The sequence below is a fragment of the Bemisia tabaci genome, chromosome 3, assembly GCF_918797505.1.
Source record: "Bemisia tabaci chromosome 3, PGI_BMITA_v3".
NCBI classification, from domain to species: domain Eukaryota; kingdom Metazoa; phylum Arthropoda; class Insecta; order Hemiptera; family Aleyrodidae; genus Bemisia; species Bemisia tabaci.
This window is the reverse complement of record NC_092795.1, coordinates 50402106-50474020: the sequence shown is the minus strand read 5'-3', so window position 1 is coordinate 50474020 and position 71915 is coordinate 50402106. Positions and strand designations below refer to the sequence as shown.

The 71915-nt window shown below is 38.3% G+C and overlaps 1 protein-coding gene across 1 annotated transcript; it reads left to right on the top strand.

Annotated features, from left to right (window-relative positions):
- Positions 1 to 25489: 25489 nt before the first annotated feature.
- Positions 25490 to 62044, top strand: LOC109030676 (uncharacterized). The gene is made up of 2 exons (XM_019041764.2): positions 25490 to 25614; positions 58952 to 62044. The coding sequence occupies exons 1-2, from the start codon at positions 25591 to 25593 to the stop codon at positions 60509 to 60511; spliced, it is 1584 nt and encodes a 527-aa protein (XP_018897309.2). The 5' UTR covers positions 25490 to 25590; the 3' UTR covers positions 60512 to 62044.
- Positions 62045 to 71915: the final 9871 nt, after the last annotated feature.

Here is a 71915-nt window from a genome sequence, read left to right as displayed (position 1 = left end):
CATTTTTTGTAAAATTTTGAAGGATCCATTTTCCATTAATTTCTCCATTTTTCTCCATTCATTATGTAGAAAACCTTTCTTAATAGGGAACTCACTGATTGCACATTTTTTGTAAAATTTTGTAGGAGATCTCACATCCAAACAGGCATTCTATTATCAACTTCGTTGTTTTGGAGTGTGCAACTTGGCAACGTTGCTACGGGAGCAGGAACAATTTCACGGGCATGAAAACTTGTACTTTACACGAGGGGTCATCATACTAAAAATTTACATCAGTATGGGCAAGGATGAGGTAGGGGGTTTTAATTTGTCATCATTAAGCCCATTTTGCTATTTTACCCCGAAAAAACTATCAAAACGCGATTATTTTTCTAGATTCCTCGACAATCTTTTTTGAAATTGGCTAAAAATCCATTAGGAAGCTCTTCTACAACTTCCCTTTTTAATTTTTGATGTACATTCAAACTTCATAATAAGGTATTTTAGGCGCACCGTGCAAACTAATTCATATACCTTGGAGACTTTAACGCTGAGATAGGAATGTAAGCGTTTTCGTAAATGACATAATAAACGCTGAAAATAAACATGAGTATTCTTACGAGTGAGCAATTCCTAATTTAAGCCCAATTGGAAGAAATTATTCTTCTAATTTGGAACTACAATTTCTTGCTTAGTTTAGGAACAACGTATGTACCATTAACTTTTCTACTACACAAATGTTTTTACGGATGAGCCAGATATATGAGTTCCAAATTGTACAAGTCAGTCCAATTGTAAAGCAACGAATAATTTAGATATCACGGAATTTGAATTTAACTTCCATGAAGTATAATTTTATGATTTTCCAGTTGGCTACTCAGCAACGTAGACATGTTTTTGAAATTTGTATCTAATACTACCCGAATCAGTTTTGAATATTCATAAAATTTCAACAAACTTTCAGTCAATCTGGCCGTCAATAATTTGGTCTGCATTTTGCAAGGATGAATTGCAAGTTTGGGCTCATCCATAAAATGACCTTCTACAAAGTGAAACTTATGGCACATACGGTGTTTCTAAAGTAAGCCAGAAGCAGTTGTATCCTATTGAAAAATGTAGTCCATTTGGCGAACAACGTGTCATTTTCTCACGACTTTTGACGTGCTTGTCCGAAGTCTCACATGTTCGGGACCACCGGACGTTGGATTAGATCCCGACGCCCGGGGACCTGATATTGATTCGGCGCCGCGACGCTGCGCATCGTGTTATGATCCACCGGCTACTTCTTCCCGCGTCAACGGACGCTGCACAACGCAACGGCCCGTTATTGGCATCTCTATCCTCTTACTGTGCATTTAACACCATGCATCGCCGAGACATAGACAGCATCTTCCCGAGGCCCTGCACCAGTTATTTATCAATGAACGAAGGAAAATTCTCCAGAGGCGGATCAAGCAATTTGGCACCACCGGATTTTTTCCATTTGAACTTATGCTAAATAATCGATTCTTGTCGGATCACCTGGCCTCTCCAAAAAACGATACATTTCCACAGGTTTAAATGGAGGAAAGATAATTTTGCCAATTTTCTGGACCGCCAATGATTATCTTTTGGGGATCCGACATTTACTTCATTTTTCTTCCGTGTTATCGAAGAGAGAGGTAACAAGCAAAAGTTTGAACTCAAGTTTTCTTAAGAAATCCGCCAATTTGATTTGAGTAAACTTCATAGTTTCGATAAAAAAAATAACGAAATTCGCTCTGTTTGTCATCAAGTACAGGGTTTGTCAGAGAGCAAAAAATGTGACGATATGGACGTTATTACTGACAAAAGAGGGCACATCGATGGTCAAAGTACAAAACCACGTATTTCCATTGCAGTGCTTCAAAATATTCGCTCCTATTTTATTTTTTCGGAGGGAAACAAGCCAACTTTAAGTTTTGTAGATTATTCTGCCCAGAAAAAAAAAATCCAGGAAATTCCCAAGAAATTACGACATGAAATATGACAGGAAGTCTACAACGTTGCAAATCGAGATACGTGGTTTCGCACTTTGGCTATCGATATTATTAATATCCTATTAGAGAGCTGTATTTACTGCTGTTTTGTTCAAATATATGGTATCCTTTGCCACGAATGCAACTTCCAATGTTGAAAATTGAAAATATGACCATACAACCACGTATGCAAAAGATCATATATACAGCCGCCCTCCCTAAAATGAAATGAGCAGTTCTCTTTTTTACAGACAGAGGCAACTTATATGATCGTTGAAAATGTCAAGAAGAATGGAGGACTTATTTAGTAAAATGTTTCACTATCATAACACTAGATCTAGTTTCTTAAAGTTTCATCTTTGGATATCTTGTTCTTTTCGGTGTTATGACAGTTTTTGTATTTTTGCCAGATGATTGATAAATGTTGCCTTAAGATTTTACCGCCATTGTATGCCTACCAAACTGTACCTTGTCTATCAAACAGTTTAATAGCTCATCAGGCAGCATTGAGTGAAGGTAAGTATTGGGCACCGGAAGTAATTTTTAGATAGCATAGGTAATCGTTATACCGGCCATATTCAGGATCTAACTGAGATCTTAAGAACTGTAAATTGATACTTGCCTCAGTCATGTCATTGGCCAGCGGTGAAAGCTAGGATCATCGATTACCCGTTTTGAAGATTCTATTTTGATTATGTAAAGACGGTTTTTGCAAGGAATTCCTAGGATATTCATGTCCCTACCTCAAATTGTCCGTACTTCTCTACGAACTTCAAGTTCGGTAGGCACATGAATAGTGAAAATAGGAAATCATGCATCTCAAGTTGCATGCATGTCATTCTCCCACTTAGTTTGATTTTAAATGAAGAACACCATCATTGTTTTTTTCGTGCGATTTTTGACATCTTTTTTAAAAATGCTTTTTCAAAATTATGTACTATTGATGAATCATAATGAGACAAGATTATGTTTGAAATACTTCTTCTATATGGTTTCCTTCTGAAGCATGAGAAAAAACAGGGAAGAAGAAGCGGTCACAAATTCATCCCGAAAGGAGATATCAGTGATTGTATCAGTAGTTATCGGCACAATTGTGAGTCAACAAGTTCACGGCGTCATTTTTTGACGTATTGCGCTACATAAATAAAAACAGGACGTATTTATGCAACAGCACCTCATTTGGGTAGAAAACTTGTTTGCATCCAATTGTGTACGTTAATAATACTGAAGACTTTAATCTTGATTAGGTGATGTTACTTGTGAACTTATACGCTAAATTTATAGGAAGAATCATGCAGAGAAATAATTTTAACCACATTGTGTCAACTTTAAAAAGAATTTTTTTTTGCAAGAGAAAAACTGAATTACAAGGAGTAATTTTGAAGCATCGGAAATCAGATACTCGTACTTTTAATATTACAATCAATATTATGTGACAAGTCACAAAAGATCGGCGGGTGAATCCTTGAAAGGTAGTCTTATCAAGTTTTTCCCAGCTCGAGTCGTTCGAAAAATTTTACATAAAGAAACTTGATCTTTTGCGTACAGCAAAAATGCTTGAGAGCCTACGTTAAAGGCCACGGTGTCAGACGTATCATTAAATTCGTTTAAATAGGCGGTGCAAATATGAATGAATGATACAGGTTAGGTTCCTGTTCCGCCCTTGAGAGGGCTATTCATGGAGCTGTATCAGGTCAACACACCACATCAACGGTCATCGGTGGGATTGAAGTGCAAGCCCCCCAGCAAGGTTAGGCACTACGTCACAGGGAAGTGATTCCTTGGCTGTCGATCTAATTTTTTGCCGGACTATTTTTTTATTTAATTCGCTTTGAATCTTTCTTCCTTGGCAAGTCTCGCGCCTTCGTTAGTCTTTGCCCTCTGTTTCCTGCACTGCGCGGACATCATTTGTCGGTATAAGGTAGGATGGTTCTTTGACCACGGTATAGACGCTATTATTGTGGTGACGTCACTGTAAGGTTTCTCCGTTACATTGCACTAAATCCAAACAATGGTACTGACATAACCTCTGTTCGTCCTATATACAAATGAGGATAAATAGATGTATAATAGAGATTTTTGGGATGTAACGCTAACGACGTTTGTTGGCGTTCGAGGTAAGCTGAGAAAGATACATGTGACCGCAATTTTTAGTCACAATGAAATATCCAAAAGAGCATGATAGAAAAGTAATGGTTTTTTAAAATTATTATTTTACTCATTATTCTTTTGTTAATGTTCATACTTCAATAAGAAACTGAAGTAATAAAGGAAATTTTGGATCACTATACAATTATAATGCTTAATTTTTTCTCTTTGATTCCGCCGTTAATTTCGGTTAATTTACTCCAGCATTTCGGCAAAAATATGAAATACCTAATTTGAAGACTATTTTAATCAAATTGACGATTTGATTGCCAGGGTTGTTCATTAGACATTATTTGTATTGCTCCCTCCTCTCGTAGATCAGAATATTTTGAACCAATCAACTGGCTAATCACTGAAAAAAAAAAAAAAATTATTGAGATATTATTTTGGATGGACCCGGACCCCTTTGCTGATTAGGATTTCTCTCTTCTGGTCGAAGGAGAGATGAATTATAATCGGGATTGCGAACTATTTTGAAGCCTGAAAGAACTTGATCATCTACCAACTTTAAAATGACATTGTATAGCACACCCCAATGTCATCGCGTCCATCGATGGCCGCCCCGCGGTAGTAAAACACCTGGCCATAACATATGGGCTTATCTCGAGATTATTACCGGCCAAATGCCGTAAAATCATGGAAAGCAAATTAATCTGTTGGATTGGATCTAGGTATGACAAAAAATGAACATTGTTTCAGTCCAAGGGCTTGAAGTAATGATCTCACCGACAGGTAAGCCAGAAATCCGTTAATGAAGTATATTCATTTGACAGGAATAACAGCGTCATTCAATACTCCTTCATATCTGCATGCAGTTGTGCAATTTGAGTTAGAGGGAAAGTGAAAATAACTGTATCTTAGTTCTGACTGTATGCGCGTGAGTTTCTCAACTCTGAACAAATATTCCTTCGCTGTAGGAGAAAAATAAATTTTGCTAACCCACAAGCAAGTAAGAGTGGCTTTGAAGTTCCAACTGGCCCGAGTGGATGTTCTAATTCATGCTATCTATGTTCCAACTCAGGTTGTAGCGATTTTCTGGGATCCAACATGTATTCGCAGATTCTAGGAACAATCTATGTGCTAAAATTTTTAAGAACTTTTATTGATTTAAGAAAGGAAGATTCAAGATTTTGGACGTCTCATGAAGGAGCAGCGGCAGTGCGTTAGACGAAGGGATGTTGCGTTGTGAGTTGCCCGATAATCTTTAGGAAGATAGGCACATGTGGCGTTTGGGTGTCGCAGAACGCTAGAGTGCGTTGTGGGAGCGACTTTTATGTATGTATCGATTAATTTAAGATAAATCAAAGTGAACTCATACATTTTTTACGAGTATAATTACAGAAAAACTCCCAGATATATCATGTAGCACGCAGGCTTGTAAAAAGCTCTTGCAATTTTTTTATTTGTTTTGTCAAAATTTCGCTTTTATTCAAACTTTATTATATAAAAAATGAACCAATGCAATTGATTGCGCGCAGATTTTACAGAATATGATTATATTTTCAAATAAATTTCATGCCGAATTTCAAAAACTACAAGCGGTTCATTTTCTTGATTGTTTAGGTATTTTACCATATTATGAGAATGTAAACTGTTTTATTTTTCATTTATTAGTTTTATTTGTTTTTTTTATTTATTTTTTTATTTATTTTTTTTCGCTCATTCAGCTCTCACACAAAATTCAGTATTTAGTCCATTTTCGAAGTCTAACCCGTCTTTTAATTCATATAAATTTACACTGAATGCGGAACCTTTAGGAAATGAAAATTGTAAATGACTGATGGTAAGAATGGATCATATCATTTTTTTTAATGTTCCAAATTCATGAATCTGGGGGCTCATGTATTCACCAGATTCACTTATTCCATTATATTTCACGGTAATTAAAAGAATGTTTCAGAATCCATAATAGGCTTAATGAATCTTAATCAGATATTTCACTTTTCTTAGATATCTAGCTGTTGCAGTATTTTTCACTAGTTAGTGAAAATCATCAGCCGTTCATACAGATTTCCAAGACGTTGTGCGAGGCAACTTTGTTGTGTGGATTTGTCTCGGTTTTGCCTATCTCGTGATTGGAAGGCAAATCTTAACTGACGCGGTTACGGCCTTGCTGTCCAAGCGATCAACCGCGGCTGGTAGATCAAGTTAGCAAGTGAGTGTGCGCAATTATTAAGGGCATCAGTGATAATTGGTTTTCTTTGTGAACACCTTGTGGCATATCTGCTAAATGAAGGCGAATTTTACCTGTGGATCTTTTCGAAGCCGAAGTGACTGCGACCGGAGCTAGTATATCTGTAAATACGACCAGCCAAAAAATAAGAAAAATTCCTCAATCCGTATTACTAAGTAACAAAGTATTTTAGATGACGAGTCAGAACAGAGAGATTGTATTTACCTCAAGTTTAGAAAAATCTATGCCTATGGTTATAATCATAATAGTTGTTACTATAATTATAGCTAAAAAGCTATCGTTAAAGCTTCTTGTAGTCCTGCACCAAAAATCACTCGGACTAAAATGAGCCACCACAGAAATACTCCAGAGCACAGGAAAAAACCACATTCATTTATATCGAAAAGAGGCATATGTAATATTTACGTGTTTTAATTTCGGACCTACGTAATTTATGAGATCGCAACTGAAACAGATATATCAGTTCATTTGCAAACTGTTTAATCGTTGAATCTCGACGTAACTTTCAAATGTAGAGACATCTCATGGGTGTCAATCCTCTCTGAGTCATCTGACAGACTTCTTCTATAAATTAGATTGATAGCTGCCTACTTATTGCCGAACACTAATGCATTACTCTACACCCTGCGTGATTCACGTTCATTTGGGTTGGAGAGGGGCAGAGTAAGAGGACGATCTGAGAAACCTACGGCGCAAAACAATTTTGCAAACTTTATCTTTTTTAACTGAAACTTTGGACTATTTTTGATTTCAAACTTTTTCAATTGGGACTTAAAATTGAATTAAGCCAGCTTTTTAGTGTGTAGATGATTATATGATACCTAGATAAGATATTCATTATTGACTTTATTTTACATGCCAAGTCAATATGTAATAAAAATTAAGAGGACAAAAATAAATAAATACTATATTAAATTTAGTGTTGATAATTGCTCTATAATTTGGTTCGAAAGAGATAATTTTGTAAATAAGGACATTCTTTGACATTTTTAGGGTAAGGAATTCGAGAAAGGGTTTTGACATTTTTCTACTGTTTTTTGACTGGAGTATTAAAATTGATTACATTGAAAGGCTTACATTCTCAATAAGTGTCTCCATTTTCCATCACGTCGAATTGTATTCTACTTGAGTTGTAAACTGTGACATTACAATTTACCTAAACCTAATCTAACCTGACTACTTTCGCATTATTCTTCAAAACGCTTTCTGCATATTGACCAAAAGCCACGCCTCGTGGAACTAATGTAACAGGAGGTCAAATGTCAAACAGGTGTTAAAAGTTGTCCTATAATTCCGATACATTTTTTCTTTAACGCGCGATTTTTAAACCTTAAATTTTTTACATTTTTGCGGATAAAAAAAGAATATCCTCTTATTCTCCATTAGGTACTCACTTACTGACACTCAAATATGTAATCCGGCTCTAGTCAATAGAATACGCTCAAAAATGTATTTTCTCGCTTTTGAAGTGCAGTGGTGTTTATCAGATAGCGGCGTTTTAATCAGTGTAATATGGGAGGAAAAGGTCAACTTTGGGTCCCACGGTGGAGGCAAAACAATAATCTTTTCAAAAGGATGCCGCTTGGTCTAACATTTGCATGAGACCGCGGTCAAAATCTATTTCATCACTACTGGGTGTGGTTTCGTAATTTGTAAATGCCTCGTTTTTCTTTGAAAGCGATCCATACAATTTTACCGCCCGCTCGTGTGCTCCTTGCTGCATGCTCAAAGGGATATCCGCCTTTTGGCGTCTTTGAAATGAGTGGGTTTTTAATAGAAAGAAAATGAAAATAATTGCTGTCAACCTTTCCACCATGAAAATTGCCTGTTTATTTGACGTCTGTCACGTTTACCTGCTAGAAAAATGTAATGAGTTTTATCAAATAATATTCTATAAAAAAAGGCTTTTCATATTTCAAGGCCGCGGCAGACACCAGAAATTTTCATGCACACACGTTGAGACATCTGAAACTGCGTTAAACAAATAATATATATAAAAAGTTTTCATTAAGTTTTCAAAAATGTTAATGCTTCAACTCTCCAGCGGTCCCTAAATAACGGAGATGCGATAAAGTTGCAGTTGGTTAACTCGACCACCAGAAAAGCTTAACTCGAAGTTTCTTTTCTGTAGCTTCCTGATGCAGAATGTTAATAAAATCTCTCATATTATACCTTTATTTTTATTTTCTAACACCAGCTACGGGCCTAATTAGTTGCTTTTCAGATTTAAAGTTTGAATATTGAATTTCTTCTTTCATCCATTCCTAATCGTTAACATTTTTGTATTCTCTTTGCTTCTTTAAATCTATTGCGCGCTTCATTTCCTTACAATTGCATTTTACTAATATACACGCTCAAAAAATGCATAATTTGTTTGGAAAATTCTAATAAAACGAAAAATGTATTAAAATTTTGACAAACCACCAAGCAAATTTTGGAACCCTTCATTCAAATTAGCAACTGGACCTCCTCAGGTTAATATTGGCTTCCTTTGAGAGTGTAAAGAAAAATAGAAAAAGAAAAGTAAATACATAAATGTATAACAGTTACAATTAAGATGTTCTAATAAACTCTTCCTCTTGGTATATTTTTGAAAATTCACCCAGGAACGTCACATTCCAACATCGGCGGAATATTATAGTCTGTGCTATTTGACGTCAGTAAACTGGCGACTACTTATGTGCAATGTAATATTGGCAGCCTCTTTTCTTAAAATTTTCTTGAATTTCCCTGTTTATTCCTCGGTTTCACATGGAATAAATATTAATAACCGACTGTCGGGCGAGTGTTTTTGATCGATTAAGAGTTCGAATTGCTTTATCGCGTTTCTTATTCAAATTAGCTAAGAAGTCAAATTTCATCAAAAATCATCAAATTTGATGAAAAATTCTTGTTACTTTTGGTGCTAAACAGTATACACTCAGGATCGTGTATCCTGCGGCAGACGCTGTTTTGTTTGACCGCGATATTACTAGACATCATATGCATTCAGCAAATCCGTGCTCTATAATTAGCCAGATGAAGGTTTATAAATAGACAGCGATAAATATGAGAGCTCTGCTGTCTTGACCACGCCAATTTTTCGCTCATTAATTTACCGGGGAGTCCGCCCCCTGCCGCTTCGTGACCCAGCCCCACAGGGGCGCTTCATACTCCAGTAAGGTTCAGTGCGGAACTTCAGACTTTAATCCTTTTTTAGCGAAATACAATGTAATTGATTGTATCATGAACAAGATGAAACCTTGGTGAAGGTTCACTACTAGGAGCGACTGCTCTCATACGCATTACGGGAATAAGCCACTCAATCAATGGGCTTGTTACAAACTTCAGCAAAAGCAAAAGAAAATTGTTTCTTGTAGAAAATGGCTCAAAAATCACAATGAGCGCATCGGAAAAGTCTGAAATACACTCCTGACTTCAAAAAATAAATGCCTCAAAAATATGGGTTTTTTTCAGCTTCCCGCTTCGAAAACGATACCACACCACAGGTGCACATTTCGTGAGAGAAATTGTTCCCTCCGACCCAGGTGGCGCACTAGGATGCTACGTAATATTCAACATGGCCGACGCTAACCTGCCAAAACACACGTGGTGAGATAGGATTTTTTCAACCGGCGTGTTTATATTTAGAAATTTTTCTCGCGTTGATAAAAATTTCATCGTGTTTCTTCACGATTTGCGCACGGAGGTGTCATCCATGTTGCGCACTGCGTATATAGTGCACGAGGGTTGGATGGAGCAACTCCTTTTACGAAATGCTCATTGATACCTTTTGCTCTTCCTTACTACTTCTTTCCACCCTATGCCCCTATTGCCCCTCTTTCATCATCCTTTGCCCAGCTCGCTCTCCTCGCTTTTCCGTCACGCACCCGTCACGTGAGGCTGCACCTTCTCGCTTTCATTAATAGGGAAAGATTATGAGCAAACCCTTCATGAACTAAAACAGAATGTTATATTGGAAAACCAATTTTAGGTGATAGATGATCCAGATAGATGATAAAGATTACTTACTTTCAATATTTTTAATTCTCAACATTTTAATCAATATAATTTCTTTTGAATGCAAATAAATGCATAATCGACGGTGAAACTAGTAGACCGTTTTTGCGACGTCGTAGACTTCCTGTCACACATTAATTTTTGAATGGGGAACTACTCTACGTCAACTTTTAAGAACTTCCGTAATTTTTCTTTTCATTGCGAAAAAAATTATGTAAAAACTTCAAGAGACTATATTGAATTGTTCTCCGCCAAAAAAATAAAATGAAAGCGAAAATTTTCAGACACCACAAACGAGATACGTGGTCTGGGAATTTCACCATCGATATGCTTTGCGTCACGTATTTCACAAATTTTCTTGATTTGCGTCACAAGGAAAGAACAAGGGCAGAAAATTTGGGAGAAAATGTTTGTTGATTCGAAAATACATGAGTTGAGGGCGCGCTAAAAATGATTAACATGAAATCTTGTATCAGAGGAGTAGGTAGTAGGTACAGAAAGCTAAGAGGGTAATTTCACCGGGGGGCACAAAGACTGGGTGGTGGACGAGAGGTGAATTAAGTCGTAGTGGGAGGTACTGATCTAGGCGCATCGTAACGGACAGCGCAATTAACACCTCGGTACCTCGATTACAAACTACCTCAGCGCACGACAAACAGCATGCGTCTGGATCTAGCTAGCGCACGTGGCGCGCTCCGCAAAGTGGGCGGTAAGTTGATCCTCCAGAACAACAGGGGAAAAGGACCCTCATGTTCCAAACAAAGCAAGTTCTCTGCCGTGATAGCGAAGAGAGTAGTAAGTAGGTTTTGAAGCTCCTAAATATCAATGAAATCCTTAAAACCAGCATTTAAAATTTTGCTTCACGAAGAGAATTTTGGACAGAGAAGTGCAACAAGACCCTGCGATAGTTCTGATTAGAATTACCCCCTTCTGCCCCCCCCCCCCCCAAAAGATTAAACATAGAAAGAAAAGGAGTTGAAACGATTCATATTAATCAATCAACGTGCATCAAAGTATATGTCTTTTTTTTTAAAAAAAATTAATTCACTTTGTTTTAATATGTTCTCCCTGCATGATAAACCTCAAGGACCATCTCCCCGGTCCAGGATGAGATTTATCCATGGACGCGTCTCTTGCAGCGCGATTTAGGAAACAGGAAGGAGGAGGATTCTGGCCGAAACAATCATCATAAAAATTGTTACCTGTAAAGGTGCTACCAAATTTTCCTTTCTTATCTTTCCAGTAGAAAAATACCTATAGTATTGGTAAGGCTCACTGTTCGGAGCTGATCGATGCAGATGATGTGCAGACCAACGGGCAATGATCACACCCTATTCACGTGAATGCAGCGTGATCGGTAGCAGAAGTGGACGTATTTCTGCCACACGGAACTGCGGGAACTGTGTGCATTAGGACGTGAGACCTGTTATGTATATATTCTTATGGGTCTCAGGGCTCATGTCGTAATGCACATAGTTCTGTTTCGCAGGAATACGTTCAAATTAAGTATCAGAGCTCGCCTCATCAATAAAACTCACATTCAGATATTGCTCTTGATTGACTGATTTGTGTCACTCATGCAATCTGCAACGAAGGGAAATGGCAATAGAATTAATGGGTTCGTAGGACCCGGGAGGATTTTCGTGGAAATTCTGCACCGAATCGATTCGCACATTCATCAAATGTGAAATAAATCAGCAAATAAAAATGCATTGTGCGTAATACCGTAGCACACAAGAATTGTGGAGTATCCATTAACTGCTATTATAAAAATATCGGTCACATTACATTTGAGTTCTATACTTGCATTGGCACACTTTATAAATCGTGACCGTGGACACTTTTGATGATTTCAGGATAAAAATGTTTTTCAATTTTTAAGTAAGCAAATATTTTGAACTGTCACAAGTTTTTTTAAGTGCATTTTACTTAAGTTTTATAATTTCTGAATTTAGGGTCATTTGATGTTTGGTAATGCATACAACTAATTAAGCACACGGAAAAACAAGCTCATTTGCGGGTTTTTTTTTTTACCATAGAACCTAAATACTAATATACCTTTGCAGGGTAAAAAGAGGGATGTTGATTTTGCCATCACCCCTTAAACATTCAGTATAAGACTAAAATTCTCATATCCGAGGCAAAAGGTCATTGGAGAAAAATTTTCCCTCTCAAAGACATGATCGTTAAGTGCAACACTTGTTAAGACTAATCAGGTTGACAACTGTGCACGCGTGGTCTACAAAATGCTCGTACTTTACAGGGTGTTTATTGATAGAATGACGCAAGAAGAGTGTTCAACATTCAGGTAAGAAGTTTCATCAGGCATTTACATATTCTATTTTTGAAACACCAGGAAAAAGTTGGAACCGCAAAGTTTGAATGCTTTTGCATTGGACCTGCACGGGAAAAAAGAGTTTAGGGCTAGGACCTGCGCGGGTAGGTAAAATTGCTTTACCTTATAAACCACAGGGATAAGCCCGGCGCAAGTTCAGGCGGGTGCAGGGCCAAGTCCTACCTGGATCAGGGTCCAGTCCTAATCAGGTAGGGCTGAGACCCTTTAAAGAGGGGTCCTTCACTTTCCCTCACAAAATTATTGAAATAATCAAACCTCAGAAAGAGCTATATTGGACAATAGAGCGTATGGATAATACAAAATTAGAACCTACATACGTAGTGTTCTTGCGCTCTCTGTTTCAGGAAAGGTTTTTTAAGGGGTAATTCATGCATTTAATGAAACTTTGAGAGAGAGAAGGGAGCTCCTCTTGCAAGGGTTTAACGGTTTTACACATTTTTTACTCTATAATTGGACTTATTTCTGTCAAACGGAACTATGTGCATTATAACGTGAGCCCTGTTATCCATATATTCTTATGGGTCTCAGGGCTCATGTCTTAATGCACATAGTTCCGTTTGACAGAAATACGTTCAATTGGTCCTCTGCCGAACCTCAAAGTGTCAAAATGTGACGTCCTTGACAAAAAGAAAAGAAAAAAAAAGAACAAGGGAAGCAAGAAAGTAAAAAAAAAGTCCATTGCATGAAAACTGAACACCCTGTACACGCAAATATTCAGCTTACACAGGGAGAGCATGCGAATGTCCATTCAAAGGCTGTTCCAAGCTGGCAGTCCATAACTTTCCTCTTTCTCCTTGACCTTATCGACTGGTGCTTGAGGTCACTAAATCAGCGCGCGCTGAACTTCCATTCATTGTCAGTGACGCGGTTGGTTTACGACTCCGCAACTCACGCGCAGGAGCGAAGCCCGGACAACGAGAGCGTGAAGCATGGCACCCGCGAGTCTTGCTAAATCGCTCCAAAGTCCGCTCGCATTTTTATCACCGACGTCATTATTCCTCAAGCGGGTATTTAATGAATATGTCCCGTCGACAAGTTGCAGTCGAGTGAGACCTGTCTTTTGACCCTCCGATGCCTTTTCAAAAAAGGTTATTACACGGAAGAAAATTATGATCATTTCAACTATATTTCTGGCTAATTTTGGCGCCAACCATAGGTATGGTTGATCTAACCACATACACGGAGAAAAAAACCTCGTGCGTGGGACCCGAAGTTTAGGTCATATGGATCTCTGAAGTTTTCGGATTGAGCATCTGAACACTTTAGGTCTAGCTGTCGAGGTTCGGATCACATATCTGATACTTCAGTTCTTACATCTGAAGTACTTTAGATGTGAGAACCGAAGTTTTTTGGATGTGAGAACCGAAGTACTTCAGATGTAAGAACTGAAGTTTCAGATGTGTGATACGAACCTCGACAGCTAGACCTAAAGTGTGCAGATGCTCAATCCGAAAACTTCAGAGATCCATATGACCAAAACTTCGGGTCCCACGCACGAAGTTTTTTTCTCCGTGTACATGACAGATACAACCACACTTCTGGCTGATGCAACCACATTTCTGGCTGATGCAACCAAATTTCTGGCTGATGCAACCACATTTCTGGCTGATGCAACCACCCTTCTGGCTGATGTAACCATACTTCTTGCTGATGCAACCACACTTTTGGCCGGCACAAAACACAGCTGAGAATTTAGTTGAAATTATCATAATTTTTTCGTGTGGATATTAAAGAGTACGTTTGTCAAGGCCGTCACGCTTTCCACCTATCGGAAAACACTTTGCGCCCTCAAGGGTCCCCTCCTGAATCATATTTCAAAAATTTAAGGAGGGCGGTCTCATCTGCTGATAGTTGCAAAAATCATAAAAATCTGTCTGACGCATCATTCTTGAACAAAATATGATAACACATGGAAATTTACGATGTTTAATTTAAAGAAAAACACACACACACACAATACTAGCTGACTTATCCCGTAGCATTAGGTAACCGTGGTCATATTTAAAAAATTAAAAAGCGGGCTCATTTAGAGTTTATTACCTGTAGATTGCAACCAAATTCATGGTAATTGGCTTGTTAGATCTGTGGAACAAATTATAACATAAATGGAAATTTGGGTAGTCAGAGAGGATAATCACAAAATTAGGATATGTCAAATTTACATGTTGGTATATTCTATGCTGAATCTCCGCACGCCGACTGCTCACCTAAATATGAAAGTAAATTATCCCAGTATGCCTTGCATTTTGAAAAAAAATCGCATTCTCTTAGAAAAAAGGAACTATTATTTTTGTTCAAAATTTTAACTGAAAAGCAAATCAGTGAATTACAACTATGGTTTTTCTTTTTTCATTGAACTATCAATATTTCGGTGAGAAAAATAGAAAAAGTCATAATTTTAGGTTATTCTTGTAGATAAAAGGCAGGAGTAAGAAAACAGTTAGATCAAGTCTGGTTCATCCTGATCGAGTTTAGCTCTTAGGAGGAGGGATTCTAGTCGGATGAAGCTCAAACAAAGAATGAGCGATTTTATGATATATTTTTCCTCCATAGACTCAGTATTAAAGATAGACTAGAAGCATATTTTCACATTGAAAATATATTTTGTCTCGATTTTGATATTTCAGCAGAAGAAAACGGCTTTGCGCAAGCACAACATTGTCGTGATCAGATGTCAGACTGAAGTTCTTAATGATGCACAATATGAAACCTAAAATAACTTTGAATTTTCCTCATAATCGAAAGGAAAAAGGAAATACTCACGTTGATTTAAGGCGAATCGGGGAAATGATGATAAAAGTATTAATGCAAAAGTGTAGTTCTCCTTTTGTTCTTTGTTAAATGGCTTCGGCAATCTGAATTATCAGGACATTCAACCAAAAATAATTTCGGCAGCTAAAAGTTATCAGTCATATTGATAAATGATGTCAGGTTTTTCATATAAATTTCACCGACCACCCTGTTGACAAAAAGAAAATGAAGAAATGAGTTTATTTTTGTGACCAATTGCTAAAGATAGTGAGTTGTCATGTTTTCTGACGGAATGAATAATTGTAAGCTGATCGGAGAACGACCGACGAGAGTACTTCAGTACTACCGTACTAAGGAAAAACGCCGTATGAACATCCGAGAGTTGCCAAATTTCCTTTGATAAAATGTTTATTCTTTAGGAAAATCATGAATATTTTTCCTTGAAATTTTCAGGGGCTTTTAGATCAAAATACAAACAAAATTCTCTGAAAAATTTGAAGAAAAATATTCATAAGTTTACCAGGGAATGCGTGTTTTATCACAGACAATTTGGCAATGCCTGAAGGTTCATACGGTGTTTTTCCTTAGCACGGCAGATTACTTAATCGAATTCCAATTGTTTCCTTGTGTGTCAAAATTAACACTCGATGATCAAAAATTCCCTCGGTTTTAAGGTGTTTTTGCGGCGTAAAAAATGAATAAAGTCTCAAACGCGAGGAAAGAAACACCGCGCTTTTAAACCGGTCAATAAGAACTTCACTTCAGTTGGGTCGCGTGCTTTGCTATAAATCGATTGATCTGCCATTTATACTTATGGAAAATGATTGACAAACAGAGTGTTCGCAACGAACATTTTAATGATCGATTCTTCACCAAAGCTTCAAATGGGAAATATCGATAATCGACCATTTACGAGTTACTGCTTCCCTTTCTGCAACTATGCGTCTGGTGTAACCATATGAGTCCTCTTTATTGGACGGGATATTTTTACCAAGTTGGGACGAATTTTTGTACGTCAGTGAAACTGGGTGTGTCAGTTCACATCCGTATATCTATCCGGATGGGTTTTGTATGGGATCAGTTTTTATTTTATTCATTTGCCGCAATTTTATACTTACAGAAGAAATAGGATGGAAAGAAAAATTGCGGAGACATCTACATGTAGTTTCCATCGGCACTATATCGCCTAATAACGGCAAGGAACAAAAATTTCCGAGCTTTATCGTTAGCAAAAAGGTTTCGGCACATTCATAACTCATTTCTCGTTTGTGAATCTTCAGTGTCATAATATTTCATATCATTCAAATTCCAGATTTTATGATCTCTCTGTTCATAATGGTTGGAATCCGCTTGTCCTGAATCACATTTTATTTCACCAAGAAAATTGTTGACACTAAGCGAGTCTGCCACTTAATGTTCTTTCTGTGGACCATTTTACGACCCACTTCATGTGAATTTAAAACATTTTCATGAGTCCTAGTGAGCTTTAAGATAAACTTCTTTTAGAACACTTTTGAAATTCACTTTGAACTTTAATTCTTTTATGTTCAGTAAACACTTTAATCAAAATTTGTGCCAACAATTGAAAATTTTGTAGATAAACTATAGGGCTTACCTCGAAGCCAACTGCCCAACACACACACGGCTAATTGCTATATAACGGAAATGAAACTTCTGTCATTTGCTACCGTATCATTTTAGTAAATACCTAAGCCTGTCATGAGTGTATTTTTCACTACTGATAATCAATATCATCGAAAAGAATAAAATTAAAAAAAAAAAACGTTCAAAATTTAAACTTTCATTACAATAATGGAAATGGGTACAGCTATGGCATGTCTATTGAATCTACAAGGTCTATAACTGTGCCTCGCGGATAAAAAATAATATTAAAGCCACTAAATTCCTAGTTTTACATGACCTCAGTAAAATTTAGTAACCCAGCGATTGATTTCTATCTGTATTAATTTCATCAGGTTACGTTAACCAGCCACATAACGGGCACAGTCAGCAATCTACCATTGACTACTAAATGTTGAATCTAGTACTTTCCCTTGCTCCATCACTGCATTATTGCAAAACATACATTGAACTTATGAAATTATCTCAGACTGATGTAGCGGTTCTCTTGGTGGCCAAGTTTGTTTTCATTTGATAACAGTAATGGTAGAGTGTTTAGACTGCCCTAAGTTGGGTCAGAGACTTTAACGAATGGTTAACAATGTACTCCTTAAAAGTTTTCTTCCTGCATTCCATGATTGGTATCGAACAAAACAATGCTGCTTCTCCTCTTCTTCTTTATTTCCTTACTCCGATTCGTCTGTTTTCTTCTCATTTCTTTTCTTCCTTACCACATGCGGTTGCGTAGCTGATTGGTGGTTTTATTTTATTTTATTTTATTTATTTTATTTTTTTTTACTTTTTTTTTTAGCTTAGTCATATATTTTAAACATGGATCATTGAAGAATGCACGCGTTCTTCGGGTCATTAGCCCTCATTTCCTTCCTATGCAAATGCACTAAAACATGCAGCGTATGATTTTCAACTAGTCTATTTAAAGGATAAGACGAGACTCCAAGATTCCGTGTCTCTTCAACCTTCGATGGAATGTTCGCCTTGTTGTCTTCGTCAGAGCCATCGATAGTATCGGCCAAGAGAGATTATGATGATTGTGATTATGATTATGGTCACGATTATGATGAAGTTAACATATCTTCTGCAGCCCTCAGGACCCGGCGGTCGACACATTCCTCCGGGCTACGTAACCTGCTAAATTGATCCCTTCCTCTAAATATCATAAAGTAGATTATCATAATTTTCTCCTTTCTTGCGCCTTTTCGGTTCCAAACGAGCCTCTGACAAATCGATCTTTCGATTATTTGCACATCTTTGCAGGCACGAGGGAAAGCGATTGCTCGAATCGAAAATGGTGTCTGAAATAAATCGATCTTCGTCGTGGAGACAACGCCCAGAGGAGGGCAACACTCGCTCAATAATTTCGCAACACGCTGGTGTGATTGTCAAACAGTGCGGAAAACCTTCGCAATTTAATTTTCCCAAAAAGGCAGGCTCTTATTATCCACGTTTTTCTTCGAATTGGCATCACGGTATGTTTCGCCGTCCAGAGCCTTGTTCCGTTCTGGATCAGGACCTCAAATCAGAACATCGTTGTCAACTTGTGGATCGACACCACTGACCACTAAATAAAAAAAAATCCAAAGTCCACTGGAAAAAAAAGTCGCTTGGATCTACATATAGAGTCCAGACTCTTGAAAACAGTGGTAAGAAAAAATACTTTCGATTCAATCGGATTTTTGCTTGAATCAAAAGAAAATCCGCTAAAATTAAGAGGCTTGGTTCTCGATTTAAGCAAAAATCCGATTGAATCGAGAGTATTTTTTCTTGTCAATGTTATTAAGAGTCTGGACTCTAGATTCAAGCGACTTTTTTTCCAGTGTCCTGCAGCCGTTCTGAATGTAAGGGATGTTTCACTTTAATACTCAAAAGTTTAAGGTCTGGAGCACATTAAGAGGAATAAGTGAGCGAAAATATTGGCAACGGAAAAGTTTGCTGAAACCCTTTTCTCATTTATTTTTATTTTTATTTAACGCGTACAAAAGATGAATGGAAAGAATATGGATGTGACGGATATTACTTTCTGAAGTATTTAAAGATCCCTTTTAAGTTCATTACTTTTTGCCAAAAGTTACCGACATGAAGACTGTTAACTTTCAGCATGAATATACTTACGAGACGATCTTTTCTCTGAAAATCGAATTTTCTGAGGAAAAGTGATCATTTGTTCATTAGTCTTTTTCAACTATCACATTCTGGAAACGTGCTTTACTGCTTTGACTTCTAGACACTAGCAAACATTCAGAATTTCATTGTCCAGTTTTTAAACCATGCCTTGTTGCATTCGTCCCTAAAATATCGTAGTCAAACGAATTATCGCCAAAAAAATGGGACTAGGTTACATAAACTGTAACCTTATAAGGTATTAAATGCAAGTTATTTTATTTTTTAATCGCAAAAGTCACTGGAATATAAAAGGTTAATTCTAGTTGTATTGCCATGTTAAGTTGTGAGAATCACATACCTAAATTAATTAAGTTTTCAATTTCGCTCATTTATTACAGAGTTATAATCGAGAGACTACATTATCCCCTGTGAACGTTTCAGGTCAAAATCTTACAGATATGAAATAAATTGACCGCGCTAAAAGCTGAAAGGATGTTTCGTTTTCCGTGTGAAAATCCAAATTGCAATTCGCATTTTAATCGAGTCATGAATGTTTCCTTAAGCACGCCAAAGATCGAAAGTTGAAGTCGACTGAGGCAGGAGTCGCAGTCTTGAGTACATTTAAGACAACGCCTGCAAGCAACTATTCCTGCTCAGAGGCTGTCCATGTTGCATAAGCATCAGAAGTCAGGCGCACTGATTTTTCTCACGCTTTCAAATACTTGCCCCAATCATCTTCCTGGGACAGAAACAAGAGAATTCAATGCAAATTTTGAATTTTTTCCTGACAAAATTTCCCATCAAAACAATTATAATATCTTTTGCTCCCTAAATTTTCAATGCAAGTTTCTTATAGCATGTAGCAGTCTCTAGAATTATAAAAATAAGGCATCGGAAGTTTGCTTGGAGCGTAATAGAATGCTGAATTAAAAAGTCATCTAGGAAACTTGGACTAGTGTCGCAGCGTCACTGGTCGAGACGAGAGTATGTTTTGAACGTCTGACTGCCAGCAAGATGCTAATATGTTGAGCTTATGGAGGTGTAAAAAAAGAAAGAAAAAATAGAAAAAAAATGTGGACAGTTTTTACGCTTGAAATTAAGATTTTTCAAAAATGACTGCAATTCAACAGTTCAGTCAGGACATTTCAAAATCTTAATACAAATAATGCTTACGTCCGAAAAAACGGCAAAAGTATAATTTAAAGAAATTTGCAGACTTTTTTGTCAGCCTGGCAACGTTGAGATGAGACTTTATAAATAAAATCCGTCTCCCTGTGAGGGTTTATTTTTAGAGCCGGCCGGGAATAATTTAATTGTTGTTGAAGTGAAATGAGCATTGGTAGGATAGTTTGCATTGAAACAGTGCTACTTGGTCGTTTGGTATTGTGGAAAATAACAGTGCGAATACCGTTGGGGTGGTTCTCATGACACTATTTTAATTGTTTTCCGAGGAGGAGATATCTGCCCTCGCCCAAATTTTCAAGTGCACTTTTACTCTTTCTTAGAAGAGAATGCTGAATTTGCAGACATCATTACTTATCATAATAAGTTTAGTCGAGAGGTCAACGCACCAATCCTACGTGCCTGTCGGTTGATGCTGGAATCTTTTATTCACAAAGTCAAGTCTCATCTTCAAAAAATGTTCCCGCGAAGTAATTCCTCCATTTGCACTCATGTTTGAAAAATTCATACACGATTGACCATAGGTTGCGAGTAAGTCATCATAAATATTAGCAGTAATTTCAATCATCGCAGCGTAAAAACAAGTAACGATGCAGGTTTCACAAGGGGCGACGTTTTTCAACGCAACTCAAAGATGAAAACTTTCAACAGGAACCTAACGACCAGCACATCACGATAGAACCTTTAAGATGTTTTCTCGAAGTTTCTCCCGGTAAATAAAATAGGAAAGGGTGTTATCATCCTGCTTTTCAGTGATTCTTCTCAATAGCTGGCAAGGATGAAAAATAAGGGATCTGTGATGCGCATTTTTTATCGACAGGTCGTTCTTTGGTCTGAACTTTATGCTTCAAAATAAATTTTCTCGCTAACCCTCGATCTATATTTCAAAAACTTGCTCGATTTGAAGAGCTTCAAATATAAATAATCAAAACATTTTACAGATTTGATTCATGATTTTTAGCCCTGAGATGTTTAATGCTTTGAAAAAGGAAGTTGATCTCATGAGCCAATGTTCGATGTTCCGGGTTGATGGAACTTTCCGGTTTGTCAAAGCGAAATCTTGGCCTGTGAGGGGGATCCAACGTTTGATTTGTGTGATAGAATTTATTTTACCATTTTGGTTTAATTCGATCGTATGAACCGTAAGTTCAATCCCACGAACCAAAATTTTGCTTCGACGAACCGAATAATTCGATTAATATGGATTGCTGAAAGTTCGGCTTACCTATTGTAGTTTCTGCAAATTCTTTTAAGTTTGGAATTAAAGTAACTTCAGAGGGAGAGTATGGCCACCGGGTCGCATGGGGACTCTTGGAATATATACAGTAGACTCTGGATTATCCGGCTTCGTATTATCCGGACTCTGGATTATCCGGATCGATTTTGCAACCATGTAACTACGTACGCATTCCGATAAGTGAGCGGATCCGCGGTGAGAAGCGATCTTGAGAAGCGGTCGCAAGGCATATTGGCGCCTGCAAGGCTGAAGGAATACTTCTCGCATTGCGCCAAATAGTGAGGTCGGCGTGGAACGCATTAGTGCCTACTAGATTGCATAAATACTTCTCGCATTACGCCAAACGCAGTGCAGTCGGTTAGTTAGCCTAAAACGAACATTGACGGCTACAAGACTGTATGCATACTTCACGCATTGCGCGCTTTAATCGTTGTATTGTAATTTATCGTTGTCGGCTACCATTCCCAATCATCATTGAGTCGTTCAATTTGGCGTTAACCTTTCAAAGTCGCGTTGCTATGTACATGATGTATACAAATTAAGAATACTGTAGTGTTGGTTGGTGGTGTTTGTGTTTACTATTATTATCCGGATTTTTTTTTATCCGGATCGGGCCCGGCACCAATTAATCCGGATAATCCAGAGTCTACTGTATATATATAAAAAAAAACTACACAAATGAATTGGTTAATTGAACGTTTTTTGTAATCTTCGATCAACTCATTCTCGAATTCGTGTATTCGTTCCTTCTCTCATTCCGTTTGTTTCTTGCCGTTCTCAATTCCTGGTCCATTCCACTTTATAATCATTGCAATCGGTAAAAATGTGATCTTTATTCCCCACTGGAAGAAAAAACACATTGGATCTAGAGTCCAGACTCTTAAAAACATTGACGAGAAAAAATTCTCTTGATTCAATCAGATTTAAGCTTAAATCAAGAACCAATTAGCCTCTTAATTTGAGCGGATTTCCTTTTTATTTAAGTTTAAATCTGATTGAATCAAGAGTCCTTTTTCTTGTCAATGTTTTCAAGAGTCTGTACTCTAGATCCAATGTGTTTTTTTTTTCCAGTGCCGTTTGTGACACTTTGGAGGCCTAAAATACGGGGACCAATGAGAAACGCACTCGTATTGTCTTTGCTCTCGGTATAAAGGGACTACTGGACTAGGGACTCTATAGTGGCCAGTGGACTCATGGAAGTTCATGACGGGTGATTTCCGGGACACCTGTTGAGCGATGAGTGTGCCTGCAATCAGTCATCGCCCGATTAAAGATTAATAAGCTCAAACCGGCGTGCATGAACTTGGCTTGCGCCGAGGCGAGTCCATTCATAAGCAGATTCGCGTCGGCGGCAATTTCAATTGCTAAATATTGACGATCAATTGGGAGATTAATAGCCGGCGATCGGGTGTTCCGGCGACTGTGTATCCATCTGATCTCATCGGCCTGTCAATGACCCGCCCGTGACTCACGCTGCGTAGGAATGACACTAAGCTCGTTTTCCCCGGTTAATCCCGAAAATGACGGGATCACAACTTTTTCATGTTCGCGGCCGCTAGCTTCCGCTTCTGCGGGCTCATGCTGCGAGGTTGCCGAAATGCACGGAAAAAATGAAATTTTTGATTTAACAATTCCGTTCACACATTTGACACTTCCATGCCTATGAAAGGAAATAAGTTTGTAAGTAGATTCTGCAACTTTGGAATAGAGATGCGTCTCCTCTCCAAAGGGAGACGACGTTCCGTGTTGTCACTTTCAAAATGAGACTCATCATACTTCGAGTCATGAAATTGGTGTTCCGGGCTGAAAAAAAGATTGCTGATTCAACAATTAAATTTTTAAAAAAAGTGTCCGACATATGTTTCAATGTAAAAACTGCGCGTACAAATGTAATGAAAAAGTCAGGGGAGAAAATAAGTAGCAGCCAATTTCATAAAGTTTTATATAATTTGGTGTGTTCACTAAATTTTCTTCATCTCGTGAGAAGTATTTTGTGAAACTTTCGAGCCATTTTTTTGTAAAAAAATTGAAACTGAAGTGAAGATTTAAAATATCGCAAGACAATGCAATAATTTCCGTAGAAAATTTCGCTGATTTTTAACAGTAATCCTCAGAAAAGCAACACCTGAGGCGGCAAAGTTAGTTATATTTTTATCAAATTAAGGCCTATGAGAGAGCCGTAATTGTGGAAAATTGACGTTGTTTCAGGCAAAACAGTCGTTAGGGGTATTTTTCCGGCAGAGAACCAATAGAAGCTGTGCCTGAAAGTAAAATTCCGCCCTTATCTGCCAATTATATTTTCTTAGTCTAACCTTGAAATTTAATTGTGTGACGGAAAGTCAACGCTGAGAGCATGCACTTACGGTTGTCTTGCCTGTAGCCTTAGCCTAACATGAAAATCACGAGGGCCCCTTTTTTTTATCAAGTTGAAAATAAAATTTGTCACTCTAAGTATTTTTATGGATCATCTGGTTGATATTTGACGATCTTACAAAAACGGAAGGCCCGTCCAGAACATTTTACGCTCTGACATTAAAACTGCCGTGCTAAGGAAAAATGTCATGTGAAAATCCGAATATTGCTACATTCCATCTGTTAAATATTCACTTTTAAGAAAATTATGAATATTTTTTTGATATTTTCAGATATCTTGGAAAAAATTGCGAATGAAATTTTTTGAAAACTCCGAAGGTTAAAATACGCGAGTTTCCTTCAAACTCCGTATTTTATCAAATGAAATTTGGCAACGTCTATAGGCTCTCAAGTTGTTTTTCTCTGAGCACGGTAGAGAGGGTCCATTTCGATCATAAAACTGCAGAAATGCAGTTCATGATTTGGCCATTTCCGGTCTCTTTTATTAATACTGGTCTAAACATTGTTCTGAAGACTGATTTTGCGAAAATCGCGGATTTTTCGGCATTCGATCGCGCAAACCCGCAAAACTCGCATTCTGCATCAAAATTGGCCTCAAAACCCTTCTCCAGGCCAGTATCAAACCCGAAAAGAGCCTGAAAATGACCAAATCATGCAGCAATCCGTGAAAAATAGACCTCCAATAATCAAAGAAATGGTAGAGCTGAAGAAATTCAGGTTGGGCCCAAAAACGGCCTTTATTCGGGCTCGATACCCCTCCTTTCATTTTTGCACTTACACGGCTCTTATCACTACCACGGCAGAGGCGGATCCACCAATTTGGAAAAACTGGCTCGTGACCCTAGAGTCCCTTTATAGAGAGAGTTAAGACAACGCAGCCTATGGATGTCACAAACGGGAATAAAGATTACACATATCGAAAGTTTTATGTAATCTTTGATCAAAACGTCACCAAATTCCTGTCTCCGTTCCCCATTGGTTCCTTGTCGTACCTCCAATACCCCGGTCGATTTCAGTTTATAATCTTTGCAATTGGTGAAAATGTAATCTTTATTCCCGTTTGTGACACTGTGAAGGCCTAAAATTCGGGAACGAATCAGAAATGGATTCGTACTGTCTTCACTCTCAGTATAAAGGGACCTTACGTGACCCCTCCGAGAATCGATACATTTTCACGGTTTACATGGAGAACAGTGTTGCCAATTTGCTGGATCCGCCAGTGTGTCACGACACGCCGAATATTCATACGGCGTTCTCTCCGTGCACGGCAGAATCGGCAAGGTCTTCGGGGAGACCTTTGCCTCAGCAAGGGCTGCAGTTGCATCCGCGGAACCCTCTTCCGATCACGGCACGATCCGGATGCCCGTCGACATCCTCACATGCTTCACCGCTCGGCGTGGCACCCGCACAGCCGCACTCCGTGGTCCGGAGTCAGGGTTGGAGCCTTGGACTTGATTCCCCGGCGCGGCCCGTCGCGGCCGTGACGCAACCCCGTGGGGTGGGAGCCGCGACGACCGGACGCGACCGGCCCGGGGCCCGCTCTGCCCGCCGCCGCCTCAGTTGTCGTCCGTTGCCCGGTCGTTGTTCATCTCCTGTGCGGCACCATGCTCAACCCGCCCGACACCTGATAGAAATGAGCGCCAGACTCGTCTTCTTGGTGAGTCCATCCCTCAGCCACCCGCTTCCCGCTTCGTAGCGTCTTAGCCCGCCCCGCGCCTCTTCCGCCGGTTTTTTTGGACTTTTTGGACTAGTTTTTGAACCGTTTTCGACCGGGTTTATACTGTGTGAGTCCATTTTGACCTACAGCCATCTTCTTCGTTGTTTGGGACTGTTTTCCAGCCGCAAGCGCTAAACAGCATGTCGTACCGCCATTTACGACCGTTTTCTCCCGGTTTTTTTGGACTCTTTTGACTAGTTTCTGTACCGTTTTCGACCGGGTTTACACTGTGTGAGTCCGATTTTGACCTATAGCCATCTTTCTCGTTGTTTGGGACCGTTTTCCAGCCGCAGGCGTTAAACAGCATGTCGTGCCGGCTTTTACGACCGTTTTTCTATGTTTTCAAACCGTTTGGAACCGATTGCGAATTACGGACACGGACATTCTGCACTCGGAATTTTTTACGGAATTTCCGGGTTTGGTGTTGAGCCCTTCACCCTCGGGATATTTTTCACAGTTGTTTTTTCTCACGTGCTCGATTTGGATACCCCTATCGTTCCTTCCGGCTTTTGTGGACTATTCGCTGATCGTTTTTTGGGACTGTTTTTTGGCCGTTTTGGACCGTTATTTATTATTGAGTGCGGCATTTGATCGCTCTATATTGTTTCGAAGCTGCAGCCATTGGCATCCTACGTGCAGGTGTCTTTCCCGGATCTCCGGCTAGTGGTTACTCAAATTTGAGTACTAAGCCCCTTTTCCACGGTTTTCTTACCGCGCTCTTTTCCGTAAACTGGATCTTGCAGATTTGTTATTGTTCGCCCTCCGGAATTTTCAACTGTTGTTTCTCGATTTTGGACTGTTTTTGACCTGTTCGACATTTTTTTTTGACCGTGTTGTGCCATTCACCTGCTGCAGCCATGAGCATCCTGCGTGCAGGCGTCCTCGCAAGATTTCTGGAGAGTGGTCCGCTAGATTTTGTTATCATGTTACTGTATTCAGAACTTTTCCTACTATTTTCCGAACCTCACTAGCTGTCTCTGATCGCTCACCCAGGGCTCCTGATTGTGCTCTGAAATTCTGCATTCAAATGTCTTCACCGGATGTTATTAAAGTTGTAGTTTGTGATTGAATAGTTTTCCCGCGCATGGATGGTTGTTTTTAATTTTCTCGCTGCCTATGCAACAGTTTTTGAAAGTGTTGTCGTATTAGAGAAGTAAGCCTTGAAAATCTTGAGATTGAACGGTTTCTACACACATTCACCTACTTTTAAAGCACCCATGAAGTGACTTTTCACCAAATCATACATTTGGTTCAAATGTCATTCTTACCAAAAATTTTACCGTTCTTTTTGTATTCTTTGATGATAGGTATCTGGTCCCTTTGATCTATGGTCTAGGTATCTAATAGATATGTATCTAGAAGTAGAATCAACTGACTCTTTGTTTACATTTATCATGCTGTCATGTTGAAAATACTTCAACAATTGTTGGTTTGTGTGTCCAATTTCAGTAATCACTGTGTGTTTCTACTCAAGCTCATAAGAAATTTCCAACATACCCGTGTCTCAAATTTAGATCAAATGATTATGCGAGTTTTTCCGCCTTAACCAATCAATTGGATATCAACAGAAAGTTACCGATCGACCTTTAGCTAAGTTCTGATTTCTTCACTTTTGCTACAAAGTCATTTCTTCGTCACTTTTATCATTTTTAGGTTAACGTGTCAAAATATCCAAATAACTACTTTTTTGTTCGTTTATGCTCCCGTATTCTGAGACTCTCAAAAGCCCAGACACCCCATTAACTTGTAGAGTGTTGCCAAATCTTCATTTTTAAAGTATTTGTACTTTACATTCGCTTTGCCGAATATGTGAACAAAAGTGTACGTTATTTGACAACGCTGAATCATCCCTTTTCACCTTGCTCTTGTCACACTAGACTTAAAGTAATAAATGGAGTGCCCGTTCAGTGGAAAGAGAAATAGGGAACAGTGGACCAGTCACGTCTTTGTTTTTCTCTGAAATCTTGCAGCCTATCGAGATAGTGTTATTATAACCAATATCTGCTCATTGAGCCTTGCGTATTCATGACGCAACGTCCTCTCACTTGCATCATTCGATAACGGGTTGGTCAAGTTTTAAACTTTCCGCGCCTTTTTTTTGTGCCCGCCGCTTTGCGATACAGATCACGGCCACCTGGAGTACAGAGATGCCAAATTCTACCCGAATTTCAGGGCGTCACTCAAACATAAACTGATGGAAAAAGTATCACTTGCCATATGTTGCCCAATAAAACGCGGATTTTTTTGAAAACTTCTGAGAAGTTTTCGTTGAATTCCTCAGACGCTCTTTTCGTGATTAATTCTAGCACTTCTGAAAATGTCAAGGAAAGCTGTACATACCATTTCTAAAAATAACTATTCATTCGAAAACAATTTGACAACACTGTACATATCCTGCACTCTTCCTGAGCGTAGTAATACCGTGTTAAGGAAAAACGCCGTATGAACATTTGAATATTGCCAAATTTTCTTTTAAATAATACTTATTTTTGAAGAAAATCATAATTATTTTCCCCTAGATGTATTTCAGACGTTTTAGACCAAATTACGTACAAAATTATTTGAATAAATCGGAAGAAAATATTCAAAAAGTTCCCGGAAAATTCATGCTTTGTTGATGAAAAGTTGGCAACGTCTGAAAGTCCACATAACGTTCTTCCTTAGCACGACAGAGGAAGAAGTCTCAGTTTCTAACTTTAAAATTAGCTTCTGGACCTTAAGAGGTTTTCAGAACCTGATGAGAGACTTCACGTTAACCTCAAACGTTAATTTATAATCAAGTAGAACTCAGTACAGGAAACTCAAAATTTTCCCATTTTTTAACAGGAATCAATATGCATACCACCTAATGAGACTCTTGAATGCCGTCTTGAGCAATTCGCCAAGACTTTTGAAGAATAGTGTTTTGTGTGTCGAACGCATCACTGAAAAAACCAGCCACGAATATTGCCAGGATTGGTTCTGATCTCGGATAATAACTAGTAAACTGTCAAAAATGTCGCAAATGACATCGTGTTCGACGTCATGATCAAACAGGTTGTCTGTTAACAAGATGACGGAAGAAAGGCTGCCGAGGAAAATGCTTGATTTGAACGCTCCTCCTGAGAGAAGACGAAGGGGACGCCGAGTGAAAGGGTGGGAATAGGGGGCTCTAGAGAAAACGAGGAAGTACAAACTACCGGAAGGGCTTTAGGAGGTTAGGGGACTTTGGCGGCTAGGTGTCGCAGAGCGCCAAAGAGCCTGTATAAGCGGCTCTATGCATGTAAACATTTTGAAGTGAAAGCAGGAGCTCATTACGCTATGGAGTCTATTTTACCCCCAAAAATTCGAAAGATAGGAGCGTGTAGCGGAATTTACACTGTCTGAAGAGTAAATTTCGTCCATATTGTTGAAGACTCGGGTTTCTGGGGGCGAAATAAGCTTTCGAATGAAATGCGCTCCAGGTTTTACTTCGAGATTTCTAACAAAGTAGACTATGGGTGACACTATTATAACAGGGTATCTAGGATATACTTCAATCTATGTTAAGTACTGCCGGTCTTTCACAAATGAGATAGTCAGTATCCTTTGTCAATAACCTGACCCTCCAAGATCATTTTTGAAAAACATTATATTCGGAAATGTTGATAGGTCAAAACACGAGAGAAAAGTCAATAAAGTTGACTTCTGGCAACATAAAAATAAACCGATCAAAACGGTTGGATCCTAAAGTTGGCCAGGGACGCGGTTTTTTAAAGTAAAAGGCTTTCCTTTCTGTCAATGATCAGTGGCTTATACCAGTCTCTAAAAACCTCCAAAACTCCATTAAAATGGGATCAGCTAGTGCTAAAAAATAGCGGGACATTACACTTGTATGAGCAACTGAAAACCAAATTGCCATAAAGTAATAACATGGAAGCCAAGCAACACATACAATTTCGTGACCTTGTTGCAACGTTGCCAAATAAGCTTCATTAATACTAACATGCCAGCGTACATTTCACCGCGGGTGAATGGAGAACAGAAGCACCGATGAGTGAAGGGGTATCATTATTGACAACATGTCGGTGAGCCGTTTGTGTCTGCGCCTAATTTTTAGCTCAATGTACCTTATTATCTTCAGTTAAATGTAGTCATTATATCAATAATTAGCGCTTGACCAGTGAAATGAATTGTTTGACATCACAATTGAGGGTATCCTCAGTTTTAAATCTTACCTTTATATACCCAGAGCTCATGTTGTATCATTTTTTCGTTAGACTTTTTTTAATTTATTTTTAGCAAGGTACGAAACCTATATTTAATAATCGATTCATTAATAACAGGTTGATTTAGTTTTTTCGTATGTTGTCAATTTTTATGTCTACCCACTAAAATCTTCATTTTTTCTTGTGAAATTTTATAAGGTCGATAGACGCACAAATTTAAGAATATAGTTTACCTTTTAATGGTATATTTTTCTATAAATATTTCAAATAAACCAAGTTCAACCACAAACTGAACTTGCTTTTTTGATTGCTGAAATTTGCATTTTGAACGAAAGTGCAACGAGATTGCCTCAACATCGGTTCACAGCGTAACAGTTTTGCAACAAGGATCTGGCTCTTGCTTCTGGGAATTGCTACTCGTTTTAAATTCAAGCCGTTAATTTATTCATTGTTATTTTTTTTCGCCGAAAGTTTACCTTCCCTGAAAGCGCGTAACTATTCAAATTAATGAATTAGACAATGAGTTTGACAGCTTACAGCTTGTTCGTGACATAATGTAGGCTACTTTTTAAGACCTTAAACGCGCTTTTTAATCATTTACCTCTCCATTTAGACGGGCTCAAGATGCTGCCCTAATAATCTTTTCCCCCCATGAACTTGAATATTCTTAAAGAAAAAAAATAATCCAACTACGAAGGAGATGATTTTTGATTACTTGGTTTTCCTCCTAAAAAGCGATCACCTCACAAGATTGTTAAAATAAGCTATATTCACAAATTCTCTGGAAAAAACTGACGATTAGTAGAATAAGTAACCGGTAGCTGATACTTCTTTTTGGTATGAGCATGAATCTTATAAATTTTCATGCTCAAAAGGAGCCTAGCTGCTAAAAATATATACAAATTGCAGTCTGAACATTTCTTCTACCTATTTAAATTTTGTCGCACGGTATGTACGGTGTTAATTTTTTGTTTTGATAATGTCCAGTATCTACGAACGGCGCCTAGCAAGTTGACATCTTGACTGGACTATTTTCGAAACGATTGCCCCGAAGAACTTTCTTTGCATATGGAAACTTGCCAAACTTACAATAAATGACGCACTTAAAAACACCTCGAGTGAATAACATAGGCAAATCTTGATCGAGAATCCTAGATTTTATTTGATTCCACTGTGTCGTAAATAATAGACAAGCAATTATTGTTGAGGTCGCACTGAATCCAATGAATTAAAACCAGTATAATGACATTTTGAGATCACATCTATATGCTAATCCGCCGGTTATGGAAACATATAATATCTGTTTTTTCTGTAAAACCCTCACTTTCTGAGGAAAGTAAATTGTATTTTTCTTATTTTTTATCTTATTTACAGATAATTTAGATAATGGTTATCTGTGATAAACTATGACTTCAGAAGGATTATTCTGTTTTGATTGAAAATGAGCCTGTACTTAAGGGTATTAATGAGTAGCAAAGACTTCCATCGCGACAATTTTCCAGGGTGCTTACGCACCTTCAACAGCGCAGTTTACAGTCTTTGAGAACGTTGAGACATAATGGATTCGGTGACCTTTCGATAACTGTCACTCAAAATATCTAATTTCAATTGCGGTATGTTTCATTATAAAGACGACCCTTAAAGTATAAATCGGTCCGTCTCCGACGATCCCTGGCACGAACCTAAAAAAAAACCCAAAGTTTCGGAGCCAAACTAGCATACCCTCACACGCTAATATTCTGTTAATAGAAGTTCTAAGACTAGGACAGGTTTATTTAGTGTTATTTCAGGCTTCGCATGCTTACAGTTAAGGAGCTCGTCTATTTTGTTCGATTTGACAACACTCATTAGATGATGAGTATCAGTGTCAAGGTTGGAGCTTTCGCGCGTATGACTTAGAGCAGCATTGTCAAGTTTTGCAAATAAAATTCAATTGTACGTTCCTTGGAATGTATAAACAAAAACAATAAGGCAACATTGGTTTTTGGTCTTGCTTTGATTTGAACTGCTCCAGCTTGAGGCTATGCATCGTTCATGCTAATAACCATTTATCGACTTAATTTAATGTTGTGGCTGATCATCTACTACATAGTTATACTTAGTGCCTAATATTATCGAGGTTAAGGTTGGTCATAAGCATATAGACATGAGTGGAACCAGTATAGTTTTGGTTGTAAAGGGAGCCATGTTGCTATTTGGATTGCTATTTTTGTTTTTCATTTGTTTTTCATTTTTTCTTCTTTTTTCTCGGCTGGAAGATTGTTAGTTTTGTGAGGGATCGTATTTAATCGATCATTAATAGCATTAAGGAAGCATAACTATCCTCATGGATGAAACACTATAGTTTTTCTTCCTCTTGTTTGTGAGGGAGAGTGCAAAGAATAGAGATCGTTGTTTTTTCTGCATCAGCGTTTAAGTCTCCTTGATTACAGCTGATATTATGTGGTATACATAGGGTTCGGTTTTGCTGTTTCGAAATTTCTCTTTTTGATCACGAAAAAACCTTTCAGAAATTACTTCTTAGATGTAGACTTTCAACTCATTCACGAACGTTCTTCTTTACATGACAATTCACAACTGTACAGAGAAGAAAGTCTACAGAATAATAATGATTTACCATCTAAAAAAGAAGCAAAAGAAAAGGAGCGTATTTTTCTGAGTACATCGATATCTATAGTAATATTGATATTATACGTTTGCACTTTCAAGTTAGAGCATGAATTTGTTGGAAACAAAAATTCTTTTACATAGTTATGTCTCTCGGTTGAACGCATTTTTAAAAATTGACGCACTGGTAAAAAAAGTAGCTTGGATCAAGCGTCCAGCCCCTTAAAAACATTGACGAGAAAAAATACTCTTGATTCAATCGGATTTTTCCTTGAATCAAAGAGCCAAGCCTCTTGATTTAAGCGGATTTCCATTTATATCAAAAGTATTTTTTCTTGTCAATGATTTTAAGAGTCTAGACTCTAGATTCAAGCTACTTTTTTTATCAGTGCGCTACAATCACGATCACATACTTTGAATTCATCATCGAAGGATAGCAATTTGCCGTTATTTTGAGTCTTACCTCTCAAAAGCACCTATTTGGGTGTTCAAGCAGTTCACAATAGATTAATGGGGGAATGAATTGCTTTAATTTTAGATAGAACTCTAAACTTTCCTTCTTCTACAAATATTCCAGAACTTCACTCCTGGGTTGATTAAAAATGGTCAAAAAAGGAGCTCTAAGACTAATAATTGTCGGAAAAAAGAGACACATTTCTTGACTACCTTATAGCATGTCCTTTCCCTTCAAAACTTTCTAGTATCACCCACATCCATACAGATGTCAATAATCAAAACGAATATTATACATAGTCGTCTCTGTGAATTAATGCGTATAACCTAATTTTCCCCAATGGTTTTTTTCTGCTCGTCGCGAGAGATTTCTGACGCACAATCTTGCTTGTCTCTGCTGACTCATATATGTCTGGAGTAACTTTCCCATATTTCTATAGTCTCCACAGCTCAAATCGCTCGTGGCCACAACTCCTCCACAAGAAACGACGTAGTAGTTTTTTCGAAACGTATAAAGATTGGACAAAGTCACGGGACGAGGCTAATTTTAAAATGACATAACACCATTTTATTAGCGGGGACGAATAATTGTAGGCCTGTTCCCGGCTGTAGCCCCCATTTCACTTCAAGTCGCTTTTCGCGGTCGCGAATAAAAATTCATGGAATTTCAATTCAGTGCGATTCTCTGGATGACTCACCAGACGAGACGAGCCTTGGATTTTCTTGCATTCTAGACTGTGGTTTTTCCGGAGCCTGCAGACATCTTCATATCCTACATTCCGCAATGCGGATGTACCCAAGTCATCGACCGAATTCCATTCGGTGATTTATTCAAATGTGCGCACGTAAGCACCTCGGTACTTTCAAGATAATATTATAAAGAGAATTTGATGCCCCGGTAAACCCCAAGAGCCCCTCGCTGCAAGCAGATATAGTTACCTTCCGGCAAGAGTATCACAAGTGCCATTCGATGTTTCAAAATTTTAGGTGCCATTTTATTTTTTTACAGAGAAATTGTTGGTTGAATCTGTTGGAATATTTCAGTGAGTTTCATCGGAAGCTCAAAGAAAATTCATTGAAATTTTCTGGCAACCTTGTCGACAAATTTTGAAACGTTGCATGGCGCTTGTGATACTTTGGCCGGAGGGTGACCATAATATGGACTGAGTTAAGCAGAGAGGAACCAACCCACATTTTGGAAAAAATTGAGTTATGAGTGGTTCTGAACTCAACCACTGCTCTACTATCTATCGCCAAAAATTCAAAGTTTTTGTTGGAGCAAATATTGCAGAAATTGAACTTGAAGTTTATTTTTCACATTGAGTCTTATGCAGGAGCCAAACTTTAAACCTCTTTTCAACGGTTCGATCCCGATGTGGCTTGGTTCCTTTCTGTTTAACTCCGTCCATATAACATTGAAGACAATTTAATGAGTCCGGGATGAGTTTTTTGAGTTTTTGGGATACTATTACTTGTGTTAAAAAAGGAAAAGAAAAAAATAAATGAAAACTACTGTATTTTAATCTTATCTTCAGCTTTATACAATCGATTTTATGATGAAACATGATAAATCAGAGCCCTCAAAAACTGGAAGTATAGGTGGAAGGGAGGGGGTGGGATATTGTGCCATATTAACTTGTGTTTGTAGCGACGATACAATCGCGTGACATTTTCTTCCTCTGGTGACTTGGACACCACGAAAACTCACTTGATATTTGGGCCGTGAATATTTATCACTTTATAATCAGCGAATTTAATTTCGGGTAAGGAACTCGAAAATAATGTGGTGCGCACTTCACCTGCCTAATTTCCCCCTTCTCTTACACCTTTTTAATATGCAGAACAATTACGCGTACATTTCTTTGGGTTTTAAATAAACTGGTAACATGAGACACTCGAAAAAAATCGTTACCTTGAAAAGTCTTCGCCGTTGAGGTTTTGAAAGTCATCGAAATTCATGAGTAACGTCAAGCTTAGTCATTGTGTTTAATCTGATCACAATCAAAATAAATCACAAATTGGCAGTGGCAAACATGACATTACTTTTGATTCTGCGCGTTTTCCGCTAAAACGGAGTATTTGCAGCGCTTTGTCCTTTTATCGGAAACTGCGCACTTAGTATTTGCTTGAAAGGGGGAAAAAATCTCAAACAAGAACGCATGGACAACTTTAATTTTCTTGGAAAGCTTAGTTCGCCATTGTTAATAACTATTTTTGTGCGTTATTTGTAGAAATATCAATTGAATTTTTTGACTTTCTCAATTTCTCATTGCAGAAAATATTGGTATTTACCATGTCTGAATATATTACATGATGATAGTTCGTATATTCTACAAAATTGGATAGACTGCTGCAACACAATCCTTCATATTTGTTAAAAGATTATCTTAACTGCAGAATTTTTCTCAATTTTCCAGTTTTGAAATATGACCACGAAAACACACATGGCGCCCACGTTACATTGCAAACATATTTTGTCTGTCATAAGGTTCCGCAACCAAATGTTTTTTAACCTCAAGACCATACTGAAAAAATGGTTGCTGGCTATATAGACATACCGTCTGCTCCGAGTTCAGAGGCTGAAAGGTCTGGATGCCTGAGCCGTAATTTTGTCCGCGACGGGTGTTACAACCGGAGCTTTCGGCCTATTCGAGCCCGAAACAAACAGATGCCCATGTAGCTCATAAGCACAGCTTCCCCTGCTGGAGTTTTTTTTTTCAAGGCAACAACCAGAGATTCTCTGTCTAGGAGGTGTTGATCCAATTCCTATTTCTCCTGTGCTCGATTATATTTTCGCGCGTAGAATGGCACCGCTGGAGCTATGCAACGATTCAAGTGCATCGCATTTTAGCGCGTTTATTATATCAGGCTTCCCGATCCCAAGCCAGTGACCTCGCGCCGCACAATGGTTCGAGTCAATAGGAGAAGTCGGACAAAATTTGGAAACTTTAAACGCTTAAAACTCAGTTTATACAAAACTTTGAGGTTCTAAAAGTGGTTCCATTGGCTTCGTCGTGAAATTTTCTCTATGGAGCATCTCTCAAATTTTAAAATGTGATAAAATAAACATTAAAATTTGCAGTTTTAGTCAAAACTTTCATGATCGACCTCCCGAATTGACTCGATCCACTGTGCGCCGCCGCGCCGCAAACGTTCAGACACAATCCGCCGTGACAGACCGTCGTCGACCGATCGGCCGATCGTGATTTTAAAAGTTTGACATTCTTCCGTCAAAGCCTCAACGTCGACACGTCAGTGCGTTCCCCGGAGTTCCTTGCAGTTAGCCGAGAACGCGTTGGGCAATCATTCACACATACCAGACCCAAGGTGGGATTAGAATGCACCCATTCTACGGATCACTCTCGGGTCAATCGCGCGTGCGCACCGAAAAAGAAAAAAATATCCGCGTGATCGTTTTAATGAAAATAAAGACTCGTCGTCTCCGAGGCAAAAGGACGTAACTGCACTCCAACGTTGCAATATTTCATCAAACAATTTGCATTTTCTTCCAAGAGACTGTTGAGCATCTTTAAACACCGCATCCATAGTATACAGCTTCTTTTCTTGGTAGGCTCCATGTGGTTCACATTGCCATTAAGTGAGACTTAAGAAGATACTAAACATGTCATAAAAATGACAATTTTAACTAGATAATAGTTAAATTTAATAATAATCTCGGACGTAGATCATTAGAATGGGTGATAATGATTTACTCCTGAAAGAAATAAGAAAGTACAGAAAAAAATTATATGATTATACCTGCATATGATTTTGACGAAAAAGTATGACTGACCCGACCGGACCTTAAAATTTTCGAAACACGCAAAGGAATTTTCCTTTGTAATTAAAATTTTCCATAAGCAGACAAATCGTTTTGATCCCATGAAATGGTCTGCTTTTAAAGTTAACCCTTTGAATTTCGCTTAAGGTTCTTAAAAAGAAGTTCTATTTATGATGCTTTGTTGGGTATCTTCTTTAATATCCTTAGACCATATTCACGCCATGCAGGGTCTCCTAAATGAAGAAGCAAAGTTAAGAACGACTATGAGTACGGTGTTGATTGAACATCTCACTAATGCCGCACAGAAATAACTCGGTGGCTGAATATCTTTTCCGCACGAAGTATATTTGTGGCAATTTTTCCGATTATCGTTGCAGCACAAAATCATTTAATCTTCAAATAATTTTCTGTAGTATGTGGCAATGTCGAGAAAAATATGAGGCATATTTTAAAAAAATGAGTGAACAAAGAACAAAGATGGAAAAAATTCTTGTATTACTCAGCGGTCCAAAATTAAGAGGAGGTTTGATTGTCCTGCTCAGCTGCTGTGCGATGTTGTCAGATGTTTGAGATCTGACTTGTGTGAAAATGATTCTGTGCGGCAACGATAATCGGAAAATTACCACAAATGTACTTAGTGCGGAAAAGATACTCTGCCAACTCGGTCATATTCTTGTAAAATATTAAAATGTTTGCGTTAATTTCGCAACCTTTAAATGGAGTTACGTTCTTTCGTTTGGGAATCGACAGACGATGCGTTGGGATGAATGACCGCGGAACCGGCGAGATACACCGACTTAACCGATGCTTGATCAATATTTATGAGAATTAATTTCGCACTGTTGTTTCAACAAGATCTTGATTGAAATTTTGCGATCCCGCGCGAAAATGCCCGCATTTTCTGCTCATTCTCCGTAGAATTTTCCTCGAGAGCAGACACGGAGCCTGTCAGTTTATTTTCGCACCTTTAAAAGGAGAACTAATGAGACAGGTCTGGTGGTTGATTGATTTCCCTCCTCGAAACAATGAGTATAGATTGGTTACAGCTATAGATTATCTCTCATGGAACGGAGTTCCATTCCACCATTATCAAATCTCAAAATTCCGACTGCATACACACAATTTGTGTCGATACGAAATACTGTGTGATAGAATAAATTAAAAACAACAATTTCCATTGTAGTCTGCATTTACCATTTTTACGGAAACCCATTAAAAAAATTTAAAAAATGAATGGAGAAACATTGCAATTTACCAGTAATTTATCTTTGAGATCCATCCCCAGTCCCCCAATTAGAGTATGCCCATGCGTAGCGAGAGTATGGACAGATCGCTGCATGGAGGACTTAAGGACCAAGAGAGCAGCTAACTGCTAACACACAAAATTTTATTGCAAATCTTCAGATTTCAATGTCAAACCAATGTGGCCAAGAATGTTCACAAATGAGCGTTCTTTCGCAAAAATTAGTGAATTTATAAAGAAAAACTATGTCAAATACTTCCTTTACAAACGACGAGTTGTTACAATTTCAATATTAAATTGTTCTGGCTAGTTGGAATTCTTAAGTTGGCTGCCCTTCCGGGCCCTAACTTTATTCATGGAGGCCTCAGTGAGGGCCTGATGAATTTTTGGAGTTTATATACTCTACCTCAGTATTGGGAGAAATCTGCAATTTGAGAGGTGTTCGGATTCTTCTCGCTACGCTTTATGTGGACTAATTTGGAGAGAAGTCACACACAGTTTTATATAAGATTTTAATGAAGATTACATAATTTTCTATAGCTCACAAATGTACGAGGCAGACGCGGGAATCCGTCATACCCCGCCCTAAGAAATTTGCAATTGTATTGATGACACTCTCTAACAGAATGAGTGTGACTGTTGCTTCGTATATTTCTAATAAAGCAAGATATTGACGAGCATATTCATACATTAAAAGTATTTGAAAAACAGCATAACTAGAAAAGCAATGAATTCAATAGTCACGCGTTTCTTAGTTTTAATTCTTACGCACGTTGTGATGAATGTATTACGCACCGTGAATACGCACGTTGTTGCTTAAATGGGTTTGTGATAATTCCTTAAATTTAAGGAGATGATTTTTTTTTCATGAATACTAGTTGCTCAAACGATGATAAAGATGACTTTGAATACCTCTTTGTTGACCGATTAGGTGCGGTACGGCTCAATGAAGGTGCTCTATCTAAGTCCAAGATATTATTCTTCGCGTTTTGTCATCGATAGGTTATGTACATATATTTGGTAATGGTGAGGTGACATTCCATTTTTGACGTGGGACACGGGAAATAATAAATTTTTGCCCTCGACCAAAACCCTCGGGTCCGTAACGATTAGCGACAGGGGATGAAGAAGTTGTCCCAATTTATACAACGTAAGATTAATGATACTCACCCATATTTGCATATCTTGATGTTGCAGATGGGGTTTCATTTGGCTACGCCGTGAACCTAATCGCCAAGAAAGTAGCTATTCCAGACTCCACGTGCGAGCCAGCGTGAGCCGTGGCAGACAAAATTCTGGGAGACTAGGGTAGGAACTAATTTTTTTTATTACGTAACCATATTTCTGTGTGTACATTTGTTCTAGCCAGGCTCAGAGACTCGACCGAACTTGAACATAAAGGCTATAACTAGATGGACTTGACTTTATCCGACGCTGCCAAATACTCTCTTGATCAAGATTAAATATTTGAAATTGGAACGAATTTATAGCAAATATCTGAGCTCATAATCACAAACTTGGAGCCAATATTTTTTTGTGTGAGAAAAAAGTCTTAATGGATCAAACATGAGTTGATAATTGTCTATTTTTTCAATAATTCTTAATGGCTCTCGGTTTCTTTTCTTTTTTATATGTCCTCGTCGCTTCGTGCACTAATGCAATCTCATTGACAAATTTAAGGATGACAGGGGGGTGGGATTAGAGGTGCATAGTGTTAATTTTAAAATGCAATATATTTTAAAACAAGTAAGTTGTATTTAAACGCTGGGCTCGCTAAAAACAAAGTTATGAAAGTTTTTATATATCATTAACAAATAAATGTTGACGTTTGGAAGTGACGATGTTTTTCACTGTAACAACGACACTTTTTTGAGCGAGCAAGTGAAACTTTAAGGGTGACGAAAATTCCACACTTCTTTTGATAATTCGCCTGCGATGAGACACTGTAGCTAAGCAAACAAGTTTGTACGTAATTTGTAGTCAACGAAACTACAAATAGGTATGAACAAAGAATCGTTCGGGGAGATAATTAGACTACAGATTCATAATTCAAAAATGGTTCTCCTTAAGGCAGGCACGCCTTTCTAAGTTGCCAAATTGTGCGAGAGTTCATCCTTCTTCATGAATTTCAAGCATGCATCATGAGCAATAATCCTCAACTGTTCAAAACAGCTCGGTTTATGCGGCCTTTTTACTTTGCAGCAGACTTTTACTGCCACTTAGGATAAATGAGGCAAAAGTACCCTTAGATCCGATTACGGAGAGGATATGAGACTCCCAGGAGGAGAAATAAAAATTTCTTCTCTGTGTACTGTGCAGGCGCCAAAAATTGGCAGTCATTTTATCTTGAAGTGTTGAAATTTGTGTAGTGTTACATGTAGCTGTGCCAATAAATACGTGTCGTATTACATGCAAACAATTTTTGTGGCAAGGTCCCATAGAGGCGATTGTAAAAACGAACCACAAGAAAAGTAAAAAACAAACTAGTGAATTAACATGTACATTGTACATTGCACAAGGCGAGAATACTTAAAGCCGGTTTCGTGGCGTGATATGCGATGTATCGATTGTTATGCCATTTAAAACTATAGTAAAGAATCGATTATTAAGGGGTTCGCTGCGAACACCCTGTTTATCGATCCTTTTCCATAGGTTTGAATGGCATAACAATCGATATATCGCAAAGCACGTCACGCCACTGCTTAAAGCTCATTCGACCCCTTTTTGATAATTTCTGGTCTGGTAGAGTTGCACCCGCAAATTTTTAAGGCTCGTTAAGTCTTGGCCAGACACTGCTCGTAATCTTCCGATGGAATTTAACGTGAACCAGGGCATACGATTGTTTTTGTCTAGTCATGGAAAAAATTCGTTATTCTCTCCTTTTACTCCAGACGAGTAGGATTGCTCACGCCAAGAGGTCATGGGAAGTGGTTCTTCACATTTCATACTCAGGAAGTAAGATACTGAAAACCTATATTCAGAGTTAAGACTTGTGTTAGAGGTGTCGTCAGTTAAGTTGGCACTTGTTTACATTCCGTTTGCAAGCGAATGCGATGCATTCATCCAATAGGGATCGAGGAGTAACCACGCTCATGATCAGACTGCGGTCAATCCTTGATCGCTATTGGACAATTGCATTGCAGTCGCTTGCATGTGGAATGTGAACAAGTGCCAACTTAGCTAACGACACCTCCTGAAGATGTTATCTTGACGAGACAGGGGTAAAAAGAGGAAAAAAGGAAGGACGGAAAAACCTCAAATCTGAAATATGAGCAATCCTAAAGAGACTTGAATGCATGTTAAGAAAAGTATCAATTGAAGAAAGAGGGAAGAAAATGCATGTTCTGTGACCAAAACAGATCAAACATATTTTTCTCGTAATGATAGCGATTTTTTGTTTTTTAGTAATGCAAGCTTGAGGGACCCCAGGAACTTGTCTGGGGCATAGATTCAAACAGGAAAATCTTGATTTGAGTGTTACTTACGTGTTTCCTCAAGACATTCAAAGGGAAAAGTGCATTAATAACACTGGATAATGCGTGATTCTTGGCTCTGATGAGCTCGAAACACTAATAAATATTATCCCTGGAATTGCACTCACATATCTCAGGCAACGAAAATTTTATATAGTCGGAAAAGACTTTAAAAATTTAGTCCAGATACGTTTTCACTGGACGAAAATTGATAGTTGCCAGTTTATTTACGTCAAATATACCAAGAATTTTGTTACTCTATTGACATCTTCAGAGGATGAGCTCTCTTAAACCAAGCTTTCTAAACGTTCTTTCTTTTACTTTTCTTATTAAGTTCTCCTCCAACCGAAGGAAATTAATCATCAGAATACAAAAACAAACCACAATTGTGTGGTCTGAGAGCCAATAAGAATAATAATTCATTTATTCTATCTAGGTTATGACAAGTAGCCGACAAATTACTGATGGTTACGCCCTCCAATTTTACAAGTCATCCAACTAAAGTTGTATAATAGAAAAGTCTGTGGCTCAAGTGCCTTTCCAATATTATTTATCACTGTCCGAATGATTTATCAAAGGGTGGTCCACAACTTACTGAGGTTTATAGTTTGCATTTTCCATATATCAGATAATTTTTGTCATTTATTTCTTAGAGCTGAAACCAGATTAAACCGTCCCTCAAAAAACCGTGACTGTGCGCCTAGGATCAATGAATTTATTGTGCAAGTGTCAAAAAACGGTATAACTTATTTTAAAAGGGCAGAGAACTAGCTTTGTCAGTTGGCAACATTCTTTGAGAAGGAAGTTACATGAATCCACTTTTTTCCCACAAATCCTCTTATTTCCAAATCAGGCTCGTTGTCAGTTTAGACAGAAAATTTCCATAAAGATTGCATCATTTAGTTTTATTAATACCAGTGGACAAGCAGATCCTATTTTTAGCTTGCACGTGTGAATTTTGCTCATCATGTCGTATTTTCGTTTAATCTATTTATTTGGACGGCTCATTGATTTTCCTTTACCGATCTTTAACATTTTTGCATTGCATGCATGGGATAATTGCCACAAGGAAAACTTCGAGCAAAAATGGGAGATCTTGATCTACGGAAGCAGTAGCTGTCTGACCATTTCTTAAATTTTCCCCCTCTTTTTCACTTAATGTGCCTTGATACCGCACGGTACTTGAAATATTTTATATAACTTCACTAATTGGCGTTCAAAGATGTTTTCTGTCCATGTAAACGGTTTCATGTCATAAAAAAAAAGTGTTTGAAATATCGGAATCGCTCAAATCATCTTTAGAAGTCGCAAATTTTGGATTAGAAGTCCACACCTCGAATTAGAGGTCCAAATTTCTTACACTAAGCTGGACAGTATCCGAAATTATGATCGCTTCTGCATCAGCTCGCTTCGGGCTGCTAATCGCGACTTTATCTCCTAAATCTCCTTTTTTTTATGTGAATTGCTTAAGTTCTTCGGATCGACTCGTTGCAATTACTTTGTTTTACAGTAGAGAATCCTTGCATTCGAATGGTACAACTGATTTGTCGTTTACGGTTGAATTAGTCTATAACTCAGTACCTAGTCGAGTCACACTTTGCCGCATGATTTTCCAGCCGCGATCAATGAAAAATTCAAATTACAAAAAAAGCCTTCAACAGTAGAGATCCTTCACGCACGTCCGCGGTGTTAAAATATGTGTATTCCTTGAGGAATTGAAATGTATCAAAGTAGCAAGAGCTACATGTGACTCTTTAATCGCGAACAATGATGAAAACATCAAATTACAAAAATGCCTTCAAAAGTCTAGATACTTCTCGCACATCCGCGGAGTTAAAATATTTGTATCTCTCGAAGAATCACGCACACACGCAGAATTAAAATAAATCTATCCAGTTCGTAGAAGTCGCGAGTCGAAAGAAAGAAGTCTTGAAAAATTGGGCAGATTTTTCTTGGATTTTGGCAACTTCATAATATACTTGTTGTATTAGGCTAACTTCAAACATAGAGAATATAAGAGGCACAGTTCTTTCAAAGTGTATTGAGCTTCTATCGATACCGATTGATCTACAACGCACATGAAGCTTCGACGAAAGAGAAAAATTAGAGGGGAAAGCAGATATTTTCGCTCAATCTGACGGAACGAGGATTATTTTTAGTGCATTTTCCTTTCACCAACGCGACCGATCCCTATACACAATGTCGCTGCCTTGTTTGAGAGATTTCAACCGGAGCGCACAGTAAGCCATTATAAAGAAAAGTGTTGACACGATGCAAAAATCCTTCTTGCCTTCATTGCATATTGTGGCTCCATGGTTTTGCCGGAAATCACACCACAAATTACCGGTGAATTCTAAAAAACAAGTGAATAAATAAATAAATAAATAATTCGGCATTATACAACTACGATATGCCTGACTTAGACTCAGCTCACATAGCAGGCGCTGTACTCTGAACACATTGATGTTGCAGGCACAAACCCCACGATCCTCCTTTTGAGCACCAAAATTTATAGTTAATGAAAAGGCACCATCGTGAAACTTTGAGTGTGCCCAAAAGTTAAAACTTTTGATCTAGGGACACTGACAAGATTTATTTGGTTAGGTGCAAGCCTTCACAAGTTATTGAGGGGGAGTGGAAGAGAAGCCGACTCTCTGAAGATCCTATGTACTGATGACATACAACTTGCTTCAATAGATTCGGTATAAATATGCGGTATGACTCATCAATTAAGTTAGTTAAGTGAACTGGGTCAGCAATGTCTGGAATTTTCTCCTCCGTGAATAAAGCATCGGAAAAAATATATGAATGAGTGTATGAAGCCGTTTTAATCAAGCGTAACTTACACTGAAAAAAAAGAATCTTAAAGCCGCCAAGAAGTATTTCTTCTTAAATCAAGAATTTTTCTGGTTAATACAAGCTACTTTTTGCTTAACACGAACATTATTTTTCTTGGATCAAGAAAAAGTCAGCTTACAGCAAGATAAAAAAAAAAAAAATTTTGGCGGCAAATTCAAGAATCATCATGCTTGATCTTAGCTACTTTTTTACAGTGTATTTTATTCTTCTCGCTAAGTTTATGATGATTTTTTAGGCCACTTTGTCACTTGCAGAGGTATAAGAGGCCCAAGCGAGTGCAAAAAGGTTCACAAAACTAAAATCGATGGCTGGATGAGTAAATTAGATATCTCTGACCACACCATGTCTGAATGACACGTTTGGAGTCTCAGCCCATTTTTCACGTGCTGCTACCGGCTACCACCACAGAGTCGGCAATTTTCAAAATATAATGAACTTTATATAACCTCATTTTTTGTCATAGTATAATCATCAGTTACTTTCGGCGAGTTGATGACCGCAGATGTTGTTGCGGCTGCACTAATGACCTCTCGCAGCGTGTAAAATATACCTTTGGGGTTAACTTCGACTTAATCTAACATGATACACGTTGAATGACACTGCTTCACAATCGAAACATAGTTTGACATAAATGTGTCGTATTCCTCGGGTCATGCATCAAAACGTTATTGAATCGTGTACTTTTACATAACAAATTAAGAATTATGCTTAAATGACGAAATTGCCACGTACAATTTTAATAAAGGTACTTTTTCTCCGTGGACAGTCACATTTTGGGATCCATCATGGATTTATGTCGACCGCGGGACAGAGCAAATACATTTTAGATATCCTGCCCTGCTGTCTTCTCTTTAGTCGTATTCAGAAGTCTACGCTTAAATTCGCGCAACGATGACGGATGACCAAGGTGTTGCGTGATTTGTATGGTAAACCAAACCAATTTGCGACAATTTGCCGGACGAAGTGCTCATTCCGATAATTAGCAGTCATCAATGGGGAATTGTATGCTTAAAAAATTGAGGCGTTGGGTGCAGAAAGGGCATATCTCGGTCGCGGTGTCTCAGAATCCTTAGTGCTAATGCATTATTCAGAGAGGAAACTATTGGATGGATTTTCTGAAATTCTACGTTTTTAGCATCGTAAAATCATAAAAAATATTTAGAAAAAGTTACAGCACATCACATAAATTTGCTTTAATAATCATAATGGATAAACCGTCAGTGTAGGTTTTGAAACAACGCAACCACGATATGCACTTTCTGCACCCAGCGCATCAGTCTCATCCAACATCATTACGCGAAAAACAGCGCTGATCTCCGAACTGATCATTTGCATCACCTAATTACATAGTTTAGATAGTGAGTGTGGGGCCTCAAAAATATACTGCTCAACGGCCAGGAGAGGATCCTCCAGAAAGATACCCTTGACTCCACTGTGCTGCGAGGAACTGGTCCCGAGCAGCTGATCCAATAACCATCTCTTTAACGGGTGCTCGCGTATGGGGTTTGCTGCTCTTTGGCTTCCAGAGCAGAGTCCAGCCATTTCCAAAGGAATCTGCCAAATTGTGCTCCGAAGTACGATTGGTTTATGCTGATGATGCTGAGGTGTGTACGAGGATCGTCGCACGATCTAGCTAAGTAGCTTGTACAACTCGGTCAGCAACAGGTTTTGCTCTTCACGTAGAAATGGAAACCTGGATCGATTTCAAGCCTCTCCTCCCCTTTTTAACACCCCCCCCTCCTCCTCAAAGAAAGACAGTCTCGTCGCACCTGGCTTTGGTCAAGTAAAAGACCGACGGCTCTCAAGAATTTTCAAGAAAAAGCGACATGGATTTTAAGTATCTTACAAGACTCCGCCCACCTCTAAGCTGTGTGTTGCAGCGATCATCCGGGCTGTTAGAGACACTGTCTTGGTCTGTGATCATTTTCGAAGAATTGAGAATGGGTGGTTGGACGAAAAGTGAAAAAAAAAAAAACCACCTTAAATCAAGCAGCGAACGCAAAGGTATTCGGTCAGGAACTTGTGCGAAATTGACCATTGCGTTCGTCAAAATGACCTTGATAATCTGATGAGTTGTTTAAGTTGACTGAATGCAAGAAAAATTGAGTGTTGTGAATCGTATGTTAGATAAATTTGATGGATTTTAGATGAATTCCTCCCTCTTTCCCAAAGAAAAAGTACAATTTGATCATAATACATGTTTTTGGTCGATTTTTTGGCTGGATTTTTTCCCGCTAACAAAAGCGATAAGAATAGTGTTACAGCTATTATTGAAGAGGTACAGTTTAATCCACGAAAATTACTTGTAATTTTTGTTATGAAATTGGCACCACCAATATTCTCATTTTATCCTTCTTTAAGTCTAAAATTCAATCAAATCAGTTGGACTGCAGTCCGGATTTTAGCGATGACATTCATCGGTCAGTTAGGGGAAATTCAGGCTTTACTTATTAGAACTCGAGTTGTAGCCAACATGTCAATGCAGAATCAGTTTTAACTCTGGTCTGGATATTGGACCCCGAGGTAAATCCATATTGCGCTGAAATCTGCATTAATCTAAGGAGCTCCAGATTTCAAGTGTCATATAAACGTAAATAGATCGTATTCGATACATCAAACGGGTGAGATTGTATCGATATTGATTGGTTCAAAACATAAACATAGCCTCAAAAGTAAATTCAGAAATCTGAGAGAACGGATCTTTTGAAACAGATTTTTTATTCTTTTGAGTACAAAATGCCAATGCAAAGTGAAATTGTCAGGAAATTTCTCATTTTCAGCTTTTCCAATTGATATCCTTAGAGTTTGGTTTGAGGTTATGTTCTATTGTTTTGAACCAAACGATACATCGAACCGTTATCGAATACGGTCTACTGGTGTTTTCTTCATGCATGCAGCGGGGAGGAAACCGATTTCCCGACTTGTGATACATTGCGTCGTTGGCAACAGAGCTCATATTATTTTCTTAGGCTGGGGCCTGAGGCGCGCTTTGCGCACATTTCTCAGTTGGGTGGAGCCTTTTCAGACTCTTCGCGCTTCGCTCCACTGAAAGGAAAAAACCGGAGAGGCCATTGTAGATCGTGAGTTTCACTCTTCAAACGGGTTTTCATCCGCTATTCCGCCTTCAGGTGTCGTCCTCTCGCAAAAGACTCCTCTACATGTTTTCCTGGCTATTTGACATCGTTGTCAAACCGACAGGAAAACTGTCATATTCATTAATAATGGAGAATTTGCAGGTGTCTGAAATTTGATGAATTTCGCGTTTCAGTGGAAACTACAGAGTGGACTGAACACGAGGATACCCTTGATTCATGAATTTAACAATTATTGGGGAAGATACGACAAAATGATCTAATCTGTTAAAAAACAAATGGGAAATGCCGCCAGATGACGTCACTACGCGGTGCATTTTCTCACTTTTAAATCGATTTTTATACTTTTCCCCATATCAGAGAAAAATTATAAAAAATACTGTGAAATCAGCTCGTTAAGCACTTTCAGATGAAGCAATAAAAAATGTACATGCAAATTCTCCATTTTAATTAATTTTATGATCATTAAAATATCAATACCCTGTTTTGTCAAATATATATTTAAATATGTCATAAATTTGAAATGTTCTGTGCTGGAGCAAATATCATTGCTCCCAAGAATTAAAACTTACACAAGTTGCAGGCAAAAAGGAAAAACAGGCATTTTGTCAAATGCCTAGTCAGATAGTAAAATAATTTTAATTAGGTTGCAAATCCGGTTCCCTCGCTATAATTTTAGACGAAATAATTATTTGCTTATGTAGGAAAGAATTCGATAGAAAAATTTGCATCATGCAATGTTGACTCTACTGATTCCTAGCGTTATTTAGCGTTATTTCCTAGCGACGCTTATCTTGAAATTTGCAGTGTATAATGAAACACAGAAGTTTTCAAACTACGGCAGTTAAAAATGAGGGGCGTTTAAAATGAGGTAAGATAACACACACCGAGCGGTAGATTCGATTTTGAATTCCTCAAAGACTGGGACGACGATAAAAGTTGTTTTAGATCGAGAGAGGGAGATTTACAAAACGAGGAAAGTAGTCAGTTTAACGGAATATAATATCAGGACTGAAACTATCACCAAAGGGTTCTTTCTTTGTTAAAAAATTCTCATAACATTCGTCGCAGGAACACTAAAAAAAATGCATGAGGATTGAATATTGTCATAAGTTGGTCAATGTTGCAACGAAACTAATTTTTGCGCCGGAAAATTTATGTGACGGGACGGGCGAATTTCCATGGAAAAGCCCGCCTCTCGTGTTTGAAACCATGTAGTTGTGTCGTAGTCTCTTTGCCCGGTGGTACTTTTATGGTATATACTTTTAGCTCCTTGTTTGGTATCGCAGGGAGAGAGCTGCTTGCAGAAAAGTATTCTAAATTTCTGCGATTTAATGGTTCATTCTTGAGAAAAAGAGAGGTAGGGAACCATAAATTTCCGGGAGACTTAAACGCAGCGTGAGAAAAATAGGTAATAAAAAAGAAGAGCTTACGGTTGGTTTTTTCCAGCACGTTTTCCCGAAGATTTTGTTTAAGTGTAGCTGCCATTAGTTTTAATGTTGAAGGGAACGGAGACATCTTGCCAGTCCATTTTCACAAAGTGTTTCAAAGAAGCGTTGAACACTTTGTTCGTTAATCTCTTGGAGGATAATGTCGATCGATGGTTACTGATGAGAACAGGATTTTTCTTCCCATCGCTCCTGTTTTAATTGGACTACATTTCGCAATTTGGAACTATAAATTCTAGTCCGGTTTAAAAACAACGTATGTGCTATTAGTTTCCCGGTGCACAAAAGTGTTTTTCCAGAAGAGCTAGAATGTATAGTTCCAAATTGCAAAATGCAGTCCAATTAGGCTTGTAAGTATTGGAAACAAGTTTTCAATGGTTTACATACTTAACGAACTGATAGTCAAGTTTCTTCAAGAAGTCAAACAATCGTTTGTCTCGAATGGGTTGTTTACATTATACATACGTTGTTGGGCCCAGTAATTTATGTTCCGGTACAAAATCATCGGATTCTGAATGACCTCTGGTTAAGATTGTAAATAGAGAAGCTATTTTTAACGACATAATTTCGTAGCATAGTCAATGACTGAACGCGCTCCATCTTGTCGAGCAGTTTTGTTTTTGTTGGGCATCAATGCGAGAAAGTAATTAAGTTCAACAATGCAGCTAATATTTACACTTTTTGTGGTAATAATATACATTTTTAACGGTGAATTTTTGCGGAAATTCCATCAAGAAAGCAACGGCAAACACTTTGTCGAGAGGTTGTTGACCTCGGGTCGATGACTGGTGTCAACAGATCTCTCGTTTATAATAATAAGGAAAGCTAAAAGAGAAAAATTACTTTCTCAATTCACGAAATCTTCCTTTCAAATGTACAGAAATGATATTGAATGAACGTTTTAGGACTATATATAACGGACATCTGAATTTCTCACCGGGGAAGACAGAACGAAAGCAGAATTTTCTATTGCGTGACAATTTTCATCATTAAAATAAAAAAAAAATCTTTCTAAATTTACAATGTATTTTTTCTGAGCAAACGCGAAGAAATAATACCTTATGAGTATTATCGGACTAATTCTAGCTGACATCTTTATTCTCTAGACTGAAAAGAGGAAAAACGAACTCACGATTTTCCCAGCGCGTGACCATTTTTATCTATTCAAATCGGAACAAGTGTTAGCAAAAAAAAAAGAAGTATTCTGGCCAGTCCATCTCTCGACTTAATCATGCCCGCGGTGTTTGAGCCGACCGAGAAAACAAGTATTTAGCTAATGGATAAATAATTTGGGCCAATTTACGGACCCGGCTCGCCCGCCACGATATTATTTTCGGTACGTGCCAATCTTTATTGGGGTGACAAATTGATGGACGATTCGTTTTAGAAACTTCTGATTACATCATTTAGATAAGAGTTGAGAAGATTTGGGCATCGGTTTATCCGTAGACAGAATCAGGACGCGTTATCGAACAACTTGATTGAACTATCTTTACAGGAAGTTTAATATGCAGTAAGCAATTAATATTGAACAGACTGCAAATTTCGGAATACCTGTGTGTTACAGCTGCTCCTTAACATGTCGCCCATTTGTCTCCCGTCCTCTAGATGCCGAGCTAAGGAAAAACGCCGCATGAACACTTGAGAGTTGCCAAATTTCCTCAGATAAAACATGTATTTTTTAAGAAATTAGGAAATTTTATATTTTTCCTTGAAATTTGCAGGTATTTTAGATCAAATTGCGAACAAAATTGACTGAAAAATTAGAAAAAAATATTCAAAATTTTTCCAGTGAATTCGTTTTTTATTGAAGGAAATCTGGCAACGTCTAAGGGGTCTTACGGCGTTCTTCCTTAGCACTGCACTGGAGTACCTAAATGGGGCGCGTACGGACATATCAAAACATGAAGCTCATAGGGCTCCGAAGGGTAGCCAACCATCCAACACGGAAAACACCAGATAAATGCAACTGCCAATCTTCATATTCCAATATCAAACCAAGATGGCCAAGAATGTTTCCTAATGCGCACTTTCTGCAAAACTGATCGAATTTACGAAAAAACTAAGTCAAACACGTGATTTACAGACTATACATCAAAACAATTACATTAATAACCTATTCTGGATGATTTGAGCTCACAGGTTGGCTACCTTTTTGGGCCCTAAAAGCTCCACGACCCATAACCAGCAAAATTACCGACATGTCCATACGCTCCCCATAAAGGTCCCCCACCGTCTGTAAGAGGTTTTCTCGATCAGTGGAACAAACGATCGATTTCAATGTCACAGACTAGAACTCGCTGCAGGTTGAAAAGATGCTCGATATAATAAATCATAATCAAGATGCACGTGGGGTAGGAGCAACGTCAGTTATGAAAACACCTTAATTGACACGTAGGAACAAGAATACGTTCCTGGCCGTTCAGCGGACCGGCAGACGTCTAGCTCCTTTTTAGTTATCGTAATCGTCACTTAACCGTAATTACACGACGGATCCTTTGTCGTGGCGGCTGGCGCCCGACTAGGCTATATATAGCCCGCTCTGGCATAATCGATTAATGAATCCGAACCCGCTCGTGGAACTGGTAGCTAATTCATTTGCATACGTTATCCAAGAGCAATGCCTGACACGTGGTGCGGGCTATCAGGTATAGTTGGGAGGGGGGGAGGAAGGGGTGGTTCATACCGTTTAACAGGGGGTCAGTGTGATTTCCTCCTCGAGAATCTAGGGAAAATACTTAGTGAGTTCGGAAACACACCAACTCGGGTTTTTTGCGATTTTCACTTTTTTACGGTTTAGTAACACTTGTGGATAGAAGCATCTGCACGCAAAAGGAAATTTCGAAATTGCAATCGGAAGTGCTCGAAACAGCGACGGGAAAAGGGGAAAATCGAAGTATTTCATTGGAAATACCAATTTTTGGACATTTCAAGGGAAACGGGTGACCATCCGATTTTGCGGTTTTCTTTTTTCGGTTCAGTATACCTTGTCCCAACAAGTTGTATAAATATTCAAGCGTTATTCAGGTTGAAAAATATACATTTTTCTGGGCAGACTATGAAAAATCAGTATCTAAAAGTCGGTGAGAGCAAAAACACACCAACTCGGAAATTTTTAAACGCTTCATTCTCTGTCATCAAACATGGTGTATCGATTTCAAATTGGTGCTTTACAAAGTCTCTAAGTACTTGTCCTTTGGCACCAAAAAGGTTTTTCTTAAACTAACTTCTTCGCCGGCTGCGCAGTTTTAGGTGTTTCCTGAACAATTTTTTTTTCCGAGTTGGTGTGTTTTCGAACTCACTGATTCAATTGAGAGGCTTGGAGGACAAGGTGCATAAGTGCAGTTTTTGCTATTTCGAGAAATAAGTGTTCGATGTTTCGAAATTACATGGATCCTTATGGCGGAAAGAAAGTTCAAATTGCATTTTTGGTGCTTAAAAATTTGAATTTGAGAGCGAATTTTTCATAGAATAAGCGTCCGTAAGGACTAGGATTACTTCAAATCATTACTATCTCAATTTTTCAATACTGCACTAGCGCCTTGTCCTCCAAGCCCCTCAATTAGAGCCCCCGAACATCTCAAAGTTGAGTCTAAAGACGAGCACTATTTGTTGGTTGATGGTGATTAATTTCGAAGCAGTAGTAAACAAAAATTTCAATCTTCACTACACGTACATGAGAATCTTTCCTCGTGCAAATTTACTAAGAAACTGGAAGAATGCAATCCTCAAAATCGTCGCTCCTCTTGCATAAGGGCGGATCTTGATATCTACATGAGCCCTGGAGAGCATAAATTTATATGTAAAACAGGGTTTACGTGGAAATTGAGTTACGTCTTTATATACTTCAGAGGGGTGACGATATGAAGCAAATGTTAAACTGAATTTGACCAGAGTTGAAGAGGACCAGACTCATTGGGTCTGTTTTGCAATGTCATTTCGTCGTTTCCTAAACGAAAAAACGTAATTGCATCTCAACGTTGCAAATTTCAACTCGCAAGTTGTATCTCGGCAAGAAAACTATCGGACATTCCTAACTGCACATTTCACCGATTGCTCCCTTGATCATCCGCAAAAATCAGTAAGTTCTTGGATAACAGTTCCTGAGCCATATTATAAAAAATTTAACTAATCGAGCCAATTTTATAAGGAGTGGAGTTACATAATCTATCGTCAGGAAAACGAAAATTGCTTGAAAACTTACAAGTTTTTTTTTTCTCTGTATTCAAAACTAAATTAGCGAATTGACAGCTTTATTTGAGTGAAAAAAAAAAAAAAAAAAAAAAAAAAAAAAACCATAAGCGGATCCACAAGGAGGTGTACGGAGCATACTCCTTACCTCGTTCGGCTGAAAAAAAGGAGGAAAAATAGTGAAGAATAAGGGAAGAAAGAAGGAATTGAGATCAGAGAAAAGAATGACGATTAAATTTGGTAAACATGGTCATTAAATGGTCAACATTACATTTGGTCGTCATTCAGACGTAATTGACCAAACTGCATATTAGGTGCTCCAAAAATCGAAAAGTTTATGGCGGAAGGAGGGGGGCCTCCCGACCCCCCTCCTTCCGCCCTCCCCCAATCGAAGTGTCTGGATCCACCCATGAAAAAAAACAATATTAGCAGTCATTTTGAAAATTTGCAGTGTCATAGAAGACATCCATTCGAGTATAAATTCTCCAGACAAGCCGACAACCTCGAGAGCAGGAGCGATATAGATCGTCCTTGCAAGGCCGCGTACTCGTCACGCGATGCCCATTGCTCCTGCGCGGAGCGCACACGAAGCCATTCGCACTCCGCCAATCCGCGCAACTCCAACGGTAAACCCAACGTTGATACGCGGTTTTCGCACAGACGTGCTCTTTCCAAACTTCCCGGGACTCGGGAAGCTCCTCGCGTTGGCAGCGAATGATAAACGCGAACAATTTTAATTAGTTCAGTTTTAATTGGGAGAGGAGTTCGACCGGTGAAGGGCCCTGCTCCGAGGAAGAACCTGGACGTGGACTATGCTGCCCTGCTGAGAAAAAACGTCGTATGGGCCTTCAGACGTCGCCACATTTCCTTTAGTAAAGTGACGAATTTACTGCGAAAATTGTGAATAATTTTCTTTGCATTTTTGGACCATTTGTTTGCAATTTAATCTAAAATATCTGAAAATTTCAAACAAAAATATGCATAACTTTCCTCAAAAATTCATGTTCTATCCGGGGAAATTTGGCAACTACCGAATGTTCATACGGCGTTCTTCCTTAGCAGGTTAGTATGGACGTGGAAGGCGTTGGAGAGGGGCTAAGAAAAACTTGCAACTGGGTTACCGCAAGGCTGCTCTGCGGACACACGTGAGGCGAAAAGTGAAAATAATTCGACGCATTTGTCGCGGTTGTGCGGGAATGTAAACAACATCGCCGTTTGATTGAAGGACCTTGTCGGGGATGTATGACGCTTGTCTAAAGTCGAATGGATCTGGTTAAATTTTTGATGTGCTGCTGACCTCCGTTAGAATTTTTCATGTTGGTATGCAGTAATGACTGACACATCCAAATTTTGGACCCGTCTCCCGAAGGTGGGTTCTAGAGGGAGTGGATTCAAATTGTGTTCGTATGTTGTCGAACTCGGTGTTAAGGACCGTATTTATAGTGGTTTCTTCGATAGCTCTTTCCTTTAAGAAGTATCGTTCATTTCGTGATCAAGAGAGATCTGAGGAGTTTCTTAATAAGCATGTTGATATGGTCCCTTTTAAAGAATCTCGCATAAAATGCAACGGTTTAACTTTGGCAATTTGTTCCTCGTGAGAGAATGCAACGTCTAATGCTCTGAGTAACACTCCAAAAAGCGAAAAATGAGTTAAGTTCCAATTAGGAATTGCAAGTTTAGTTAATTGAATGACGAATTTTTGAAGAAAAACGGTTCATTTTTTCTGTCATTTCATGTGAACTTGATTCCAAAAATAGTTCATTCTCAGTTCTACGTATAATTTAATGCGTACGTTGAAATGACGTCATATTCTTACATTCGTGGACAGGGATGGAAAAAGGCGAGGAGCCCTCAACCTAAACTATCACAACGCCCTGATACAACTATTCGTACTCTATGGACGCCCGGGTTGCATACACGAATAGTTGAAGGCGTTTCGCTTCTCTTGCGTAAGCAGCATTATGTGCGGCGCGCGTAAACGAATTAATGGAGAGATGTTGCTCTTCGAGAGCTGAACGGAATCTTGGAACTCTTTACTTGGTAACTTGTAGAGGCAGTCACCCATTCCGTAGGTTCAGCAAGGATGGCCCAAACGCCTTCAACTTTTCGTGTATGCAATACGGACGTCCACAAGCCACGAATAGTTGCATCATGACGTTTTTTTTACGGAGTTTTTATTTTTTGTAAGCCGAAGAGATCCCTTAAGCGCGTCGTAACTTTCAATGCCACACCACACTCGACGAATGACACCACAACTAAGTTTTCCTCCCATAAGTTATTGTACGATCTTGAATTTTTTAAAACTAAATATTTCTTAATATTTTTTTTGCAAGTCTCTACACGTAAATTGCCAATATGAGTTGTCAGAATTTAGATCATTCTGGTCAGGGCAAGTCTGGAAAAGTCAGCGTCTTTTTTTCAAAGCGAGTCTGCAGGCAACTCGTAAGCAGTTGCTCAAAATTTTGCATAACGATAGTCAAGAGTTTAAATGAGCCTTGAAGTAAGACGTTTCCTACAGTGACACTAAAATGCACCTATCTCAGTAATTGTGCAGACACAAAATCTCAACTTTTGTTTATTTATTTGATTTATATTATTTTATTTATTTGGGGGAGAGCCGCTAGCCGGTTGCAAGTTAGTATTTCAAGATTTCCACAAATATTTGCATAGTACAACAAAGAAAATGATCCAATTTCCCCACAAAAAGCAATTTTCATCAGTTTTCCATCCGAAGAAATAAAACGTGGAGCGAAATTCGCATCGTGATGGATCGGAATAAGCTTTCCCCGACTTTCACCAAAAATAATACTCATAATTTCGCGGGGGGAAAAAAATAACTTCAAATTCAAAACTACCAATGCAGTCCAATCCACGTTCTCCCTCAGAGGAATATCATCTACCGAGGAGTCATTTTGATTTTCATAATTATCAACTTTCTCGCTTGCACTTATTTGAAATGGAAATATGCAGAGTGGAACAACCCTCCTTCTCCTTCGGCGACGTTAGTAAAGCGCAGTGAAAGATCGCCTGTTCCTACGATCCGCCGTGCTGTACAACAAGGAAAATCTCAAGAATCCCGCCTCCTCGATCTCATTGTCAAATGTTTTGATCAGCGATGCATACCGCCGCGCGGCAGGGTGCGGTTATTTTCATGTCCGAGCGCGGTGGCGATTTGCGCGAAAATAAACGGCCTTTGAGGTTAATAGTATTAAAATTCCCAGGTGCTCGAGGAGACGTGGCGACGTGGTCACGTTTCAATCGCTCCAGAGTTTAGTGGTCAATCTGAACCCGTTTACAGCCATCCATCGGTGTCGGTTGGTGCTCAAATTAGTCCTGTTTTGTTGAAACCTCGATGTACAATAACTTTGAACTGAATCGAGATTAACAGGAATTCGTAGTCTTTTTTTTAACAACAAAAAAGCTTGGAGAGGTTTTACTTTTAACTAGTCGTACTTTTTCTTCTGTTAAAAATTTAAAGTTAAGAAAAAATATTTTGGGTGTAAAATATACATTGGAAGAAATCACGATGAGCATCGATCAAAGTCAGACATCTGAAGACTGGTTTCACAATAAATCAAATCTCTTGATTCGAGAGCTGATTTTTGTGTTCAAATCGACAGAACCAAGTGCCAATTCATCGGATTTCCTGGATCCAAGCAAAAACATTTTGCTCAGAGTATTTTTTCTTCTGAACAAATATATTTAAGAGCTGAGACTCCAGATCATTTGTGTATTTCAAAGTGAATAGTAGTTAGATTTTGCCCTTCAAGTGGTTTTCAAGTTTCAACGCTTTTGAGAGCGATTTGATTTTCGATCGATTAATCGGCGATTTCTGGATTTTAGGACATTTCTTCAGAATTTACGAGCATCGCATCATGCACGCTGTAGAACGCCAGGTATTTGTGCACACAATTTGACAAAGAAACATTTGGGAATAGGTTTCAAAGTACATCTAGGGTGAATATAGCAAATTGTTTAGCCTTTCGATTCAAAAATAATTTTCTCGACTCACGCCCGGTGCGACTTGGTACATTTAAGTTAAACTCGGCCGAATTCAGAATGTAATAATGTTGCTTTATAATGCTTGCTGCTACTGAAGACTGCTGAAGTCTTCGTGTGGGTCATGTTTACAATTGAAAATCAAAGTACAGCCCCCCCCCCCACCCTCCACAACAGTTAAAATTCATGCCCTCTCAAATGTCGTTACTTTTCGTCATACCGAAAAGGGAATTGACTGCATGACTTCTTGCCAAAACTGCAAATAAAGGTATTCCTCAAAATCACTTACATGTCGCAACACCGTACCTAAACGACCTTGCGTTGGAAAGCAGCTCCAATCGGTGACTGAAATTAAATGGTTTATTTTAATCTTTTGGTGACTGTGTAGGTCTAATGAAGCGCGTTTTTCTTTCGACACAGTATTTCTATCACTTTCATAGTATGTTGAATATTTTTCAATGCATATGATTTAGCTAATCGAAAAATGGTTGCGTTGTCTGGCAGGGGTGGAAGAAACTCTCTGAGAGACTTTAACCAGAATATTAATAGTAGTTTAGTGAGAGGTGGTCTTAACATTCCGCTTTTTAAGGTGCTATTTGAATCATATCCGTTGCCATCAGTCTTGAGGTATTGACCCCTGAAGTTTAAAAGCCAGTACAAATAAGATGCATGATTGCATGAGTCTTACAACTTGGTTTAATTTAAAGGTTGTTGACAATTTTAAGTGTATGCATTCTACTGTGTTATTCTTCATATAACGTCTTGTAAGCCTTTTTACTTCACATTAAGATTCACAATTACGCAAGTACCCAGGGGTAAAATACTCGGATTATGACAGTTTAGATATGGATTTCCAGATGAGAGATTTAATTATATAACAAAGCTAAGACTGGAGCACACCACCATCCACATTTATTAAAAATTCAGAATGTCCACGTTGCATACACATTCGAACTTAAAATTGATGATGATATTTTTTCCCTGTTCCGTGTTTCCCTCTTAAACACCTAGACATCATTTTGAAAAAAGGAACCAAAATCATTCCAATGTTGCCAGGATTGTGCAATTTACATTTTTTTCAAACAAATTACTGAAATCTTGCAAAAATGAATTTACAAAGGTAATTTTCGTCTTGAATTTATGGTTTATTGGGAGTAAAGATAAAGCTTTAGATGATCAGTTTAAATTTGCAAGGTTAAAACAAGTTGCACAATCTTAGCGGCATTGAAATGCTTGTGGTTCCTTTTTGCAAAACGCAATCCACCATTGTTATGATTGTCTATCTAAAATCTAAACATGCTCTACTACATCAAGAACGTTGGATTAAAGTCTCAATCCCTTATTTGCATTATTAATGATGTTTTAGGCATATAAAGGGAATTCTCTCTATAATTGGCCACGCCCTGGGCAAACATAACTTTTCCGAATTTCCTTTTTTCGTCCTCAAACTATATGTAGCTGCCATAGGATCAAATTTTGGAATTTTTGAGTCTTTCGTCCAGATGCTGCCCAAATCTTTACGCCACATGATGCAGAATTGGACGGCGCTAAGCAGAAAAGAACCAAGCCACATCAGCTATTGCCAAATTTAATTAGGCAATCCAATTTTTTACAAGAAAATGTTGGTGAGGATTCATTGACATTTTTGAGGAATTTGCTTCTTACTATGCAGAATATTCACTGTAACTTGCACAAAAATCCGCACAACCGTTTTCATAAAAAAAATGAAATTTCCCAATTGAATTTAGCAATTGCTGATGTGGTTTGGTTCCTTTCTGCTTAACGCAGTCCAATTATTACTCTACCCATGCCGTAGTATACCGGTTTTCTCATTTTCCTCCTCCCCTTAAGGTATGATTTGTAGACCTCGTCACCTCTAAAAAGTAGATATTTTCTTTAAGGTCAGAGCTTTGTGCTAATATGAGTTTTATCGTTGTGTTGCAGGTTTCTCTGTGGCTATGCTCGGCTCTTGGACACCCAATCACCGTGTCGCCCCGGCAGTCATCTAGGCCAACAGACGATGTCCTGGCCGGCGAGGAATTCCTCTCACTCTTTTACAGTGACAGTCCTCGACCTTCTCCACCACGGGCCGCATCCAGGGTAGCCAACAACGAGCCCCGCTCCCAGCCAACGGACTCGCGCTTCTTCGGCGAGAAACTCTCCTTCCGGAAGCGGCTTTTCAACCGGAAGTTCGGGGACACCGAAACCGGAAACCGGAAGTTTGCGCCTCGCAATCGCTACGAGCCCATCTCGCCGACGCTTAACAGTTTGCCTACCACGCAGGCGTTCTCACCGTCCAGCTTCCGACCCACAGAAGAGTCGACGATAGAGCCTTTCACCAACCAGGACAACGCCAAGAATACGATTAAATATGACGAAAAGACAACGTCGGTCAGTGTTTCCACGTCCGTCACCAGAAACCAGGACCCACCGGCTCGCACCCCGGACGTCCAGGATGTGCCTTCTCCAACGGCTCTTCAGCGCAGCTCTCTGAATATAGACGAGAGTGAAGAGTTCGTCGTGGGGGCTCGCCAGGACATCCTCAGGGTCACCAACAGCCCCAGACTGACCTCCACAAGGACGTTCGCGTCGCAGCCCGCCAAGGGTCTAGTTCCTAAAGCGCCAGAATCTGTACATACCCCCGAAGAGGGCGCTAGAAACCTAGATTTAAGAAAGCCAGAACCACGCCAGTCAGAGGCCGAGACTAAGACTTTCCAGTTCGCAGTTTCATCCGAGACTCGCGGCGCTAATTTTAAGATAAGTAGGGCAGAGTCAAAGCCCGAAAAAGTGCAGTATGACGAGGCGTACGAAGCATACGATACTCAAGATCCCGCCGGATACTACGACGAGAAGGTCGAAGGAGAGAAAACCGCCAAGTCACTTTTGAGGCCCAAGAGCGAGCCGTCGGCGAAGAACCTTCCCATCGTTTACAGCGAGCCCGCGAAAGTGTACGGCGAGCCGGCGAAAGTCTACTCGGAGCCGGCCAAAGTATACTCGGAGCCGGCCAAAGTATACTCGGAGCCGGCCAAAGTCTACGGTGAGCCCGCCAAAGTATACTCGGAGCCGGCCAAGGTATACTCGGAGCCGGCCAAAGTCTACGGGGAACCGTCCAAAGTTTACTCGGAGCCGGCCAAAGTCTACAGCGAGCCGGAGAAAGTCTTCAGGGAACAGGAGGAGAACGTCTTCAAGGTGCAGGAGAAAGTCTTCAAGGAACAGGAGAAAGTCTTCAAGGAGCAGGAGAAAGGTTACAGCGAAACGCTCCAACGAAGCCAATCTCTGGAGGAGGAGAAGAAAGAGAGCAGTCAGGCAGGGCACGTCCTGGAGACGTCCAACTACAAGAAGTACCGGGTGGAAGAGAAGACGCCCGATGGGTTCATCGTCGGAGAGTATGGAGTCCTCGGCCACGATGGGGGTAGCCTCAGAGGGGTCCGTTACACCGCCGACAGCGATACGAACCCCACACTTATCTACGATGCGCTAGTGAAATTCCTGAAGTTGAAGTAAGATGACCCGAGGGTAGAAGTCTATGAAAACATTTCAAGCGATGTTACCTCTTTAAGTGTTGTGCCTAGCAGCACTTGGAATTTCAGGCTGTGTTGCAGACGTCTACTCCCGGTAGATATGATGGATCTTAAGGAATGTGCATATTGAGAGAGGGCAGTGAGGTCCTTTAATTTTGAAAATGATTTAGTTTAAATTTAAATACATATTATTAGACGTCTGCGAGATAATGCCTGAAATTACGAATTACCTGTGAGTATCTAACTGTATCAAATGCCCACGATCAGAAGCTCTCGGCAATCTCTCATAAAATCAGTATCAATATGTGAATGAATTGTTTCCAATAGATAGAGTGCCTTTCACTAATTATCTGACTTGATTGATTCTCAGGTCTCCTTTCCCCGAGGTTAATACTAAAATCGTGGACGGTAAAAATGTTAAAGGTGTGACATTCTAGCATATCGAGTCTTTCTAAAGAAAAATTATGACTTTCAGAAATTAAAAAATACATGGAGAGTCAAAAGTCTGTTTTTGCGATTCCACGTGAGTTCTACAAATCTGAAGAGGTCATGTATGATAAAGCTCACGCACAATGAAGTAGGGACTTTACGTAACTTTGTTAATTTATATCAAAGTATTTCTATTACACATTTTGAAACTTTCTCGGGTCTATAATGACTTATTTTATGGAGAAAAAACTGCTCGGTAGATTGAAAGAATATTTTAAAGGTGTGAAATTTCGATCGAAGGGATTTCATGAAGATCTTGAATTTGTTTTGTATGCTCGGTCGAGCAAGACTAGCTGAATTTGGGAAGGGATTTTCCAACACTGAAAAAATCAACGAAGTTGATTCTATTGTAGTTGTTGCGGTTCATGTTGTCAGAAGTTATAGAGCACCTTAATTATTGCGTTGTATGCGATTTGTTTTCGTGCAATAACTAAGTGTGCATTCATAACTCTGTGAAGTTTGCTCAAGTGTCTTTAATTTATTTATTTTGATTATTTCCTGTGATATTTTCTTTTAGTTCTTCTGTATGTATTATTTCCTCCGTATCAGTAAACGTGGAATATTTTTTTTTTTAATCTAATGAATCAATCGAACAAATTCTTACTTATATTGAGGTTCAATAATTATGTTAAACCTTACCGGAGGGAATCATAATCGTGTAATGAATTTTATACGTTTCAATTAAATGTCAATATCTTGTAAGGAAACATATGTCAACAGTGTCAGTAATATTTTTAACAATCTTACAACTTATTTTATTTCTTTGTGTATAAATCACTTGTAGGCTTAATTTAATGAAAACTGTATCTATTTAAGGCTGTAAGGTACAATATTTGTAAACTTATCTGAAAAACTGCTGCAATCTTCTGAAAAGACACGTTCAACGTCTGTGCCCTGGTGATGAACTCCTAACTCTCACTTTTCTTGCAGCTTCCTTGTGGTTTTGTCTGCGCAATCACTCGATTTGTCTTATCGTCATAAATTTGAATCAAAACAAATATAATTTAAGTGCCATGTGATACTTTAACTTGCTTTTCATAATTTATAAAATCCCCAATTAGAATTAGAATCGCCATCTTTCACCCTTCCCGGCCTGGCGTCCACCTATGGGAAGACATGAAGTTAAAATCCCTAATATCAACTATCAAACCATAAAGTATACTGTTAGTCATATTCCCTGGATTTGCGAAACAATAAGCATTTTCCACACTCACCTTGTTTCGCTCATAAGAAAAATGTCCTTCCCGTGACTTCGCAAATCGATGCTTAAACTATGGAGCAATTACTCACAGCTCAATTTGTGGTGCTTTATGAGCTTTCCGCATTCTAAACGCAGATATTAAATTTACTAGGATTTTTCTTTAATAGTTTAGATATATTGATAGAATCAAAACTGCATGAACAAGTATGATTTTTTTAAAACAGTTAAATAAGATTGAATTCGTTAGGGCACCTTAAGCGGCAGACATCTACCCTCGATTTTTACAAAGAACACCCGTTCAGCAAGAATTGATGCTCTATGGCCTTGCTGTAAAAGTTATGTATGGTTCTAACGTATGTTCAACGAGAATGCACTCCCTCTTGTATGGCGGAAAGTTTATGACGTCAAAAATTGAGCTGCGAATTTCCCTTGTCTCATCGTCAATTCGCAAAAAAGCGAGGTTGCACTGGCAAGTCTGCCTTACAGCTATGCTATGCTTACGAAAAGTTCTTCATTCTTCGCAAAAAAGTTTCGGCTAATTTTTATTTGGACCACGTTTAGCAGAAATGAACCAAGCCACGTCAGTAATTGCCAAATTTAACATGGTGATTTAATTTTTTTACAAGAGAACGTTTGAGCGGATTTCTTTAAAAATTTTAAGGAATTTGCCTCGTACTATGAAAAAAATTCATTGAAATTTTCTCAAAAATTCGCACAACCGTTTACATGTAAAAAATTAAATTGCTCAATTAAATTTGGAAATAGCTGATGTGGCTTGGTTCCTTTTCTGCTTAACGCAGTCCATTTCAACAAAAGGTTTCCCGATCAACCAAGGCTAAAATATCATATTTTCAATTAAACACTTTTCAGACACTGAGTGGCCAATGCTCCATCTTCCTTAACTTTTTAGGCCCTGTCCACACGAGATTGGTTCGAGGAACTTATTCGACGAACTGCTTAGTTTCCTGAAACTTGTTCCTTAAAACGAGGCATGCTGTCCACACGAGTTCGCCCGAACTGGGACCGGAACTTCAATATAAAACTATACAATTATTGCAAAATAATAGATTACCATGGCCGCGAGAATAAGAAAAACGAACGTCAAGACATAACGGACGTGAAAAACAAAAGCAAAAAAATTCACAAAAAAAAAGACACAGAGGCTCGGATTACGGGGGAAGTTTCAGGGCTTCGAGGAATAAGTCTTATTGTTAGTTCATGCAGCTAAAACTTGTTCCAGGAACAAGTTCCCCGAACTAAGTTCCGCGAACCATGCTCGTGTAGACACGGCCTTAGAATCTAAAACCCAACTAGGAAAAGTGAGATTAAATTGCAACAAAAATAGAATGCAAAACTTTTGAGGAAAATTTCCGGTCTCATTTCAAACTGCCTTTGTAGTATGATATAAAAGTTCTTCACAAGCACGAAAATGAATTTGCATCGATTGTTCAGTTATCGTATCCTCTCTGGTGTAAGGGCGTATTTTTATTTCAAAGAGAGCCTCAGAAAGCAACGAGGTATACGGACAACAAGGCTCACGTGGAAATCGAGATACGCCTTTATGTCAAAGGAGCGACCATATGACTGTTGCTCATCGTTTTCATCATGTGTGGAGAGAAATTTTCCCATGGGATTTTACTTTGAGACAACTGAAATAGCTCTTTTCATGATAATGAAAATTCCATTGAGACAACAAGAAATCCGATTGTCTCTGAAAGAGATCCATTGAGAAAATTATCAACAGAACGCTCCTTTTGGCATTCCGGTAAATTTTTCTGCGTGATATAGACGTTTCATATTTTATCTAAGTATCAGGATCTTCCGTGGTTCATGCATTGTGTGCAGTTCTCTGAAATCATATCTGCTTTCATCCGAAGATTTACGTGCATATTTAAGGCCAGCTCCCGAACGGTGTGTTGGAAACACAACTGATTCAATCCTCCATTTCCGAGTAGAAGCAACCTCCTTACAAGTCAATTTATTTTCCGACAGTCATCATAAAGTAGAGCGTCCGTCACACATTCGCTCCAGACGGCACGTGATGCCTCCGTTGTCAAAGTGAAAAGGAAAATAATTTCCCGTTATGGCTTGCTTTCAAGGAGCAGATTTACGAAGGGAAATTTCGGATATGTATTCCAAATACGTTTGATAACAAACTGGAGGCAGATTCGTCAATTTTTTCCAATTTTCTGGGAGTGAATTATCATCTTTGGAAAAAAAAAACACACAGTGGATCTAGAGTCCAGAATCTTAAAAACATCGACAAGAAAAAATACTCTTGATCAATCAGTTTTAAGCTTAAATCAAGAACCAAGCCTCTTAATTTGAGCGGATTTCCTTTTGATTTAAGCTTAAATCTGATTGAATAAAGAGTCCTTTTTCTTGTCAATGTTTTCAAGAGTCTGGACTCTAGATGCAATGTGTTTTTTTTCAGTGATTAAACTCTGACAATTAGACGGTTAAACTATAAGACAACGAATCTTGGTTTGCGACGTTGCAGACTTGCTGCCATACTTTAGTTTTTGCTTGGTCTAGTTATATTACTCAACATCCATTCTGGAAAACTTCCAGGATTTTTCTTCCCAGATGTCGGAGGAAATCTCCATGAAATTTTCAAGGAATAATCATCTCCTTATGATAAAATAATTTTATCTCCTTCAATAAGTAAAATGAGAGCAGCGATTTTTAAATATCGCTAACGAGATACGTGGTATGGTAGTTTCACTGTCAACTTGTAAGGTCCTTACATAGGGATGAAAAAAGTTATGAGACTAATTCCCACGATTGTACAGTTTTTGACACGAACTTCAGAACCATCAAAATTTCGACTTGATTCGACATTTTTGGAGTATTTGTGCTGAGATGTTTGTAAAACTCTTCTTAATGTAGTATTATACACAGACACCAATGCAAATCAATGCATGTGTTTCAATTATTTTAATATTTTTAGCAAGAAGGTTCTCTTGTTTTGTGTCTGTCAGCTCAAAAGTCCCGCCGCACAGTGGAGATCGAACCATTTACTGTCTCTAAAAAAGGCACCCTTCAGGGGGTATGGACATTAAAAATTAGGAAGAGTAAAAATTAAAGGCAACTGTAGTCTCGTATTTTTTATATAGTTTTTATATGGTTACATCTCTGCTTTGTATCCCAACAAATGGTCTAATAATTCAAATATGGCAACAGGAGGCAAGGTGTCAAAAAGAGATAGGAAATCGGTTATGCAAGTATACAACAGCGCAGTCATAAATCGCATCCGGCGATCCATGATCGCGATGCAACATGATTAAAATGCTCCCATCTCCGTTTATTGCTTCTACGACTCGACGCTGCAACATCGAGTATCAATGATACATAAAAAGAAAATTCAGACTTTCTTTTTATTTACGCTATTCACAATTTCAAAATGTTTTTAAAATCTACTCTCTTTTTTGGCCATCCATAAGAAAAGAAACCGAGTACAAACATATTCCAAATTGAAGCGATTTTAGCATTCCGAGAGGCAGTGATTATACGAGCAAGTAGGGCACGAGGAAAACCGATGAGGAAAAGCAAAGGAAGATGCAAAAACGTCAAACAAAAACACAGATATAGCTGGTCCAAATTCAAAACTCGAAAATCTAGTCTTGAAAAAAGCTACCTACTGAAAGTTTCAACAAGCCATCTCGAAGCCCAGCATTGTCAGATTGTCAAAGAAAATTCTAAAGAAACAAAATTTTATAAAAACTGACGTTTAGAAATTTTGCCCCAACAGGGAATTTGTTTTAGTAAAATTTACATGAGTTAATGTTCAACTAAAAAATTGTTGAAATATTCCTGCAAAAATGTGTGGCGGTTTATAATTTCTTTAAAAAAAGAAACAAAGTAAATCAAAATGTTTTGCGTTCAAGTTTTAACATGTTTATTTATAAGTTTATGAAGTTTTTTTCGTTTTAAATAGTTACTACCAATATGAGTGTATTTTTATGAAAAAGTATACGACTATCGATTTGAAAACAAATGATACTTTTATACTCGACAAAACTCACGCTCTGAAAAAACTGCTCCGGTAAGTAAACCGATAACTATACGTATATGCCAAAATGAACTTAAAAATATGAACAAATGAATTAAAGATAAAGGAACAACGAAGCACTTATACCCCATGCACATAACTATTTTTTAATAATTTTAAGTTTGGAAGGTTCCAATCATCGTAAAATATATGTTCAAAAACAATTGCGACCTGAAAGTTTCCCCCCTCCTCTTTTTTCTTAATGTCTCCCAATTGCTTTAAGTTTCGGCAAAGGAGAGGGGCGCTTTTACCGTGAAGCAGGCAACGAATAAGAGCGCACTAATGTGCACGCTGCGTTGTGCGTTTTAATATCGAGCGTGTCGAATATCTCGCGGAAGATCATACATCATGACTCAATGCGAATTTATGAACGTCGCCGCGCCACATCAACACCAACACCAACAACGCACCGAGTGCAACGTTGCGGATTTTCTGATCCACTGCAGTTTAAGCTACCGAGGTTCTTGATAAGGCAGCTTTTATTCCTAATATCGATATTTTTATTGGATTGCAATGGAGAGAAAACAGTGTGCTTACTTGCATCGAAAAGAACAGTAAGTGCCAATAAAGGGATTCTAATTCAGTCGCATCGGAGGGCGCTCAAGTCAATAATTTCGTTTATTTTACTTTTTAGTAGCGGTTTGCTTTTTGCTAAAATCATGAAAAAAATTGATGAAAACTAATGATAGGCACAAAACACTGTAAACCCAATGCATTTGTTTCGATTATTTAACTAAGGAGGTGAATTAAATGAAGTTACTTAATGGATGAATATTTTGAGTCTTCACTTTGTGTGATTGGTCTACCATAATCGGAACGGTTGTTCTTTGGTATGCTTTTAATGCATCTTCATAGCCCATCAATTAAAGGGGTGAGTTGCTGAATTCGTGTTTATCTTTTATGGCTCCTCATGGATAAATATTTTCTTCTTTTTTATAATTTCTGCCAAAGATAGAACCGGATTTTTGAATATGTTATGTGGAGTTAAAAAAAAAAGAAAAAAAATTGAGCATCAAATCAAATGTAATACTTACGTGGGGACTTGGGTACAAAACAAGGGCGGATCCTAGGGGAGGCGTAGAAGGTGTATGTGTCTACCCCGTTTGCCTGAAAAGAAAGAGAGAGAGGGGAAGGGTAGTAGAAGGGAAGGAAAAAAGAAAGGAGAAAGAAGCGGAGGAAATAAGAAGGAAAAACGCTTACATTCGAAAATTACCTATTCATGATGAAATTGACTCCTCTTACATTTTTACTCTTAACAGGAAAAAAAATTATTTTGGAGAACTGGGAAAACTGAATATTCCACGTAGTTTCAACGATATATTTACACAAATCTCAATTTTAATAATCTATCAGTCTTCTCACCAAAAAAAAAAAGAAAAAAAAAAAAAATTGTTGGTGGAGATTCTGAATCACTGCAACAAAGAGGCGCCCTCTTTGCATCCAAATCCTCAAATTTAATATAAGACCGGTGAGTGATGTGAAGTTTTTTGTGAACTTTTTCCGGGTTCAACAGTGTTTGTTTTCAAATCTGCGACCGTAAACATTGGGATTTGACTCTTTGTCGAATATTGAAAGTGTACTATACTGCCGTGCTAAGGAAGAACGCCGTATGAACATTCAAGAGTTACCAAATTTCCTTTGATAAAAAATTTATTTTTGACGACAATCATGCACATTTCTCTTCGAAATGTTCAAATAATTTAGATTAAATTGCGCACGATATTGTCTAAAAATTTTGGAAAAGAATATTCACAATTTTCTCATTAAATTTGGATTTCATCGAAGGAAACTTGGCAACGCCTAAAGGCTCATACGGCGTTCTTCCTTAGCACGGCAGTATATCCCTGGCTTTTTGGGTTCGACGGTCTTTAAATCGCAGACCGAAGCACTGTGATTCACGCGCTGAGGAAATACCCAGACATTATTTGGTGCGTGTAAATGTACATCTTGTGAGAAAACCGTCTGATCATCGACCCCGGGAGGAGCATGAGTAATCGACACATTTCTTGGGTTTATCCTCTTCAAGTAAAAGAGAATTTTTCGTACCGGGGAGAGAGGTTAGTCATAGAGTGTGAATCTCGCGAGGTTCCGTTGCGCTGGAAGAACGATTTTCATTTGGTTTTACGGGGATACATGGAATGTTTGTCCAGGTTCTGAGATTGGAATTTGGTTCCCAATACTGTAAGACACATGGTGATTAAAGGATGTTAAAGATGACGAAATTCAAGAACTGAGCGTCTCCGATTGTGACGTTGCAAATTTCAACTCACATTGATTTGTTTTTACAAAAAAAATCAACCGACGGTTTTTTACATTATTTTGGGCAAATTTCTGCCCCTATGCATGCAGGTATATTCAATTTAAAAGTCAAAAAAATATTTTGGATGGTTACAAAAAAATACTTGGAGATTTGAAACGTTGCAACAAGGATGCGTAATTTCCAATTTTAGCCATCAATATGACTTAACTTACATGAGAGTGTAGTACTGGTTCTCATTAGAGCCTAAAATTTTTGTTTAATTGAAATTTTTAAACTTTTGGACCTTGTTTTCTCCGCAGAATAGTGTGGATCCAGTACTATCTTACCAACTTGTCATGTACATTTAAGACCACAATTCTTAGTGTTTTATTATTGCTTTGAAGATAAAGTAAACTGAAAATTATATCAATTCAAACTAAGCAACGCAGCTTTATGGGTTCATCCCTCTACAATTTTAAAAATTAAAAAAAAAACCTAGTTGCTTTATCTATAAGCTTTATAGATGCTTCGGACTTGCCTTTGAATATTTTTAAAAAAATAATCTCACAAATATCCAAAACGAAATGCTGCACATTTTCGCAGAAATTTGATTGATACTCTATCTTGATAAAATAAATAGATAACTTAAGAATTATTTTTTTTTTATTGTTCATATAAGCATTTATTTATTTTTATTATTTTTTTTTTCAAAATTCAACAATCTGAGCATATAACTTCCAGCTCTCTAAAATGCAGACAAATCCTCTCCCGCTGCCACCACCTACCTTTTCCTTCTTCTTCACACACATTTAAAAAGATGGTCTAGATGATAATATGATTTTAAATTTGTTGTTGATGATTTACGAGCCTTTTACATACGCCTGAAGCGTTACGGTTTTAAATGACCAATGTCAAGAGGGTAAAATTATTTAATGCATTTTGATATAATGAGTTTATCTCATGCAAAAGACAGATGAGCCTCACTAATTAGTCTGAGAAACTTTTAGGAGTAGATTGAAGGTGCGTTTAGCACTTTGCAACCGCATCTATCGTCCAATTAGAGACTATACGAATACCAATACATGCTATAATGTTTCAAAGTTGACCTTTATAAGATTGAGCAGACTTGTTGGAGTAAACTTGCCCCATCCCCCTTGTTATGTGTGAAAATGTCTACACTTTCAAGACATCATTATCAACTTGTTACTTAGAAAATAGAAAATAGCTGAGCCCTTCATTAATACTCTAATTGACTTATTTTTACTAAAAGGAACGCGAAGATACTGGGTTAAATCAAAAGGAACTATACGCATGGTCGGCGCGATTCAAAGCTCATTTCAATTTCACTCACTTGCAGGTGCGCTTTTCCGCACGAGTGCGTCGCAATATAATTTGTGAGAGACTTTAACGCAAGGATAGGAAAAGCGCATAAGTTCAGTAAGTCAGCGCAACTTGCGAGAAACATTACTGACGATTGAAATGCAAATTGAGAGATTTGTATCCAGCAATAAGTGATTTTCCTCTCTCATTGATATATTAAAAGCGAAAACCCATTTGAAACCAATCCAATTACATCCAGTTCCATATCGGAAGAAACAAAAGATATGCAGCCCTGAGAACTCACCCATTACGGAGACGAGTATCTCGTGATATTGGGACGCGCGGGGGAGCTAATGTCACGATCAGCAGTAATTATAGACTAAATGCAACAAGATTAACTGATAAAATTGCAATTTCCTTTGAATCCATCATAAATAAAGGTGTACCCTAGATTTAATAGTGCGAGTAGCCTTCAACTTGAGATAATAAATCGAGCCACGCTTATTCGATAAAGCATTTTTACACTCGATAGAACAATGACAGATGTGTGGGTGTGAACTGATAACCTAAATATTTCAGTGAAATAGCTGGCGCACACTTTTCTGCTAGGTGGGAATGATTTGTGTACGTTTTTATGCGAGGAAGCTCAAACGGTGGCTTGGAATGCTTCTCATTCCGTAAAGTAGGAATAGGAATAGACCTTGTGAACATTTTAAAAATTTGACGTGATAATGCGTTTGCGGATTTTTTCAATGGGATGGTATGAGAGCTGATATAGAATGAAAGGTCTGTTTCGAGCCACACCTATTTTCATCAAATCGCTCCGCTAAAGAGTAAAAGTTGCCTGAACTTTATGAAGAACCATGATTAAATTTTATTTACCGATTTTTTTACGTACGAAAAATCATGGAATGTACTTGAGTTCGCAATATGTTTTTAATTAAATGATTTCAATATGTCCTGAAACCACAATTAGAGAGAGGTACAGGGAGGGGAAGTAATACAACGATAGAAAAGTAAATTAAGGTATGGACAATTTTATATCAAGTATTATCTGTGCCGTAAGAAAATTGTTTTATTTCTTAATATTCAGTAATGACGAGGATATTATTCCTTAAGTTTTCATAACATGGGTTTATTCTGAATCATGTGCATTTTCCTTGCGTCTCAATCTATACTCTTAATATCTTTCCTGCCCGTCTAATTAGGAGTAAATTTTACTTCATTGAAAATCCATGGAGAAAATTCAATAATACACGATAGACTTAAATTCTTGGCTTTGACTACTAAATTCTGTTCTATATTAAACATCACTAAGGAAATACCGACAAAACTATTATAATTTTACGTTTTCTACAATTTATTTCCTGTCCTGCAGCGTGCAAAGAAACCGCTGATTTTAATTACATTTAAATACATCCTTAGCCATCTAATTCCGATTTCAGCACTGCTTTTCATGAGAAGTTACGGCAAAAAAATTGTCATTGTGATTGAATAAATGGACGACGGCATTGAATTAAAGGGATGCGGTGTGGATTGAGAAATTTTTAATCGAGTTATGTCCAGTTCTTGTAGAAAAAAGTACATGTATGGTCCAAGTGTTTGAATGCGAGTAGAAATATTCATTCATTCATCAAACTGTTGTTCATGCTTTCATAACTCGTTTCAATGGAAATTATGAAGGGGTGGCTCCTAACTTCAGATGCGTGTGCCACTAAGGGTCGTGCGCAGAAATTCAGTAATTTGAAAGTCCGTTGGCGAGTGACAATATCGCGTTCTTCGGAACACATTGGTTCTGTTTTGCTCCAAATTTGACCAACAGCCGACATTCACTAATATGAAATTATTTTAGACAAAGCGTTAATGTTGTCAGAATCACAATCATGATGGTTTTCATGATTGGTTTTAAGATCAGTAAAATAGATGTGCGCGCCATGAAATCATCATAACTTGTTTGTCAAGAGATATGCTCTTTCTTTTTTTCGGATGCAAGTGAATGTCAAGTTGATTAAATTGAAATGGCATGCACCAAAATTGACCCCCTTTGCTTACGAGTAGTTCATCTGGTCGATTGTTCCGTTAAAATA

Coding starts and splice junctions, on each gene's coding strand:
- LOC109030676 (XM_019041764.2), top strand. CDS start 25,591: ATGAGCGCCAGACTCGTCTTCTTG. Junction 25,615..58,951: donor GCGCCAGACTCGTCTTCTTG/GTGAGTCCATCC, acceptor GTTGTGTTGCAG/GTTTCTCTGTGGCTATGCTC.